The following is a 72,089-nucleotide window of genomic DNA, read 5'->3' on the forward strand; positions in this document are numbered from 1 at the left end:
AAAGGAGCTAATATCATGTTAAGAGATAGTTGGAGATATCTCATTGTCTTACTTCTTTAGTTAGATTCATTAGCATGTTTTTAGTGTCTCCTTTGGAATGCCTTCATATGTTTTAGTTTTTGATTGACTAACGCTAATGTTTTGTGTGCTTTTGTGTTATTTGATCATAGACTAACCATTGTGCCATTTAGGAGGGCATCAAAGGTCATTAATAATCATTTGGAGATCATGATCCTTACAAAATCCACTCTAATATTTTTAGACTATTTTGGCTTAAAATATTTTGATGAGATGATAAAAGTGGTAGCTCCTATAGGTGACACAAGTAGCCTCTATAATATATAGAGTGGTATGGGTGGTCAAGGTTTTAATTTATAATAGGTCTTTGGTTATGATATGGTTTATTTTTATTTATGATCATTGTGCTGTAAGGTGGGCTTATTACCCTTGTCTATTTTTTGTCCGTTGGTTTTCATTTCACCCTTGTTTTTAGGCTTGACTCATTTTCTCGTTGGTCTTGATCTTTTTTGGTGTAATGATTGTTGTTTGGATGTATCTTTGTACAAATCTAATTTTCTAAAATTATTACAAAGAATATATATTCTATTACACTCTAATAAAACTATGATTAATTATTACATATATTTAATTAATAAATAGATTAACCTTGATTAAAGACAACAACCCTTCATTTTTCTATTTTAAAAATATATGAAAAGAATGAAAGTGACATTGATATTAAGCTTTAATATTCTTCATTGAGATTATGACCATTTTGAAATATTAAGTGACAAGGATGAAAGTAATCAAGGAGTACCATATCTATTACATTACAATAAGAAAAAGAGAGGACAAATATTCATCATTTATGAAAAAGTGTGAGATGTGGTAGATTATCTTCCACATCTACATACACATACATATAATATATTTAAATATATTTATTTATACTATGATAATGATCTAAGTGTTATGAATTGTACTATTTTAAATTTATATATTATCTATTAGCTCATCATAAATAATTATAATATAATCAATATTAAATATTAAATATGTTAATAGAATTTAATTGAATTAAAATATCCCACTTTCTAGTACAAAGTAATGTTCTTACAATGATTATAAAACATTAATAATATCAAATTTATATTTACATAAATGATGGAAAAGAATAATGTTTTGTAACATTTTCACCTTTTCATAAGACATATCATGTTTTTAAACTTTCCCTAAATTAATTAATGTTAATGTCAATTTAGTATAAATTATTTTTAAATAAAATAAATAATAATTGAAATTGATACATTATAATAATTAAATATTAATATATGAAACTAAATGTTAATGAATATCTACTTCATAGATCAATAAAGCAGATATAGATCTAGTACAATATAAAATTTAGTATATAGATACATAAAGTTATGCCTTTATTGTATGTGAATTTTGTGTAGACTTGTGCTCCTTTATAGGTCAATTATGTGGATAAGGATTACTTTTGTGTTACATAGATTTTTTCATAGACTAAATGTTTGGTTTTTCTTTTACACTTAAAATATGGATTAGGGTCATTTTAAAAGATTATATGATAAGGATGAAAGTGTCATATCTAAAAGTGCTAAGATGTGGTGGAGTGTATTCCACACCCACATACACATATTTAAATTTTTTTATATTAATATTATGATAATATTTTTAGTGTTATAATTTGTAGTAATTAAATATATATATATTATTGTCAATCATCTTATCATAAATATTTATAATATTATTGTTATTAAATATATAAATAGATCAAAACATCTTGTTTACTAGTTACTAGTGCATGGTAATGTTCTAAAAATAATTACTATATTTTAAAAATATCAAATTTTATAAAATATATAATATAAACTTAGAAAAAAATAGTAGTTTTTAATGTTTTCAACTTTGATAAGGTACTTTATGGATTTTTATTTTTGTTTATAAAGGAAAAAATACTTTCCCTAAGTTAATTTAGGTTAATATTAATTTATCATAGATTAATTCAAATTGTTAGAGTTATCATGTTGTGGCTAATAATTATTTATTTAATTATTAGTCTATTATACTCTACGCTTAAGCTAAACTTAGGCATTTAATAATATTGTAGGTATTTAATAATTATTCTAATTATTAAATACACTTTATCCCTTTAGGGTTTCTTTAAGGTTGCACAATCTCCTTTTATAAGGATTGTATTGTACTTTTTTATTGATTCCCTCTTTGAATGATATTTTTTTTCTTCAGTTCCATTATTGCTTGTTGCCTCCATTCTTCTCTTGTGATAGGTATTTTGCTTGCAGGTGTTCTTGGGATCTCTGAAGTTATACTTCTCAACTTCTTCATGGTATCAGAGCCTACATTTGCTGCTACTTGTTCCTTATTTTTTAGAAGATTTTTTTGGAGGCAACCTTCCATCTTCGATTGATCAACTCTTCAGACTTTAGTGTTTTTTGCCATCTGTATCTTCGAGTTCAGTTATTTGCCTTTGCTTGCCATCTGATTCGAGTAGTGTTATTTGAGGGCACCCATACATATTACAATCTTCTCTACCTGATCATCTTCTATTTCAGTGGAGGTTCTTTAGATCGACAATTATTCTTCGATAGTGTTTGCAGCTTCATGCTTCAGTGGTGTTCTTCATGTTCATCCTTTGTTCCTATTTTTTGGAACATTCTCTTGTTTGGAGGCTTCTTCAATCCTTCACTTGTATTTCTCTCTTTAGGAGAGGAGTTTTTCCCATGAGGTTTTCTCCTTTTCTCCAGTTGTGAGAGATCATTTGTACTTGGGTACCTCATCAGGCCTAGTTGTCGGGACTCATTGTTACTTTCATGCATTTTGTTTACATGCATTTTTTAGTCCTTAGTTGTTTTTAGCTACTCCCTAAGTTCATCTCAAGGGGGGGTGTTAGAGTTATCATGTTGTGGCTAATAATTATTTATTTAATTATTAGTCTATTATACTCTATGCTTGATATAAACTTAGGTATTTAATAATATTGTAGGTACACTTTATCCCTTTAGGGTTTCTTTAGGGTTGCACACCTTTAGAGTTGCACAATATCCTTTTATAAGGATTGTATTGTACTTTTTTATTGATTCCCTCTCTGAATGATAATCTTTTTCTTCAAAGCCATTATTGCTTTTTGCCTCAATTCTTCTCTTGTGACAGGTATTTTGCTTGTAGGTGCTCTTGGGATCTCTGAAGTTGTATTTCTCAACTTCTTCACAAATTAAATTAAATAATAGTTGGAATTAGTGAATTAGAACAATTAAATAGTAATTTAGGAAACTAAATGAGAAAGATTTAAGTATTTATTTCATAGATAAAAAACGTAGTTATAGATCCAATACAATGTAGAATTTTGTGTAGATGTGAGCTCCTTTATAGGTGAACTATGTGGCTACAAATTAATTGAGTTACATAGATGTATTATGTAACCTACAAAATTGATTTGGTGTTATAGACTTTTATTCTCTAATTTTCTCTAATCTTTTCTGTTTGCATTGACCATCAAGAATTGGTTATATATTAAATTGGGGAGATTGTTAAATTGCTAGGGTAAAAAATTGTTGGGGTCAAGTTCTTCTAAGTCAACCCTTTAAAATTGTAGCTTTGTTAATTTATTCTAATAAGAAAACATGCAAGTGATGTTTATTTTAGTTTCTTGCAAATCTACAAATCAAAATGTTCCTAGCTAATCCTTGTAAATGCAAATCATGTTGGATATTGTTGCTGCTAGGATATGTTGTTGTCATTGATGTCAACGTATTCCGATGTTGTAGAAGAGTTGTTTGGTGTTCTGATGATTTTTTGAGCTAATATGGATGGTTTATCTATTTGGGATGCTGGAATACTTTATTCCTTATTGGTTTCAGTGATCCGGGAGATTGCTTGATCATATTATTTGATCTAGTTTATAGTTCAATCTTTCTGTGTAGTGGTTGGCAGAGTTTGGTATTTGATCCGACGAGCTCTGATATGATCATATCTTTGGTTGCAGATTTGGAAGAATGTTTTGGATTTTTATGTGTATCCTCCGTTCAGATGGTTTGTGATTTGGTACTCTACAAGTTATCTTTCTAGTCTAAATTGTTGTTGTTGAGTATTCATGTGAGTTAGTGTGTTGATCGATGAAGATTTGTATAAGTGGTGTTGGTGCAGCTATTGTGGATGGTTCTAATATCCTTGTTGGTGTTTCCTGATCGTGTCCTATTGGTCTTGGTGGTCTGCATTTATTCTTTGGCACATTCTTGGTGATTTTGGTGATCTAGTGATATTCTTTGTGTTATGTGGTATTCTTGGTGGTGTAGCATGTTGCGATTGATCTTGGCAAGATTTCTGGTGGTGATGCATGTTTGGAGATTTGATTTAGGCCCATGTTATGCCATGTATATCATTATATTGGTCTGATGGTTCACATATGTATCGTGTGATATAATTTTGTAATTGAGAGTTGAGGGTTTAGCCGACCTTGTATTCAAGGTTGATAATTTGTATAAATACGTGGTATAGTCATGTAATTTGGGATGGGTGTGATGTCTGCAATATCAGAGAGTGGTGTATGTGGTGCCTAAGTGAATTTATCCTTCGGTGGGGTGTATTGAGCAGAGATTGTTGCAGGGCAGGTAAATGTGCTTAACCATAACTATCACTAGGCATAAGGAGATGCTATATTTGCAGTTCATGTAATCCAGATTGTAGTTCAATCATTATTGTAAGGTAGTGAACCTTCCCTAAGGGTTGGAGCCTTCTAGGTCATCTTATTTTAAGCAGTGAGATCTAGGCAGCGTGCCTGAATGCATGTGCGTTCCCCATTGTAATATTTTCACATACTGCAAAGTATCATCTTGTTGTAGGTAGGTTCCCACCATGGTTTTTCCCTTAACTGGGTTTTCCACATCAAAATCTTGGTGTCATGTGTGTTGGTACTATTATGTCTATATTTATTCTTGTTGTAGTTGTTTTGATATGAGATTGTGCTTGATTTGATTAATTCGGTGAAAATTGATTCACCCCCTCCCCCCTCTCAAATTTCCTTCTTGGTTGCTGCTAACAATTGGTATCAAAGCTAGATCCTCGGAAAGAAGCTCGACCCCTTAAGGAGATCTGGGATTGCAACTTATGTGTTCAAGAAGGAGAGTCTTAGATTTGATGGAAGCAATTATAATGTTTGGAAGGACCGAATGGAAGTTCACTTGAAATGTCTTGGAGAAGAGTATTGGAAGATCACAAAGAATGTTTATAATGTTCCTCAGAATGAACCGATTACCATTGTTGAAATAAAGGATGTTGAACATAACATAAGAGCTAAGGAAGCATTGTTGAGTGACTTGACTGATTCAAAGATGACTAATGTGATGGGGTTGCAGACTGCACATGAGATTTGGAAGAAGCTGGAGGCTTTGTATGAAGGAGATGCGCAAGTTAAAGTTGCTAAGGTTGCAGAGCTTGAAAGGGAAGTATGAAGCATTCAAGATGGCAGAATATGAAAATATATCAACCTTTATGGCTAAGTTGAATGATCTTGTCATGAATATTAGATGTGCCAGTGGAACCCTTGAAGACAGTGAGATTGTTGCTAAGGTGTTGAGATCATTACCTCCTGCTTACAAACATAAGGTAGTTGATATTGATGAGATCTTGAGTGTGACTACAGTGACTACAAACATGTTGGTTGGGAAGCTTACTACATTTGAGTTGAGCAGATTTGGATAATCACATGATAAATCTAAGACTGCATTCAGAGCCTTTGTATCTGAGAAGCAGAAGTATGATCCTGGAGAAATTATTATTGGGTATCAAGATTTGAAAGAGAGAAGAGAGAGATCGGAGAGCAAGAAAGAGAATTGGATGAGATTGAAGCCCTTATTTCTCGGAGATTGCCTAAATTTGCCGGTAAGTATGATGGAAAGTTACCTTTGAAATGTTTCTCTTGTAATAAGATAGGATATTTTGCTTCTAGGTGCCCTGAGAGGATGTCTAGGTATGATAAGCATGACAAATTTGAAAGACGTGATAGATCTGATAAGAATGATATATATGAGAAGCATGATAAGTATGATAAGCCCTACTAGAAGTACAAAAACCAGAAGAGATGCTATTATGCTACTGATGAAGGTGTTATAGATGAGGAATTAGAGAATGGGAATTCAGAAGATGAATTTGTATTTATTGCTATCAAGGAAGATGAACTGGTATCAACGAATCCTACAAGCTACATTATTGAGGAGAAAGCTTTAGCTACTAAGATTGAAGAGAAAGATAAATGGGTGATTGACAATGGTTGTTCACATCATATGAAAGGTGATAAAAGCAAATTTGTATAGAAAGGTATGATGGTGGAATAGTGAGATTTGGTGATGACAAAGCTTGTGTGATTCGTGGTAGAGGTTCTATATCTTTCAATGGTAAGCATAATACCGATGATGTATTGTATGTTGAAGGTTTGAAGCATAATCTTTTGAGTGTTGGACAGATTGTTGACAAGGGATATGATTTGCAATTCAAGAATGGCAAATGTAAGATCCTAAATGCCTCTGGTATAGAGATTGCATCAAGTACTAAAACTAAAGGTAATATCTTTCACTTGAATGTTGGTGAAAAGAGTTAATTGATTGCTCATATTGATGAAAGTTAGTTATGGCCTAAAATAATGTGTCATGTTAACTTTAATTACATGGTAAGGATAATTTCTACTCAAGTTGTTAGATATTTGCCTAAGATTGTGAAGCCTGCTAATCCGATGTGTAAGGAATGTCAGATGGGAAAGCAAACAAAAACTTCATTTAAGAGTAAGCTATATTCATCTAATGGATTGCTAGACCCGGTTCACACTGACTTATGTGGTCCTACTAAAGTGAGAAGCATGCAGGGAGAGAGAGATTTTATGTTGTTGATTGATGATTATTCAAGGATGATGTGGGTAACCTTTCTAAGGGAGAAATCAGAAGCATTGGAGAAATTCAAGATATTCAAAGCTAGAGTGGAGACTGAGACTAAATTGAAGCTGAAATGCCTGAGATTTGACAGAGGAGGAGAATTTGCATCAGGAAAGGTTGATACATTCTATGAGAGGAATGGAATTAGAAGACAGTTATATGCTCCTAGAACCCCTCAACAAAATGGAGTTGTTGAGAGGAAAAACATAACTATCTTAAATGTTGCAAGGACTATGTTGATTAAAGGAAATATTGGACAGATCTTTTGGAGAGAAGTTGTTAGCACTGTTGTTTACACATTCAACCAGGTGCATATTAAAGGTGATTCCAGTAAGACTCCTTATGAGCTATGGTTTGGTCATGTTCCTACAGTTAGATATTTCAAAATTTTTGGAAGTAAATGTTATATCAAGAGAGATGAGGATATAGGAAAGTTTGATGCAAGATGTGATGAAGAAATCTTCTTGGGATATTCTACTAAGAGCAAGGCCTATCGGTGCTACAATACGAGATTGAAGAAGATGGTTGAAAGTGCAAATGTGAAGGTGGATCAGTGTCTTGGAAAGAAGATCAGAGCATGCAGTTATGATCTTGATGAAGAAGATGTTGGTAAGCATGTGCAACCAGAGATCTTGAAGCAGACTAATTCAGTGGAGATAGGTAATTTGGATATTGATGTTGTTGGTGAACAAATGCAAGAACCTAAAAATCAGAACAATCAAAAGACATTGAGGTTTGTTAGATTGAATCATTTAGAAAATTAGATTATTGGTGAGAAGAATAAATGTGTAATGACTAGGAGAAGGATTGTTGCTAAAGAGATATGCCTGATTTCAAAGATTGAGCCTAAGGATGTTGCAGAAACATGTAAGGATGAAAATTGGTTAAAAGCAATGGAAGAAGAGTTGATTTAGATTGAAAAGAATAACACTTGGGAGCTTGTTCTGAGGCCTAAAGACAAGAATGTGATTGGTACTAAATGGGTATTCTGGAATAAATTGAATGAAGTCGGTGAAGTTGTCAGAAACAAAGCAAGATTGGTATGTAAAGGATGTTCTCAGATGGAAGGTATTGACTATGAAGAAACTTTTGCTCCTGTAGCTGGAATTGAAGTTGTTAGGTTGTTGCTTGCATATGCTGCTTATAAGAATTTTAAGGTATATTAGATGGATGTCAAGTCAGCCTTTTGTTCGGTTTGATGAGTTGGTGCTGCTACTTAGCCGAAGTAGTCAGTGTGTGGTTCAGATTTTTCAGTTGTGGGTTTATCCTAAGGGGGAGATTGTCCTTCTTAGAAGATGATTTTTTGGAAAGAGAGAGCATAATTTGTATTCTGTCTCTGGCATTGTTGTCAAAGGGGGAGAGAGTCATGTGAAAAATTGCTTTATCTTTGGAGCTATGTGCATCATCTTAGGGGGAGTTTGTCAGTGATGATTCATTCTTTTGTATTAATTTTTTTTCACATTCATATGTTGCCATCCATGCCAAAGGGGGAGATTGTTGGATATTGTTGTTGCTAGGATATGTTGTTGTCATTGATGTCAACATATTCTGGTGTTGCAGAAGAGTTGTTTGGTGTTCCAGTTATTGCATTGAGATAATATGGATGGTTTATCTATTTGGGATGCTGGAATACTTTATTCCTTATTGGTTTCAGTGACCTGGGAGATTGCTTGATCATATTATTTGATCCGGTTTATAGTTCGATCTTTTTGTGCAGTGGTTGGCAGAGTTTGGTATTTGATCCGGTGAGCTCCTGTATGATCATATCTTTGGTTGTGGATTTCATAGAATATTTTGGATGTTTATGTGTATCCTCAATTCAGATGGTTTGTGATTTGGTGCTCTGCAATTTATCTTTCTAGTCTAAATTGTTGTTGTTGAGTATTCCTATGAACTATTGTGTTGATCGAAGAAGAAGTGCATAAGTGGTGTTGGTGCAGCTATTGTTGATAGTTCTAATGTTCTTGTTGGTGTTTCCTGATTGTGTCCTATTTATCTTGGTGGTTCGCATTGATTCTTTTGCACATTCTTGGTGATTTTGTTGATCCAATGATATTCTTTGTGTTATGCGGTATTCTTGATGGTGTAGCGTGTTGTGGTTGATCTTGGTGAGATTTCCAGTTGTGATGCATGTTTGGAGATTTGATTTAGGTCCATGTTCTATCATGTATATCATTATATTGGTTTGGTGGTTCACATATGTATCGTGTGATGTAATTTTTTAATTGAGAGTTGAGTGTTTAGCCAACCTTGTAGTCAAGGTTGACGATTTGTATAAATAGGTGGTATAGTCATGTAATTTGGCTATGGGTGTGATGTCTGCATTATCGAAGAGTGGTGTATGTGGCACCTAAGAAAATTTATCCTTCGGTGTGGTGTATTGAGCAGAGATTGTTGCAGGGAAGACAAATGTGCTTAACCAGAACTATCATCGGGCATAAGGAGATGCTATATTTGTAGTTCATGTAATCCAGATTGTAGTCCAATCATTATTGAAAGGTAGTGAACCTTCTTTGAGGTTTGGAGCCTTCTGGGTCATCTTATTTTGAGTAGTGAGATCTAGGCAGTGTGCCTGAATACATGTGCATTCCCCATTGTAATATTTTCACATACTATTGCAGAGTATCATCTTATTGTGGGTAGGTTCCCGGTGTGGTTTTTCCCTTAACCGGGTTTTCCACGTCAAAATCTTGGTGTCATGTGTGTTGGTGCTACTGTCTATATTTATTCTTGATGCAGTTCTTTTGATCTAAGATTGTGTTTGATTTGATTAATCTGGCAAAAATTGATTCACCACCCCCACCGCTCCCCCCCTCTTAGTTTTCCTTCTTGGTTGTTGCTAACAAATCATTATCCAACGATTACTTGATTATCTTTAAATGCTCAAATAAATGGTAGTATATTCATAATAAATCACTACATATGTATGTAGTAAGTTACCTCCCATGCTTATGAGGAAAGAGTCAAATTTTGCAATTTAAATTTTAAAATTTTGTTTTTTGGGTTATATCCATGTTGTGTGAGATTGATCCTAGATACCATGGAAATGGATTGGGACGAGGAATGTGGAATCTAAGGATCAAGGATAAATGTAGAGACATTTGGGCCTATAAATGATGGGAATGTGTGAGAAAAAAGGTGAATAGAATAGGTATAAGGATGAATCTGTAAGAAAGTGTGCAAACAAAAGTAAATGAGAGTGTTCCAGGATTAAGAAAACTATTGAACTTAACACAAAAGTGCGACACATGTTGTACTATTCAATTATATTGAGAGGCATAACTATAATGCTAGCGAGGGGACAATAAGGGGTGGATTGTAATGGCACGAGTGTGTCCACAAAAATCTATATAATTTTGGTTGACATTTACACATCAACTTAAAAATTATTTGGTAGTATCTATAATTTTCAAGTGAGCTATGGTTTCAAGTTGCCCCGAGATAATTAGTCCTTTCTTTTTGTGTGGTATACCTTATGTTTGTTGTTGTTGTCCCTTTTGATGAGGTAGAGTTTCATGTGGTTTCTATTGGTTTATAGCATCATTGTTGGTTGTTATTTGTAGTTGTCATTGCAATGATTGATAGGTTATTTCATATATCTTTCTCAATAATTGTAAAAGGGTTGGGGCCCTTTCAAAAATCTTATTGTACTCTTAATTAAAAAAAAATGATAGTAATTAAATACAACACATAAAATCTATATATTAATTATAAACAATAAGGTTTTTTATTTAGATTATTTGATGTGGATTTGATATTCAGATCTATAACTTGTACAATTAATATTCACTACGAAATTTTACAACTCAAAACTATTAGTAATACTACTTCACCTACAAACAGACTACTACTTGTAAAGATACCACTCCATCTACCCTTCCTATAAGTTTACAGTCTACTCTAATTGCTCTATCTATGAAGATACTGTACCATCTATAGTACTCTCAAATGAGGAAAAAAAAATGATTAAAACAATCTTTGCAAATAAAACTTATTATGGGTATTCAAATCTCACCATGACATTGGCATAACAAATAAAAATATATACAAAATATAATTTTTCAGTTATAATTTTTCAAGAAATCTCATACTTTTTGAGTTTAGTGAGGGCCCCATTTTTGTGTGTTAGTTGGGCATGGACATCCACCCACGCAAATAAGACAAAACTAAGGTGGTGGAAAGAATAGTAACGTCTATTATGTCGGCGTACGTGTGGGGAATCCAAACTATAAACAATATTTTTTAATTTAATTTCATTTTACAATATTATTTATTTATTCAATCTGATTTCTTTATTAAAGTGAATGGTATGGAATGTTTATATATATTCGTTGCGGTGGAGAATGAATGGCACTTAGTTATCATGGTGATTATAGCACTCAACTTTATGGGGCCATCCTTTTCTTACTTTTTTGACGTTATATGGGAGTGAGGAAAGCACTTTTCAAGCATGATTATCTATCCTTTTCAAGTCATAGTAGAATGATGTGAATGGCTCCACTACCTAAAAGCTATTATGGTTATTGTTTTATTAAGGCTTATGCTTTTATCCAAGAGCTATAATTCATATTATGTCTTTTCTCTTTGATTGGAGAGTGTGGTTTATAAGGTCATATTTATTATATAATTTCGATAAAATATATTATTAGTTGGTTTACTACGGTTGTTTTGATTATAAAAATCTTTATGGGATATTATTTTTCTTAAAATTTGTATTATCAATTGTATTAGATATTTTTATGAACAAGTTGCAGAGGTTTGATTATACTACTCATTCATTTATATGATGTAAAGCAACATATATTAGCTTTCTTATGGTTAGTGGTCCCGCTTCTCTCCATTGTTTTAGTTGTCGCTCTCCAATACAAATATTATGTCTATCCCAAGTGATGGTGTTGATCCTATTACAAATTTGAGGAGTTTGATCCCCCAATTCACTTGATGCTTATGGGGAGTCTCATTATGTCCCATGTCACAAAAGGAATCCACAAACTTATGGGGCCAATATTGAGAATTGGCCATTCCTATTTTTGGATGAAATTCAATCTTGTAACAACACATCCAAAAGAGATTAAAGTATCCACACTACCATTATGATTTAATCAATGATCTAACCACCACATGGATTTTCTATTTGGCCTCTACTACTTCCAAAATACTACAAATAAGCATTGATGACACATTTGTATTGACCCTATATCTATGGGTCATTAGCATAAACCACTCCCTAAGGGCAACTCTAATGGCATGAGGCATAGTAAGCGAATTCACTTTGAAAAAATTTCTTCGATTGAGATTAGAGGCATCTCCCCAAAAGGAAATTTGCCTATTTTTAACCACTAGCCTAATCATTGTGTCCATTTTGCATCTCCTACAAATTTTATTTTGTCAGTATTGATATTTTATTAATATTTAAAGTTGAAATATTACAAAAACGATTACGTTCTCCATAAAAAATGGCTGGTCTAATTTCAAAAACTAGTGTCATCCCCAAACCACTACCCACCATGAAACCCTAGATCCCAAACCAGATTTCAAAATAACTCCCATCGATAGTTACATCCAAAAAGAATACATTTAAACCACCAACAAAAAAAAAAGGTCTAAATGCTTTTACATCGTATCAAAACCTAGCAACTTTTCAAAAATGACACAAAAAATTGAACCCATTGAGAGAAAAAACATCATCTATCATTGCCCCCCATTGGACCATTCACCCAATGGTCCTCCAAAGAAAATTTGTCTCTCACTGGTAGCAACACCTTCGTAACATCCACACCTATCGTTCCCATCAACTTCTTTCTAGGCCTTTGTTTGTCAACCAACTTCATTTCTTTCGAACGCAGAAACTGCACCAACAACTTCCACCTGGCTACTGACTCTGCCCACCTCAGGTCTTTGTTCTCCCCAATTTGCCACCTGATAAAGGGCATTAATAGACAAACTCCTTCTTCCTTTGTTACCTCCTCCTCATCTTTGAGATCAAAGCTAATGCCTGGGACAACCTTTGTGAGCACAAGTTGGAGGACATAAAGCCAATCCTCCCCCACACACGCTTTCATCACCCACTCAATTTCCTCTTTTTTCCTTATGTTCAAACCCTAGGCCATAACCATGGTAACAATGTCCACATTTTTACAATATCTGTGTTGTGTTTTCATGAAAACCTTCCCCAAAAGCATCACCACAACCTTCAAGAAAGCCTTGACCTCATATTTAAAAATTGGTTTAAGTCTCTTTTCAAAGATCCTCCCTAAAAATACTAATTGTTGTTTTGGCATATAAAGCAAGAAAGTCGCTTCCATTTTGCATTTAAGATGCCACCCATCACCCTTGAAATGACTTCACATGCATTCATCTTCAGGTTACGCTTGGTCCCTTTAAATCCTCCTCCCATCACCTTACTTCCTTGCCACAAATTAATTGCACCCCCAAAATGACGGTGTATGTTCACTCCCAAGAATTGGGAGCAAGATCTTGATAATCCTCAAACACACTTGCACCTACTTCAACATTAAATGAGGTCGTCCATTAGGAAAGAGCATTTGCCACCTCATTCCTAGATCGCATAACATGCGTGATTTGGAAATATTCAAAGGAAGAGATAATTTGTTTGACAATCAATAAATATTTATTCAAATGTCATGCACTTATTTGACCTTTTTTAATATCATTAATAATAATTAACGAGTCTCCTTCAAGTTGGATTCTTGATAATCCTATTTTCTTCCTCGCTTCAAGTGCTTGGATGGGTACTTGAGCTTCAACTTCATTATTTGTTTCATCTGATAATTTACTAGCTCCAAAGGCCATAATGTTTCCCTCCCAATCTCGAACCACCCACCCAACACCTAAAGGACCGGTGTTGCCTTTTAATTCAACATCAAAATTTATTTTCATCCATATTTCTTTTGTTCTAGACAATTCCACCCTCCTTTCCTTCTCCATTCCCAGATGAACTCGAGTAGGCCCATTAACAGGCCAAAATATCCTACAATATTATCGAAAATAGAATGATAAAGAACCATTTAAGAATTGTCAAAGGGAGCTAAGTGCATATCTTGTCATAATGTCTAATATGCCTAAAAATCTATACTGTAAGGATGCCTTCTTAGCCATCATATGTGCCAATGATCTGTAGCACCACCTCCTTATTTTTTAACCTCACAAGTTACAAAAAATGCACTAATAAGTATAGAAGGATTAATGTCTTGTCATGTTTTCTCAAAGTTTTTAATGTGACTTTCTCTCTTCATATCAATGAATTTTTTTGATAGGGGGTCCACTTGGCAATTTATTCCTCTATAGACATGTTTTATTGTGAAGGTCAAGAGAGATTATAGAATAGGCGAACATTGCCTTAGTATATTATCTATTTTCCAATTTAGGCATTCTCTCTTTTTGATAAAATTTATAATGACCATTGAACCACCTTCAATTTGCACTTGTTTGACATTGTAAGCTCACAAATTCATACATTGAGGAGGATTGCTTAAGCTTCCACTTCATTGTTAGTTATAGGTACTAATCTTTTTGAATCTTTCCAAACAACTTTATATTACGATCCTTAATTACTCTCAAGTTTCTAGGTTTCCTATTGAATCTCCATTGAAATTTAATTTAAATCATTCCTTAGGAGGAGTAGTCTAACTTATTCTCCTTCTTGGATTATTTAGTTTGGTTAAAAATAATTTTGATGACATGCCACTCTCTTAAAAAATATGCTTCTTTCTTTCTAAAGCTCCTATATGATAAGCATTAGAACATAATATTATTATGGGTCATACCATTATAACATTTATATATTATTATATATTAGGTTATAAGAAAATTGTTGGTGTGAATAAAGTGTTTTACTTAACTAGTTCCCTAGTATGTTCTCTTCAAATGTTAAGTGTACTTAGGCCCTAAAAATCTTTCTAGAAGTATTGCTTGTCTTGATGAGATATTATCTTATCTTATCTCATTCACTTCTTGTGTCCTAGGTCATTTAATATTTGTTTTTGTTAGTTGTCTTATGTCATAGGGTTAAGACATTTTTCATGATCTTGTCTAATCCTATATCTCACCTTGCGTATATAAGAAAGGCTTCTCTTGCACTATAAATATCTCTCATCCATCATCACAATCATATTTTATTCTATATTGGTGGAATAACATATTCTATTTTACTTCTCTTTTGTCTATGTGAAAGGTTATTTGGTATTGTGAATCGTATATTCTAGTTGCATCTTGGTTTCTCACTCCAACATGGTTTCAAAGCTTTGAATCTGGTAAGCCCCTTTTTAGAGAAATTTTCTACCATCAAGTTTTTCTATTATGATTTGAGTTTCTTGTATGATCTTGTGAATTCTCGTGTGCTCTTGTCTTGCATTTTCATATAATCTAGAAAATTAGAAAGCATTTACAAACATCTTTTGATCCTCTATTACATGTGTGTTTTTGGTGAGATTTAGTGATTGTAGCTCTTTTGGTTATCTAGAGTCAATATTTTTTACTATCTCATTGCATTTAGGAGACTCAAAAAATTTGGCCACCATTTTCTACATTAGCAAACAAAGGTTTGAAACTCAGATTTGGTGAACATTTTTTTCTAGAGAATCTTTGGCCAAATAGAACTTGTTGTCGATCTCCAAAGTTTATGCTTAAGGAGCAGTCCAAAAGTTTCAAAGGTGCGGGACTATGACCAATGAAACAACCTACACGATTTTAGTAGCCAACTTTTTGTAGATTAATAGGGGTGTTAGACTTTTCCAATTGATTCCTCTATAAACCCTCTAAAGGTTAGCAATTTCTTATTCTCAAGGGCCTTAGGTCAATTGCCAACAAACAAGTATTGAGTATAGAGTTAGATCCTTTTGCACTTTTGGTTTTGCAAGACCAAGGGGAGTAATCTTATTACAATACCTTATGATCTACTTCAACAACTTCTATGTTATTATATTACAAAAATCAAATATTCTCACATACTGAACCAAGAAAATGTCAAGTGATCCATTGTTTGGCTATTATTTTGGATTGATTACTTTCTTTGTTCTATGAATATAAACCCTAACTTATCAAATAAATAGATAAAATAAAATTTGATGTTTTGACTTTAAATTTGATCTTTGATTTGATAGATTCAAAACTTTAGGTCAATGTCTTATCAAGGCTATAGAGTCATATTACAATGTGACATTCACAATTTCTTAGCAAGATTAACTCAATAATAGTAGGGTTTATTGACTTGGGAGAGGATCACGAGGGGAAGTAGGGGAATTTCTTGATCTTAATTAGAAAGGGGGTTATTAGCTGAGATGGATTAGATAATTTTTCCTTGATATGGAATAGGATCATGAGATGGAGATGAAGGGATACTTTGATCTTGACTTGGGAGGGGACCATGTGGGTGAGGATGGTGGATGTCTTTATCTTGATTAGGAAGGGATTAATGAGACATATTGGGAAGGAAGGTTGGATCTTGAGATGGAAGGGGATCATGGGTTTGAGTAGATGGGATTCTTAGATTTTTGATATGGATATATGCCATGAAATGGATGAATGTATTGATCTTGAAGTGAGGACTAATTTAGGGTAGCATTATTTGGATCAATTTCTTGGCATGTTTGGGGTTGTGTGGATGGTGTGATGGAGGAGGATATGGACTCTTCAATTTAGGTAGATGGATGGAAGGGATATTCATGAGGCTTAGGGGATTGGGGTTTGTCTTGATTTTGAAGGAATGGAGGTGGATGCATGATATGGTAATATTGTGCACCTTTGTATAGGGGTGGGGATTTAATATCCTTTACTAATAGTCCTTGGATAATATTATGAATGAATGATTTGGAGGATGGGGATGATGTAGGTTTTAGAGGATTAGCATTATGTGGGGTATTGAGATTAAATTGAGGATTGGTATTGTGGATTTGGGGGATTACGATGGGATTGGAATGTGGATAGTGGAGAAGATGGAAGTATAGTTAATGGGTGGGAGGGATATGTGCGCGAGGTGCATAATATGGGGATGTGGATGATGAATAATATGGATTTCCCTTGTAAAATGTAGAGGAATGATAAGAAATGAAAGACAATAATTTTCATGTGATTTGTTGAGTTGAAATGGATGGAGATATGGTAGATGGATATGAGATTATGAAATTGATAAGTAGGCTGGGATGAGATATATTGATGTTTGATGAATTTAAGACACATGGATAGATGACTGAACTTTCATAACCATTTTGTGAAACCAATTCATGATGCTTATATGGGGGTTTTGGATTAGGATTGGATGGTGTGATGGATGGGGATGTGGTGCATTCATGGCAGGGAAGTCCTCAAAGAGAACAATTCGAACCATGCAACAAAAGTTACACAATAGAAACAACTCAATGTGATGGAGGCAATGCAAAAATAGAGTATATTATATCATGGAAATCAATTACAAACTGTCGGTAACATGTGAGCTTACAAGATTCAACACAGTGGTCTGATTACATACATGCTCAAATATAATATCCAGGCTCAAGCAAAAATGTGAACCAACTCTGAACCTCCTCTGCTTCAGATTTATCCGTTGGCATTTTGACTGAACCAGTAAAGATTGTTGTTGATATGCAACCGATATATGATTGATCAGTGAATGTGATGAAGAGATTGAGATTCATGTTTGATGACTAAGTTTTGTGTTGTCATTGATGGCAATAATGTTTTTATGGTCATCTAAGTCTCAGAGGCCAATCGGTAAGGTATAACTGGTACAAAATAGTTTTATAGAGAACTGATAATTAGGATCTCAATTGGTAAATTGAGACAGAGTTGCATTCCAACAATCGGTACAGGCGATTCATGAAGAGTTGAATGGTGTGGTTTTACATCGATGATGGAGATAGGTATTTGGAGCTATGTTCTCAATTGCATTGGCAGATTCATCTAGACAAGCGAGATTTGATGTACAAAGCAAACAAACTGGTAGAACACTTAATCGGTAGTGATAAACTCATTTAAATCGGTAAAATGACACAAGTTTTAATTTCTTATGCTGGTGGTCAACATATGTAAAGCATGCGATGTAAGTTTGTCTAGATTCAATGGACCTAGGAAAATGTTCCAAGGGTGTAGCCGACTAAATGTAAATGTTTATAAAAAGTGTGATGAGGTATACAGTCGGTATATGTGTGAAGAGAGAATTCATGAGCGAATACTATGAATGTGATTGTGCGGTGATTAGGGAAGTTCCATAATGAAGTGTTGTTGAATTTTTAAGGATCAGAAGCGGATCTTATTAGACACAAAAGGTGTTACTTGAAGATCTTTTCATTGTTATTTTTCTAATAGTTTGCAACAACAAAATCCCCTAACCGGGTAGGTCCTAACAGGCCTTAATCAGTAAATCCCCTAACAGGGTAGCTCTGTATCAGAGTCTCAAATCCTCTTGTGAGGTTGATCCTAATAGGTCATTGCTCCTAATAGGGCATATCATTCAAATCCATTAACTAGGTGACTCTTAATCGGGTCTACTCCTAACAAGGCATAGTTGTAAGACTTAACTGGTGAAGATTTTGTTGGCAATTTGGAGGAATTGATTATGTGTTGCATTGATGTTTTGTCATTGATTGCAACACCGATTGTTTTAGTTGTTTCCAGTTTTCAGTTGGTTCCGATAGAGTGGTTGGATTATGATATTGATCCGGTATGCTCCGGTATGCTTTGGTTTGTGGAATTGGTTTGGATTTGTCATTCATGCTATTTAGATGCGTATCATGATCAGTTGGTTCGGGATTTGATGACTCAGATGCTATCGTTTGTTCTAGTAAGCCTTTTGGTTACTCATAAGGGTTTTACCGACAGAGCTTTGTTGAAGATCTTTTGATGCACGTGATAAGTGGTGTTGGTGCGTCTTCTAGATGATTTTCGAGATGCTATTGGTTATCTTGTTTGTGTTCATGTTGATCGGTGGTGTTGGATTTGCTTTATGGCGACCTATTTTGGGTCCGGTGTTATCTAGGTTATGGACCGGTTTATGTAACATGTTGGTGGATGATCTTGATGCGTTACCAATGGGATTTAATGATTGGTTTACATTATTTTCAGCCTAAGACAACTTGGTTGATAATTGGATTATGGGTTTATGAATTTATTGTATTATCTTTTAGGTGGCCGACCTAATTGTTTAGGTCCTGGGTTGGTATAAATATGATGTAAGATCTCTTTGTAGATCATGTATGGTATGGGAAAATGGGATATAGGATTTGTTGAGCACTATTTTTGAAAATAAAAATATATAAAAAAAAAGTGTGTTTCCATAAGCATGAAGACTAATGGATATTTCGACCAGCAAACTGTATCGAGCACTGCAAAGAAAGTTTCATCGAAAGAGTGTTTTCATCAACACAAGCACTAAGCAAAGGTATTTCGGCAAAAGGTTACCTTCGATGAACGTAGAAAACCACTCATCGATACCCTAAGTTTCATCGAAAAAGTGAAAACAAAAGGCGAAAAAAAGGTGATTTCGAAGAAATATCATTACCGAAGAAACTCAGAAGGCATTCATCGAAATACAAGTTTTCATCGATGAACATGACGTCGAGCAAAGGCAAAATTGTTTCATTGATAAAGAGATATCGATGAAAAGGGGATATCGATGAACATACATAGGCCTTCACCGAAGAAAGAAACTCACCGAAAAGAATGATTTCGATGGAGATTACATGTGACTTATCGAAAAAGGGGACTATCGATGAAAGAGTGATTTCGATGAGTCTTAAAAGTGGCTTCTCGACATAAGCTTTTTCACCGAAACAATGGTATCGAAGAAAATGAGCTTTCGATGGAAGATTTAAACACTCGGCCGAAGACAAGGGTTTCATCGATAACTTGAGATATGAGCATTTTTGAGCGAACTGTACTTCCCGCGAAAGAGTTAAAGGCCCAGTTGAAAAGTGTCACATCTGCAATAAAGTTTAAACACTTGAGTAGCCGTTATAGATGTAGAACATTAACTGTGCACAAGTTGCCCATACGATTACAGTTGAACTGAGTGAATTTTTGTAAGAACCAGATCGATGCTAAAAGTTTGGAAACTGCGAAGAACTTGCGGAGACTTGCGAATGATAACCAGAAGAATTGAGCATTCCACCAAGTAAGTGTTGTCCCTCTTTTTTACTGTGATTATGGAACCTTCGTCTTCTTCTTCTAAAAAGAGTAGGAAAGGAAAAGAGCTGAACCCTGAAGAGAAGCCCAAGAGACAGAAGAAAGAAGGGAGAGCTCTGACTCAGGACTTATTAGACCAGTGTCCATCGTCTAGTGTAAGGTCAAAAAAGATCAAAAGTGAAGAAGAAGGATTAGAAGACAGATTTGAAAATTTAGGAGACATTTGGACTGAGATAAGAGGGCATGAGTTATTCTTGTTTGGTTACAAAAGAAGAGATGCACCTGAACCCATAAGCAATCTATGGAAGAAGAACTTAGGCAAATTAGTAGTCCCAAATGTGTTTGTAGATGTAGAATTAATGAAGGCTCTGGTAGATTGCTACAACCCAAGAACCAAAACCATATGTGATTACAGAGGGAATACATTAGTAGTAATTAACAAACAGACTATTGATATGGTTTTTGATTTGGACTGGGAAGTAGAGGAGAGTATCGATATGAAGAAACTTTCACAAGAATTCTTTAGTTTGGAAAATATCTACAGGACTTGGAGACTACCTGTTCACAGGCCAAAAGTGGGTGGGTCATTTGTTCAGTTCGGCAAAGATGACAAGGTGCCGTTTGATGTCAACCACTTCCATCCATACTTCAAGTATACATATTATGCTGCAGCCCAAGTACTAGGCCTAGAGGCTCATCCACTCATGGATATTGGGGTTATGGTTCTGTGTGCCGATTTGCAATCAAAAGACCCTAGGTCATTTGATTTTGCCACTTATGTTGCAGATGCCTTGAATCATGGGCTGGAGAAATTGAAAGGAGACCTTGTGAATGTTCATTTTTCATTATACTCCATGTTAATGCATATCCTTCTTTATTGTGGACAAGAAATTAACTTCTGGTCAGATGAGTTCAGCATTAGGTCTTATGATAAAAATGGTCTGAAGAAGCCGGTTCAGTTATGGGTATCAGCATGGGACCAGAGGTTCATGAATAACCAATATTGGCATTTTCAAGAATACTTTGTGAAACCTCTCAGTGCAGCTTTTGGGCAACACAGGGATTACACTTTGTCTCCTGAAATCAAGAGATTTCTTAGACCAAAGGATTTCTCTCCAGAATCACAGATTGAACATAATTGGGGTGATTGGTATTGCCATGATAATCACACATAAATAAGGGTATTTGGATTTGAAGGACAACCCCACATGCTTCCAATTACGGTACCAAACAGAGTGGCTAGCTTGGAGATTATAAGGCAATTGTCTATTGCCAGTGCTAAACATTTAACTGATTTTGGTAAACAATCTATTGTTCCAGGTTTATTAGTTTTCTCTGATTTCATTGTCAAAAGTTCAAAGAGTTATCATTTATTACAGAATAAATTAGATTACTATGGCATGACTCTGGGTGAGCCTAGGGAGAATTTTGATCCTGAAGGATATATAAGAGCTGCCAGAGCCTCACAGAAACTCAGAGCTGGGATACATATGGCCAAAATGCCAGACGACCTAATTAAGAACCTTGAAAGAGAGGAGGCCAAAGCTTTGAGAGAAAAGAGTGAATTGGTTTGGGAGGCTTACAAGTGGAAGAGGGTGAGAGGAATGATAGATGGGAACCTAATTGGAGATCTCCAAGACCCTCTAGAAGTAGCTAAAAGGTTGCTTCAACATGAAGCAGAAGTCATGCATAGGGTTCCTTCACAATTCCTCAACTTCATTAATACTGAGAAGGACAGTCAACCCCTAGCTCACACGTCACCAAAATCAACCGCCAGTAGTATCCCACCTGATTCTCCTAGAGAGGATTATCCTCCTGGTTTCGAAACAGAAATGAACATGGACACAGGAGAAATCAACATCAAGGATGTTGTTGACATAAGAATGACTGAGCATGAAGACTTCGTTGCTGATGATGGATTCGCCTCCTCTAGGGAATTCCTTTCATTTTTATACCAGTACAAAGGGGCTCATGTCAATCGAAGCATGGCTGGAAGACCAGAGGAGGAGCAGATGAAGAGATTACAGGATGAAATTGATGTCCTCATGAAAGACATGACTCCTGAAAAGGGGAGGAGATTATTAAAAGAGGCCGGTGTAATCATCTTCTCTGGTTGGGATATCAATTCAGCACTCTTATTTGATGGCTTCTTGAAAAAACAAGATTTGAATCAACAAGTGTTGCCCCAGGAGATAGACAAACTGTTCCTAGGCTCTGGATATGATCCAGACAAGAAAGCTCTCCTACAGTGGGCACTATATCCAAAGGGGAAGAGGCCTATCATTGTGGATATAGAAGAAACCTTTGGGCATCTCATGGTTCATCAGGTTGGAAAGACTGATCCTAGGGTCACTGCAAAGCTCAACCTGGATGTTGCAAGATTGAACTTGGACCAGACAGAGTTTTTGGTTAGAGAGAACGTTACATATAAGGGACTATATGAAAAATCCAAGGAGGAAAATCAGAAGCTGCAGGCAAAGGTATTGCAATTAGAGACGGGGACTCCTATCAACGAATACACCTCATACCCCACAGGACGCAGCTTGGATGACGTCTCTGATGCTCTGTACTGGAAGTATCAGGCAGAAAAGGCCAATAAACACACAGACAATGTCCAACAAAAGATGGACAAATTGGTCAACGACATTATAGGACATCGGTTTAACACCATGCTCTTACAGGTCGAACCATATTGGACAGTTTACAATGGAACGATAAAAGCGCTAACAGAGCATGAACGGTTAAGAGCATGATTGCAGGAAGTACTGAGCAATGTCGATACCATGTCACCAGAGGAAAAGGCTGAGGGAAACGCGTATATGGACAATCATGTCAAACTCGAGGATACGCTGAGGAGAGACTTAAAAGAATTAGATGATGATAAACCCGTTGGAATGCCTTCCGTCTACAAGGAAGGAGAGGTGATATCCTTGGAGGATCTGCGAAAAGAACTCATCAGCGTCAAGGATTGGGCCTTGTCAGAGATTGATCGGAGTAAGGATATGGCCCCTACTGTCAACCAGATAATATTCAAGTATCTGTCGCTGGGGGATGAATTGAAGAAGCAAACTCCTCGAATCAAAACATTCAAAGACGATGATTACATTCATCATTTGGGGCTTTTAAATGTCTTTTTACTTAAGTTTAGAAATATCCAAAGTTAATGATTAATATTGTAAAGGGTCGTGTCTCTTCGTGAAGAGCTTTCATCCTCATATATATATGAGAATGATTTTTGTAATGTAGGGGATAGATATTAGATAGGATTAAGAGTGAAAGAACGACAGCCTGTAAGTCTTCTGTGTACGAACTATAATGGAATACAAATCTTGATCAATTGTTTCCCTGCATGTGTGTTGTGGATTATTTCATTTTCTTTTGGCAATCGTCTGTGATATTGTCTGATAAAGATAAGGTTATTCATGTTCTTAAGATCAAATCTATGCTTTATGTTATAATGTTGCAACAAAAGTTTTGCTTGCAGATTGTAATTGTTCCTTGCAAAGCTTAATTGACTGGTCCCTTAAGGGTAGGGTTAAATTCACTCAATCAGCATATAATACAAGCATTCATTTGGTTTTAACAGAAATAGTAACTGACAGGTTCATAAGGGATGAATTAAAAACTGTCTCGCAGATTCGCACCATAAGTCCTGAAGAAAATTGTAATGACTCTGCAACCCAATTAACGAAGAAGGCACTGGCTAAATTACAAATTACCCTCATCATTTCTTCATTTTGACAGCTATAGAAGTAATTAAGAAACATAAAGCAAACAATTATCATAACAAAAATCTTGAACTCATCTGCTATATCTCCATTCAAGGAACTCATGCCATTTCAAGATCAGGAGATATCAGATTAGGATAACATATCTGCTATAAAAAGCACTGTTTATTGGAGACATTCAGTGAATAGGTATACCCGCCTAGGTCCTGCAGAGCCTAAAGTGAGAGAGTAAGCAACCAAACAGGTTCACTCTACATGTTGGCCAAGTCAATTGGAGGGTTTGACCATAGGGACTGGCATTTCCTTAGAACCTATCCCATCTGTTGATTTGAGACCCAACAGGATTATCTGTATGTGAATAATTTTGTAATCATATGCAGAGGTTTTGGTCGATCATAGGTGATCGAATTGGGTTTGTAAGAGAGGTTTAAGGCCTTCGGTATTGAGCTTAACCAGAACTGTACTCAAGCATAGGAGATGCCATTTTTGCAATTCAATCTTCAATCTGGATTGTAGTCTGGATTTATTTTATAGTTAGTGAGGCTCCTTTTGTGATGAGTAGTGCGCTCTAGGTTGTTGGCCTTCCTACATGTGCAGGCCCCTTCATTTTGTAATCACATACTTACTGCAGAAGTATTATTTGACTGTGGGTAGGCTTCCCACTATGGTTTTTCCCTTTACTGGGTTTTCCACGTACAAATCTTGGTGTCATGTGTTCTTGATGGATGGTAATCATTTTGTGATTTATGTTTATGCTTAATTGGTATATTAGTCATTCTGTTATTTGGTTTATGCATTCCAGTATTGAGTTTATGTTTTTCGGTAATAAGGATTTGAATGCTTTAAGTTTTGTAATCTGATGACAACTAATTCACCCCCCCTCTCTCAGTTGTCCTTTGGTTATTTGAGTTGTCTAACATAATTTTATTCTGCATATAGTGAATCTTGTGGGTACCAACTCCCACCATGGTTTTTCCATTTTGGGTTTTCCACGTATAAATCTCTTGTGTTATGTGGAATTTTTTTTATTAGGCATTGTCTTATGTGGTGATATTTCTTATATGCTTGATAAGTTTTAAGTTGTTAAAGTTGGTGATCAGATTTATATTGTTTTTGCTTACATTGATTCACCCCCCCTCTCAATGCCTTATAAGTTCATCATTATCCTCTATGTTCTAATAACTGACTTCTACAAGCTTAATTACATTGATTTATATGATCAAGAATTATTAGCGCTGACCCAAGATGAAATGAATGCCGATGAACAAGATGTAATGTGTAAAACAACAAGGTCAGCCTCCGCCAAAGAGATCCTTCCAAAAAAATCATAGAATGAAGTGCGGACCCAAGGGAAGGTCGACCACATGCCAAGGAACATTGGAAACAACGAACTGAAGCTCTGCAAGCTATGAAAGTGATCTGCAAGATTCGCCAATAGAAAATAGGTCCAAGTGGTTCCGGTGTTCCAAGCCAAAAAATTGTCTCACATTTCAGAAGCGATAACTTGCCGAAAAAATATCCAAACATCCCGCAGACTTATGATAAGGTAGATGAACACATCCACCAACAAAATCCAGCTCTGCAAGATCCGGTGAGAAAATACAAACAAACACAGAAAGAAATTCTAAAACTGCAAACAAGAAACAAACTGAAAAGAAAATGTTTTGGTTGATGCAAGATTGCCATGAATTAGGGATGCTCCTGCATCAGACATCTGGGGTTGTTGAAAAAGTGCGTCCTTCACTTTGTTGGGGTCATAGGAAAACCAAGGTGATCTACCTCTACTTGAGAAATCCATGATGAATCTTCAACTGATCTACCCTTCCACTTCACAAGATACTTTTGTACTAGTTGCTCCAGGTGCTATGTCCAATCCTATTGTCCAAAATGTCTTCAATCTATTATGGTTCCCTTTGATGTATCTACTTCTCCAAGTCTGCTACACTGTCTTCACTAAATTTTGTCTCATGATACTGATGTAGGTCTACAATATTGAATATAGGTGAAATTTACAAAGTATCAGGTAACTCCATTTCATATGCATTTCTGAAACTGAATTTCTTCAAGATCTTACAAGGTCCAAACTTCCTCATTTTCAACTTATTATAGGTTCCAACTGGGAATCTCTCTTTTCTCAGATATACCATCACTTCATCGCCAACTTAAAATTCCATATGTCTCCTCTTCTCATCTACTTTCTCCTTATACTTTTTCTTCATGTCTTCCAAATGTTGTTTGACATGAATATGTATTGTCTTCATATGCTCTGCAAAGTCTTCTGCTTCTGCACTCCTCTCATCTTCTTTACTAATATCCCTCAACTCTGATATGCCTCTAGGGTGTGTTCCGGTAACAATCTCAAATGGTGTTCTTCTCGTACTCTTATTTATTGAATTATTGTCGGCAAATTCTACTTGTGCAAGAATCAAGTCCCAACCTCCAGTTTTCTCTCCAAATAAGCATCTCAACAAACTTCCCAAACTCCTATTCACTACTTTTGTCTGTCCATTAGTCTGTGGGTGAAAAGTAGAACTAAACTTCAAATATGTCTTCATCTTCTTCCAAAGTGTTCTCCAAAAATATCCAACAATCTTAGTGTCTGTCTGAAACTATGCTCTTAGGTAATCCACGTAATCTCACCACTTCCTTGAAAAATAGGTCAGCAACATGTACTGCATTTGTTGTCTTCTTATAGGGTATGAAATGTGCCATCTTTGAGAACCTTATACCATCACAAATATAGAATCATTTCCTCTCTGTGTCTTAGGCAATCCAAGTATAAAATCCATGCTTATGTCCTCCCAAGGTCTCTCCGGAATCGTCAAAGGCTTATACAATCCAACATTCTAACTACTACCTTTTGCAAGTTGATAAATTCTACAGCTCTGCACAAATTTCTTGACATTCTTATGAATCTAAGGCCAAAAGTAATTCACACTAATCAATGCCACTATCTTGTCAACACCAAAGTGTCCGACTAATCCTCCATTATGCTTATCCTTTATTAGATTCTCTCTCATAGAACTCCTAGGTATACACAACTAAACTCCTTTGAACAACATCTCATCTTGAATGAAATAGTCCAACCACTTACTTCTATCCACCATAACTAGTTCCTTACAAGCTTTCCAAGGTTCTACAAAATCCAGGTCATCCTCATACAAGTTATTCAATTCCTCAAAACCTAATACCTCCACTCTCATCTCTGTCAACAAGTTCCTCCTTCTGCTCAATGCATCAACAACTCTATTTGACTTCCCACTTCTATGCTTCAAAACAAAGGTATAACTCTACAAGAACTCTACCCATCTCATATGTCTCTAATTCAACTTACTCTGTCTGTTCAAATATTGCAAAGCTTGATGATTAGTATACAACACAAACTCCTTAGGAAACAAATAATGTCTCCATTTCTTCAATTCTTGAATGATGACATAGAATTCCCGATCATACACTGAATATCTCCTCCTTGCATCATTCAACTTCTCACTGAAATAAGCTATCGGTCTTCCTTCCTGACTTAACACAGCTCCAATTGCATTCCCACTTGCATCAAAGTCCACTTGAAATACTTTGCTAAAATCCGGTAAAGCCAACACAAGTTTCTCTATCACCTTCTACTTCAACAACCCAAGGCTCCTATTTTCTCCAGTTATCCACTTGAAATCATTTCTATCCCCTCTCATTTCTTATGTCATAGGGCTACAAACTGAACTGCAATTTTTTATAAACTTCCGGTAGAAACTAGCTAATCCATGAAATGATCTTACCTCTCCAATGTTTTTTGGTGTAGGCCATTCAATAATTACTCTTACCTTCTCGGGATCCATCTTCAATCCATCCATAGATACCACAAATCCCAAATAGACTAATTATTCCTTCATGAAACTGCACTTCTTAATGTTTATCGACAACTTCTCTTCCCTCAACCTCTGCAAAACTTGTCTCAAATGCAACATATGCTCTTCCTTGCTCTTACTGAAAATCAAAATGTCATCCAAATACACAATAACAAAATTACCCAAGAATTTCTTCAATACCTCATTCATCAACCTCATGAAAGTACTCGGTACATTAATCAATCCAAAAGGCATCACCAACCATTCATATAGTCCTTCATTTATCTTGAATGTTGTCTTCCACTCAACTCCTTCTCTGATTTTGATATGATGGTATCCACTTTTCAAGTCTATCTTTGTGTAGTATCTAGCTCCACTCAAACAATCCATTATGTCATCCATCCTACGCAATGGAAATCTGTACTTCACTGTGATCTTGTTTATTGCTCTAGAATCTGTACACATTCTCCATTATCCATTCTTCTTAGGTGCTAACATTGTTGGTACTACACAAGGAATCAAACTTTCTCTGATCAAACCTTTCCTCAATAATTCCTGCACTTGTCTATACAACTCCTCATTCTTTGTCGGTGTCATCTGGTGTACTGCTTTATCAGGCTAACTTACCCTAGGAATCAAGTCCACGCAATGACTGATACTTCTCACAGGGGGTAATCCATCAGGTACATTCTTTGAAATGATGTCTCCATACTCTATCAATAACTCCTTTATTTCTTCCGGTTGTTCTCCTTCATGCTCCAGATTGTCAATCTTCTTAGGAACAAAGGAAAATCACACATTCTCATGTCTCATCCCATCCAGGAATTTCCTTTCATCTACTAAATAAATTCTAGCAATTTTGTACAAACTGCAGTTTTCAGAGGCTCCTCCAAGGGTAACAAGGCCGACTTCATCCCATTTGCAATAATAGTGTATATGTTCTTCCTCCTATCATGTATTGCCTATCTATCAAACTACCAAGGTCTACCCAATAAGATATGACATATATCCATAGGCATAATATCACACAAAACTTCATCATGATAAGATCCAATTTTCAATTTCACTGAACATTGTTCACTTACTATTATCTTATGATAATCCTGAATCCATGCTTTCTGATAAGGCTTAGGGTGCTTCAATCTCTCCAAATTCATCTTATCACCATCTCCTCTGAAACGATATTATCTAAACTACCACTATCAATAATGACTTTATAAAACTTACTGGATACTTTACATCTGGTCTTGAACAAATTCCTCCTTTGCAAGGGCTCCTCATCATTTCTGATATGACACAAAGCTATCCTCATTACCAACAATTCTTCATATTCCGGTTTATTAGTTGATCCAGTATGGTCTTCTTCTACCAATGCTGCTCTCCTACTGCTCCCTTCCTTCCTACATTCAAAAGCATGATGTCCTCCTCTGCACTTAAAGCAGATTCCTCTAAACACTATTTTATCTTGTCTTCTATCTTCTTTTCCATAACCCTCATTCTGGTATCCATCAGGTTCTCTTCTCTAGTAAAAATTTCTATCACCCTTCCGGTATGAACCACCATCTCTGCTAACTTCTTTGTCTTTGATCTGATCTATATAGGGTCCTCTCCCTCCAGAATAGCTTCTTCATCCTGGAAATATTCTACCTCTAACTCTTTGCTTATGCTTATGTATTTTGTTCAACTTCTCTACTTCTTTCAAGGCATATTTATAGGCTTCCTCAACACTCTACACCTTAATTAGATTGAGTTCATCTTGTATAGATATCTACAACCCATTCAGGTACCTAGCAACTTGTTCAATCTCATCATCAGTATGTATGGATCTGATATTCAACTTGTAGAATGCTTTGGTATACTCCTTCACACTAGATTCCTTCTTCTTCAGATTCTGCAATTTTTGTAACAAATTCACTTGATAATTAGTAGGCATAAACTTTGATTTCAACTTGCTAACCATTCACTCCCAAGATTTGATCTTCTCTTTACCTCTTCTCTATCTATCTACCTACAAATGTTCCCACCAAAGAGATGCATGTCCTTTCAACTTAGTGCAAGCATATCTTACCTTCCTATCTTCAGTAGTGCCTTCAAAATCAAAATATTTTTCTCTCCATGATCCAATCTATAAATTCATCTGAATCCAACTTCCCATCATAATCTGATGGGGTAAAATGTGGTTTGGTATTCTCTCTTGACAATTCGCTTATAAAAATTTCTTCATCCAGGTCATTTGTCGGTGGATTTTCTCCTTGTTATCTAGCTACTTCTTATTCCTCATCCTCACTCACATCTTCAACATATCGACCTCTTATTTGAGCCATTTCAACATATTCCAATCGAGCTTCAATTCCTCTAAACATTTCCATCACAACAAGGTCTGTGTTTCCACACACTCCACCAACCCTAACATTTCCTCTTCATGTCATCTTCACGCTAGTCCTCTGTAGCTGTAGATCAAATCCTCAATCCACCACCCTACAACAAAATCTTACAAGACTCTGTAATCTCTAGAACAAAATCTTGCTCTGATACCACTTGGTGTAGTCATGACAGGGAAGTCCTAAAAGAGAACAGTCTGGACCATGCAACAAGAGTTACACAATAGAAAAAACTCAATGTGATGGAGGCAATGCAAAAAAGACTATATTATATCATGGAAATTAATTACAAACTATCGACAACATTGAGGCTTACAAGATGCAGCGCCTGGCTTGATTACATACATGCTCAAATACAATATCTAGGCTCAAGCAAGAATGCGGGCCAACTCCGGACCTCCTCCCATTCAGATTTATCCTCTATGTTCTAATAAATGACTTCTACAAGCTTAATTACATTGATTTATATGATCAAGAATGATCTGCGTTGGCCTAAGATGAAACGAATGCCGATGAACAAGATGTAACGTATAAAACAACAAGGTCGACCTCCACCAAAGAAATCCTTTCAAAAAATACATAGAATGAAGTGCGGACCCAAGGGAAGGTCGGCCACACACCAAGGAATGTTGGAAACAATGAATTGAAGCTCCACAAGCTGTAAAAGTGATCCGCAAGATTCGCCAATAGCAAATAGTTCCAAGCGGTCCAGGTCTTCCAAGCCAAAAAATTGTCTTAGATTTTTGAAGTGATAACTTGTTGGAAAAGGATCCAAACCTCCCACGAAATTATAATAAGGTAGATGAACATGTCCACAAAAAAAATCCATCTCCGCAAGATCTGGTGAGCAAATGCAAAGAAATGGTTGGTTGATGCAAGATTGCCATGAACTAGGGATGCTCCTACATCAGGATGGGATTGGAAATGCATGAGATTTAGAATGTGAAGGATGATGGATGTTTGGATATCAAAATTCAAGACCTTCAAATGATTAGATTGGATGGATGATTGATTAGATATACTTCCTACTTAAGATAGGAAAAGTTCTTAAGTAGGGGTTGATGGGATTTGATGATTGTTGATTAAGGATTTGGGATTGGAGGCTTGATTTAGATAGATGAATGGATGATGGGTGATTAATTTTGGATGAAGGTTTAGATGGTTTAGATTAAGATTTGGTTGAAATGGTATAAGTTTGACGTTTGATAAAGGGATTGGACTAAGATGCTGATGGGTGGGGATTAATGGTGATAATGAATATAAGATTATGAAGGATGAATGGATAAATGATGATTAAGATGAGGATTAGAACCTTGCTTGAATTATGGAAATTGATTAAGATTAAGGTCCTAAATGATAGGTTATGAATAGATTAAGGAAGATTAAGTTGAGAGGAATAATTAGGATTATTAGGAAGATTATGAATGATTAAGATGGAAGATAATTAATATGGGAGGGATGATTGGGGATGAGATGACTAAGGATGGTTAGGATGAGGTTGATAGATGGAAGCTTTTAATTTTAGGTGGTGTGAAAAGCATAACTCTAGGATGGTAGATTGGTTGGAAGAGATGTGAGGAGGTTTGTATGGATGAGGAATTGAATTAGAACGATGATTAAGATATTTGGAGGAAAGATTGGATGGTTTGTTGATGGTTTTTTTGCTTGACTAGGGGGTGGAATTGAAAACACACAAACAAACAAATTAGATTGAGAGAGATTTGGATTGATAGGTAGCACTAGTTTTTTAAAAGGAAGACACACCAAGAACTTGTAAAAGCCTAGAATTACTCAAGTAGGAGTGTTATACTTTGTAGATCCATAAGGCTGGCATCCATCCTCACTTTATTAGAATGGTGATATATGTCCCCTTAATTCTATCTTACAATGTGAATGATAGCTAGATAATGAATGGTCATGTACCACCATATACCTCTTACCTTGGAGGACAAGCCTTGCCCAAAGTAGCCTCTATTTCAACAGACATAGATACAATGTGAATACTTGCCCTCCCCAGCATAGTGTACCACAAGGAATAATGGCTGAAAGGTATTAAACTAGCATAAACACATTGTCTAGCAGAATCATCTAGATATGTGAGCTAATTGAGGCCCAACTATGTAGATAAAATAGAATAGCGCCAAATAGATGGGAGGAGAGGGTATCCCACTCTCCACCTTCACTTCCCCATGGTATAAGGATATTGGGGGTTAGCCAATATTGACAAGTTTCTACTTCCAAGAGGATTGTCTTTCAATTCACCCTAGGCACTCTTTATACTCCACTAGAACATGGGAGTTGAGGTTGTCCCTTGGGGTGATGAAATCCCCAAGTAGGCCTACTATAAAAGTTAAAAATGAGAGAATGTATGTGTTTCTCTTGCACCCAAGTTCACACTAACACATGAGGAGTGCACACAACATCTTGAGATCTATCTAAAACACAAAGTGAAAGCTTGCAAGGGTTTTGATCACCCGAGTTTATGCTAACATGCAAGGGGAGAGAATACACCAATTTTAATCTTTCCAAACATGACATGCAATGACAAATTAACCACTAAATAATTTTAGTGCAACTAAGCTAGTGAGAAAAAATAAATCTTTGGCAATTGAACCTATGTGCCAAACATGTTAGTAGTTGTCAAACAAAGTATTTGATGGGCATTAAACAATTACAAGTCTTTTCCTTCTCCTTCAATCAAAATGTAGAATTTCACTCTCTTCTTCTAAGGAAGTTATGGGTTCTTATGATGAGGGGTCAAACAACTTGTTTTAAGAGGAGAATGGCTAGATTACTGATGTCAATTTTGAATCTTTTTCTCTGGCATGGGAGGGAAAGCTTCCTAACGTTGAGAAGAAGTTTGTCAAGAAGAAAAGGGTCTCCCCTATCTCAGCTAGGAAGGAGGATTATGACCCCTAAATTCACAATGTTTCTGGAAACTCTTTGCCTACTACCGACAGGGAAGGAAGAACACGTTTTCCTTAAGATTTAAATGTTAATTCCCCCCTTCTTAATTTGGAGCAGAAGAGCCCTAATTATCTTTTGGGCATTGCAAGGAATGTAATGATGGATAATTTCAAAATGAACAAGTGGGTTTTCCATGAAATCAAGGATATCCACCTTAAGTTGTGGGCTATTACTAGTAGGTAGGAGAAGAAAATGGAAACTCTTGGGATAAGAATGAGGGAAATTTTTTTTTTGCATCTCTATAGAAGACCATCAAAGATTTCAAGAATATGAAACTAGATTATAAGGGTATAATTAAGGGCCTAAAATCTAAAATAAAGAACACTAATGACAATCTCATCACTTTGGTTTCTTTCAACCACAAGTTTATCAAGATTAGTAGAGATAGCATGAACACCATGGTGGATAAATTTGAGAAAATGCATCAGAATAAGATATAGGTGGTGGATGTAAGGAAAGCAAGTGCAAAAATTCTCTTTTCTAATGTTAATTTGCAGGGGAGAATAGACTAGTGTATACAAAATTTCAACATTTATAGAATATGGCACAAACATGAGCATACACAACTAAACAACATAGAGATATAACACACAGAGTTAACATGGGAAAACCCTTTTGGGAGAAAAACCCACTAGCAATAGATAATTGACTTTATTAACAGTATGTCAAAAATAATACAATAAAGTCTAGTCTACGGACTTCCTTTACTTTGTCATACAATCATTCCAGATTAACATACAACTCTCAGATCACACAATGGTTATAGAATGCTCAATAGCTATTGTAATTTGTAACCTTACATTCAGTTCACATTTGGCTTCAAATACCAAACTGGTCGATGGTTCATCTGAGCAACTATACCAACGACTTGAAGTCTAACCGTCTGCTTGCGTTGGTTTGCATTCATGGAAAAATAATTATCCCACATGCAACAAGGAGTCAGACCGATTCGTATTCAAATACACTGGCAGTCTCATCCTAAGTGTTCGAGAGTTAACCTTTTTGGATCTCGGTTCGATCTCACTCCCGTAGTCGGTCTCCGCTCCATCAGCCATTGGTATAGCTTTCAAACAGTAAAGCCGATCACCTGATGATACCCGATCACCGAAGGCGACTCCATCGGGTCATCGGTAAAACATGTAAACTGTTACTCCAATCTCTGATAGACAAGAGCGGTCTCATTGGCTCATCAGATCAAGAACTGCGAGGCTACTCGGATCTCTGATAACAGAGGGTGGTCTCATCGGCTCATCGGATCAAGCCCAAAAATGCTATCCCAATGAGCGAAGCAGTCCGAGATAGAACAAGACAGACTTATCGGGACTTCGGCGTAGCCTTCATCATATTAAATTGATAGCCGGTATCGACCCAATCGCCTAAGGTGACTTCATCGGGTATCAACTTAACTCCAGACCGGAACCCCCGATAGCCAATGTCAACTCAGACTGCCTAAGACAGCTCCATCGGATCATCAACACAACTCTGATGCAGTCTTCCACTCTGTTGTTCCATCGGTGTAGGCTAGCCCGATCAACCCAAACATGTCAAGTGAATTAGAGGCACATTTCCAACAAACTCCCACTTGATGAGGAATTCACTGGACTAAATACCATTTCAGACGTTACAGAGAATCATGGGTATGAAGACCCATAGAATTTGAACACCACCTGAACTTGTGCATGCTCACTGGTTTCGTCAAGGCATCTGCAACATTTTCCAGAGTGTCTACCTTGTTAAGATAAACTTTTCCATCTTCCACCATGTCACGAATGAAGTGACACTGAACGTCAACATGCTTCGACCTAGAATGAAAAGTAGGATTCTTTGCCAAATATATGGCACTCTGATTGTCACTCCAAATTTCAACCTGCCCTGCATCAAAACCACTATTTGAACTCAAAGGCCTAAGCCAGACTTCTTCTTTACAAGCATGTGTGGCCGCCATGTATTCTACCTCTGTAGTGGACAAAGAGACTACAACTTGCCGCTTGCTCATCCAACTAATTGCTCCACCATTCAAGACAAAAACATATCCACTAGTGGATCTCCTGTTGTCAATATCCCCTGCCCAATCAGAATCCGTATAACCACAAATGTTGAGAGTTCTCTTTGAAGCCTTTAGATTACCATGATAACACAATGCAAAGTTTGAAGTACCCTTCAGGTATCTAAACACTCTCTTTACAACATCCCAGTGTGGTTTCCTTGGGTTCGACATAAACCTGCTAAGTACTCCCACTTGTTGGGAAATATCTGGTCTTGTACAGACCCTAGCATACATCAGACTGCCTATAGCACTTGCATAAGGTACACTTTTCATGTCTTCAATCTCTTTTGGAGATTTCAGACTGTCCAACACAAACAACTTAGTTCCTTGCAAGATGGGATTAACCTATGGTTTACAGTCAGACATATGAAACTTGTCAAGAACATTGGTTATATATTTTCTCTGGCTGAGCTAAAGTTTCCTCTTATATCTATCTCTTTTGATCTCCATTCCCAGAATGTAATTTGCTGGTCCTAAATACTTCATTTCAAATTTCATAGAAATCTGAGCTCATACCTTTTGTGTTTCCTATGAACAACATGTCATCTACATACAAAGCTATGATAAGGATCCTATCACCATCAATTTTAAAGTAAACATTGTGTGCGGGAAAAGTGGGTCAAAGAAACTTAAAATGTGAAAATGTGGTCTCAAAGAGGCTTGTTCACACACCCACAGGACTTCTTGGTGCAAGTTATGGAGTCATGAAGAATGACTCAACTTCCCAAGGTTGGTTCGATGGTTCTCTATCTCACAAGGTCCCTCAAGCCAATGCCTTTACTCTCAGATCACTGAGCAAAGTGGCTTAGGGATGATGAATGCAAGAATGAGGGATGCTTATGATTGATTTATGATGAAATGCATCCTATCTATGCATGATTCTACAAATGCATAAACTAGATTATAAGATGACAAGATTAGTAGCAATACTATCCTAACATGATATACTAGTTAATGATTTAAGCTAATGATAAAGGAAATAATCTAAAATGCTTATTAGATTAATTCCGATTACAAAGAGAAGCTAGATGTATTGATAAATTTGAGCATAAATGAGATACTAAAAGTTTGCATGGATCTAAAATGGAAGAATGAGAGCTCTATTTATAGTGAAAATAGGGCAATGGATGGTCAAGATTGAAGGAGTTAATCAAGGGTCAGGATTGAAAGTTATCAATCCATGTTTACAATTTTCACCAATGAAATGGTGACAATTGTCAACCTAAGACTTGTTGAGAGGAGATGAAAGAAGCATTAAATGCTTGAGAAGACCTTATGGTTACCTTAGGAGGTAAGGGTTAAGGTTAGGTTAGGGTTATCCAATGGATAAAGCTTTTACCCAAGGGATAAACTCTTGTGCAAGGGTTAAAGGGATAATCATGGTCAAAGCAATGAATGCTTGATGAGACCCCTGGGTTAGATGAGGGTTAATTTAGTCAAAAAGTCTCTAACCATGCCACTAAGGGTTAGTTAACCATTAATGGTTTGAAGACTTTGGGGACAAATTTGTAAGAGTCCTTCCAAATTTGGGGGTATTCAACAAGTTAGCTTGTAAATGGATAAAGGCTTTAATGCCTTTTGAAGACTTTACTCCAAATTTGAGAAGTGACATCCTCAAATTTAGGGAAAAGGGATAATGGATGGGTTTAGGTTAATTGATTAAGATTAGATGGATTCTAGAAGAAATTGGGAAGGGGGTTAGGATGCAAGTGGGAGATGTAGGAAAATGCAAGTGGATGGGGGATAATAGAATTAATTAAAATAAATTGATTTATTTCAATTTGGTTGCAAGTTGGGAAATTAAACAAATTAGATTTATTCAATTTGGGGTAAACTATTAATTAAATGTAAATTTAATTAAGAAGTAAGAAGAAGGGATTTAATTAAATAAAATGATTTATTCAATTAAATGATGTAAAAGGTTTTAGTGAATTTAACTAAATAAATTGAATAATTTATTTAATTAAATAGAAGAATGTGGATGATTTAATTAAATTAGATTTAATTAAATAGAGGAATCAGAATAAAATGAACATTAAATATTCATTTAGGAATATGGTCATTTTTATACATCTACAAACACAATGATCAGCTTTTGATCTCACAAATCCCAAGGACAAAACAAATGTATCATACTTTTGATACCACATTCTGGGATACTATTTCAAACCATACAAAGACTTCTTGAGTTTGCATACCAGATGTTCTTTACCTTTTTCCACAAAGTGCTCAGGCTGGGACATATAAATTTCTTCTTCAAGATCACCATGAAGAAATGTTGTCTTCACATCCATCTACTCAATTTACCAATCATATGTTGCTGCAAGTGACAAGAGAAATCTGATAGATGTCAGCTTAGCTACAGGAGAGAAGATTTCCCCATAGTCGATACCTTCTTTTTGTGAATACCCCTTTGCAACCAGTCTTGCTTTGTATTTGTCAATGCTGCCATCTGCACCATTCTTTTTAAACACCCATTTGCAGCCTATAGGCTTTCTGCCTTTAGGCAATGGCACCAAATCCCAAGTTCCATTTTTATCCAACGATGACATTTCATCATTCATGGCTTCCAACTAGGAATTTGACTTAGGAATTTCAATTGTTTCTTTGACAGTCCTACGCTCATCAGTATCTGCAAGTAAAGCATAAGCACAATTAACATATAACATAGAATGATTGTACTTATTAGGTGTATACCTATTAGGTTGCCGCCTCTCTCAAGTAGATCTTCTCAACTCTTGTGTTGGGGATTCTTGAGGTTCCATAGGAGGCTCATCATCATGTTCTTCTTCAGAACTACTTGAATTGCTTGAACTCTCCTCATCTTCAGGTATCTCCGAAGACTGTTCTTTGGCTGGAGGAATTTCAACCTCAGCTTCTCCTTTCTTTTCTATATTATGATCTAGTGACATAGGCTTTAGCTCATGAAAAAACACACTTCTGTTGTACACAACCTTACCAGTCACTAGATTCCAAAGTTTGTATCCTTTCACACCAACTCCATAGCCAATGAAGATACATTTCACCTCTTTGTTATCCAATTTAGATCTATTAACATCAAGCACATGAGCATATGCCTCTGCACCAAAAATACGAAGGTGCCTTAAAGAAGGTTTCTTACCAGACCATGCTTCCATAGGTGTTTTGTCAACCAATGCTGAAGTAGGAGAATGATTCAACAGATAACATGCTGTAGCAACTACTTCAGCCCAGAATTTTTGTTCCAGCCCAGCTCCACTCAACATGCTTCTTGCTTTCTCCATTAGGGACCGATTCAACCTTTCTGCAACTCCATTCTGCTATGGAGTGTAAGGTACAATCTTATGTCTCTTAATTCCATGATCAACACAATACTTGTCAAAATCTGCACTACAAAATTCACCATCCTTGTCTGTTCTTAAACATTTAATCTTTCTCCCAGTCTGATTTTCAACAAGTTTCTTAAACTCAAACTGACTGAACACTTCTGATTTACTTTTAAGAAAGTACACAAATGACCTTCTTGAATAATCGTCTACAAAAGATACATAGTATTTAGACTTAGACAAAGAAGGTACATCCACTGGACCAAACACATCATAGTGAATATAACCTAGAATATCAGAAGACTTATGAAAACTAGAATAAAACTGAACTCGGTTATGTTTTCCATATATGCAATATTCGCAGAAATCAAACTCAAAACTACAATCATCCAGACCTTCAACCAAATTCTTATTCTTCAAGGCTTTTAAACCTTTTTCACCTGTGGCCTAACCTATTATGCCAGAGCATTGTTTTATCAGCAGGAAGTTTAGCTTCCAATTAATTAGCATTATGCATCCTTATAGTTGTCTTAACAAACTTTTCAGAAGTTACATTACAACATATAGGTTTAGCATTTAACTTATATAGTGTACCAATGTGATCACCCTTTGCCAACACAATGGAACCTCTAGTCATCTTGCAACCACCAGACACAAATGTAACTTGTACTCCAACATCATTAAGTTTACTTACAAAGAGAAGATTTCTTGCCAGACCTGGTATATGAAGAACTCCATTGATCCCCTTCACTCTACCATCTGGGAATTGAATTTTAATTATGCCTCTCCATGCAATCTTCAATGTACAATGAATGGCCAAATGTACCTTTCCACCAGCATACGGTTCATATTTTGAGAACCACTCCTTGTGGGAGGTCATGTGAAAAGATGCGCCAAAATCTACTAACTAGGTGTCATCTGAGGTAGGTATTGCTAGGGCTCCTACAAATGCATCTGCATCACTTTGAGAAGATTCAGTGTCAGAATACTTCTTCTTCTTCTTCTCCTCCTTGTAATCCTTTCGGATATGCCCTTTCTACCCATAGTTCCAACACTTCACCTTTGACTTCTTGCCTAGAGATTTAAATCTCTCTTGAGACTTGAACTTCTTTCCTTTCTTCTTATCTTTGTCCTTCGGTCTGCCTCGAACATAGAGTGCATCTTTTGTTGTCTCAGAAGACTTCTTTCTCATTTCTTCTGACAAAAGAGTATTAACCACAGTATCCACCTTGAACTGGGTCGTAGTACTACCGATAACCATCACTAAGTGTTCCCAAGAGTCAGGCAATGAGCACAACAACAACATGCAACGTTCTTCTTCTTGGATGGACACACCAACAAAAGTTAATTGTGCAAGAACTATGTTGAATGCATTTAAGTGGTCTACCAATGGTGTTCCTGCATCCATCTTCAGAGAGTACAACTTCTTCCTCAAGAAAAGTTTATTCACCAAGGATTTGCCTGGATAAATATCTCCCAACTTATTCCAGAGAAGATGTGCAGTCTTCTCCTCATGGACGTTTAACATAACAGAATCAACAAGACATAGCCTAATTAGACCCCTTGCCTTTTGGTCGACTAGATCCCAATCTTCTTGCTTCATGCCTGAAGGCTTATAAGTTGCAATCACAACACCCTAGAGATCTCTATCAACCAGAAAGTCTTCCATCTTGAGTTTCCATAGTTTGAAACTAGAACCATTAAACTTCTCCATGTCTATACGCCCTGAGGTGCTCGCCATCTCAAACTGTAAAATAAGTAGACACTCTGCAAGACTCCCACTGAAACAGAACTGACACAAAAAACCAACCCTACCCAACAAGGATAACAAAATGGGCCAAGCTCTGATATCACTTGTAAGGAAAACAAGTGCGAAAATTCGCTTTCCTAATGTCAATTTGCAGGGGAGAATAGACTAGTGTATACAAAATTTCAACATTTACAGAATATGGCACAAGCATGAGCATACACAAATAAACAACATAGAGATATAACACATAGAGTTAACGTGGGAAAACCCTTTCGGGAGAAAAACCCACCAGCAACAGATAATTGACTTTATTAACAGCATGTCAAAAATAATACAATAAAGTCTAGTCTGTAGACTTCCTTCACTCTGTCATACAATCGTTCCAAATTAGCATACAACTCTCAGATCACACAATGGTTATAGAACGCTCAATAGCTATTGTAAATTGCAACCTTACATTTAGTTCACATTTGGCTTCAAATACCAAACTAGTCGATGGTTCATCTGAGCAACTGCACCAACGGCTTGAAGTCTAACAGTCTACCTGCATTGGTTTGCATTCATGGAAAAACAATTATCCCACATGCAACAAGGAGTCAGGTTGATTCGTATTCAAATACACCGACAGTCACATCCTAAGTGTCCAAGAGTTAACCTTTTTGGATCTTGGTTCGATCTCGCTCCCGCAATCGGTCTCCGCTCCATTGGCCATCGGTATAGCTTTCAAACAGTAAAGCAGATCACCGAAGGCAACTCCATTGGGTCATCGGTAAAACATGTAAACTGTTACTTCGATCTCTGATAGACAAGAGCAGTCTCATCGGCTCATCGGATCAAGCACTATGAGGTTACTCCGCTCTCCGATAACAAAGGGCGGTCTCATCGGCTCATTGGATCAAGCCCAAAAATGCTATCCTGATGAGCGAAGCACTCTGAGACAGAACAAGACGGACTTATCGGGACTTCGGCGTAGCCTTCAACATATTAACCTGATAGCTGATATCAACCCGATCGCCTAAGGCGACTTCATTGGGTATCGGCTTAACTCCAGACTAGAACCCCTGATAGCCGATGTCAACTTAGACCGCCTAAGACAGCTCCATCGGATCATCGACACAACTCTGATGCAGTCTTCCACTCTGTTGTTCCATCGGTGTAGGCTAGCCCGATCAACCCGAACATGTCAAGTGAATTAGAGGCACATTTCCAATAGTGGACATGGATGTTGTTGACAAAAGAAAACAACTTCCTAATGAGGAGAAGGGTCCCTACAATTGAACTCATGGTAATATGAAGAGGGTTGTTGACCAAGGAATATAGGACATTCAAGATATTAATAAAATGGCTTTGAGTATGTCCTAGCTTGAAGTTGAAGTGGTTGAGGCCTTAAGAGAATATTAATTAGTTCTCTTGTTATTTGTTGATATCTTTTGTCTTTTTGTTGCTGGTTGGCTACCCTTTCTCTATTTTTATGCTAATGACAACATTTTGTAACTAAGAGTTTTGGGTCCCTTCAAAACCCGTTTGATCCTTAATAAAAAATAATTGCACAACTTGTTAGAGGTTCGAAAAATAAAGAAAAGTACCAAAATTAGGATAGGACCCAATCCACAAGGTGTGAGAACCAATCAATGTAGAAGGTGATTTGTGTGCACATGTGCCAATCTGTATGTACAGGTGCCAAAACACAGAAATCACAAAATAGATACAAAAAAACAAAAGACAAGACCTAAAACACAACAATTTTTTTAGTTAAAGACTTTGATGAACTTGTAACCATAACATAAGTGAAGCTTTAGTAAACAAAGTGTTAGCCAAATATTGAAAAATGATAGAAAAATATATAATGTAGAAAATAGTAGAGGGACCACTTCAGGTGGCAGGGCATTGTAGCATCATAAATTATACCCTTGCACAATTTTATCTACACCTAAGCCTCACTTTCATGTTTTGACTTCCTATGCCTTGATACTTGATTCTTCTCACACCCACCTATATTCAACATGTTTTGCACTTGAGTGGGACCCTATCCAAATTTGGACCCCACAACAGTCACATCTCAGAGGTAGGAAAATATTTTTAGTGTCCACTTGCCTCAAAATTTTAAACATATTTGGTGTAGTTAGGTATAAAAACAATCCTAGCCCCCGTATTTTATAACCTCTCGATATCTGTAAAGTAGGAATTCAATTGCACTTTTGCACATTCAAATAAGAAAGAAATCAAACATCATCAAGGCAATGAAGGAGAGGTCAAAGTTTAGATTTCAAGGATTTACAATGACATAAATGATCAATACTTTATAAAGACATCCTGCATGACATTATCAACCTTGGCATGAAGACTTCAATGTAAGATTCATCAAGGTATCAAGCTCCAATTTAAACATTCAAATTCAATCTAGCCTTATCCTCAAAAGATAAGATTTTACTTTAGCATTTCCATTACATTTAAATTCAATTCAAGGCTTAATTTGCAAACCCATGGTTTTTCCTAGGGAAAATCCCCATCAACAATAAAATTTTCTTTCTTTCTATGTGTAGGCGATTGATTCAGGAGACACAAAGGGAGATTCTGGCAAAGGAGACAATGACAATCAAATCTGATTTTTATAGAGGCAAAAATTAGAGGACCAAGATGAAAAATGCACCATGGTCTCAAGAATTTTCAACAAGGTTTTGGGAAAAGATTCTACGTGACATCCTGATTCTAAAAGATTCCGATTTGTTTGCATTCGACATCAAGGACTAAGATGAAAATTGCCATACAGTCCCACGCATTCAGGCCAAACTTGTTGTTGCATGTTCTCTTATATCTCTTCTTCTCAGATATAGCCCCATGTCTGTATTCTATATCTATAATTTGTTGTTTCCATTGTTTCATACCAATTATTCATCATTAACCCTAGATCTAGCATTAAAATACATTTAAATCAATTCCAATTAAACAAAAGAAAAATAGCTTGATCTACATTCAATTCTTCGCATTGTAACAATCGAGTTCTCCCTTCCTTCAATGTTTTGGTTGGAAATTTAGGTCATTTTTGAGTTTACAAGGCTTTACTTGTGAATGTGTTTGCTCCATTTCCATCCATTACAAGTGCCAAACAATACAAAAGGCAATCCTTGAGTAGAGGTGCCAATGTGTAAACCCTACAACAAACAAACATTAAGTCTTACAAAAAGCACTTGTAAGCTGATACAAAATGATATTAAGATTTTCTAGCAATTTGTTTTAGCAAAAAATAGAAAGAGGATAATAAAAACAACACGTGGTTAGAACAAAAACAAAAACAAAAGCCAAAAATTATAAGTTTGGTGATGAGCTAGGTACAAACACCAATCCACAAGTGTAGAAGGAAATCCACATAGAAGGAAATCAAGAAGTGCAATTTTTAATTCATGTAAAAAGCAATCTAGAAGAAGAAAAGAAATTTTGGAAGTGCAAAAAGTAATTTGTAGGTTGTAGGCACTGAACCAAGACCTGCAACATCAAAACTTACAAAAAGTTGAAATTGGATTGGTATTTAGCGATGTGGGTCCCAACAAGCATGCCAAAATGAAGATGAAGAAAATGATAAATACATGAAATATATAATATAAACGGAAGATACAATATTACCTTATCTTTTACCTTCTCATCTCACAGATTGAGCAGAAATAGAGACACCATTCTCCACTTGATTTGCCTCTTTTTTTGTTGTAGTTGAATGGAATGTGGTTGCTCAAACCAATAACTTATGATGTTCAAATTATGATAGATTAGATATAGAATGGACAACATGTAGTTAGGAAGAACATAGATGATAAAAACGAGACCAAACACCTCAATTTATATATTTTTGATGAGGAGAATTAATGGCTATCATTTAATGATTAATGGATGGCTAGGATTGATTGAGAGACATGGCATGGGTTGAGAGATTAGCCTTGTGACAAGTGTCACAAGGAGAGTATATGTATAAGAGCTAGGTTTTCTCACACGTGTAAGCATACATTGTAAAGAACACAAAAGAGACATGTCTATGGCATGTGTAAGATATAGGGTGGCTTGGAAAAGTGGTAGGGACACTTGCCACATTATGACAAGCTTAGATCTTGATCCATGTAGATGAATTCAAGGGCTAGGATTGAGTGGACAAAGATTGAGGGTAACATGTAATTAAGTATTAGGGAAAATGGTAATGAGGGTTAATGGCCTGAATCAAGTAATTAAGTATGAATTAATTAATTGATTTAGTTAGAAGGTATGTGGGATAAGTTTATATATTAATTAAAATAAATATAAATTTATTTAATTAAATCTATGAAGGGTAGGATGAAATAAATAAATAATAAATATTTATATAATTGGCTAGAATGGAATAAAGTCAAGTGTGGTTGGGTACAAATGAATTTAAGTGTAGTGTCAAAAAGTATTTGGAAAGTGCTCAATGTATTGACAAGTTGAACAACTTCATTGGTCATTGGTAAAAAAACTATACTTTCTTACTAAAAATTGAACAAGTTCAATATTATTTATAACTGTCTAAGTCGGCTGGTGTAATGACTACCATAATATCAAATTAACATAATTCAAAAAATACATGTCATCACACATAAATTAATGTCACGTGTTCAAATATATGAGATTTAAAACATGAAATTACAGTTTGGCTTAAAGTTAGAGTAGACAAGCCAACATAAAGGTTAAACATAAGGAAACATATAGCTTTATAATATACCACAAAGTTGAATACAATGAATACATAATGCACAAAACATGAAGGACACCATGATAGAAAATTCTAACATTTATCTCCTGCAATCATACTATGGGCAAGAACATTACTAGAACACATTTTCACCCTACCACAAAGTATTTACACTTCCTCAAAATCTATCATGACATTGAAGATACCCAACCTAGCACAAGGAAGACTAAAAATGCAAGAATAGCAAGAGTAATATAATTTGTGAAATATTATATATCCATATTCTAACACTTATATACGATGTCATGGGCACACAAGATGCATATTGCATAAATATGAACATAGAAGCAACAATCCTTTCTTAACTATCTAAAATCATTTTGATATCTTAGTTCAATATCCATCACATTTATTCCAAAATTCAAACATAATATGAATTCATAAAGAAATCACAAGTATACAACATACATGTATCTTATTGATAATGGAATACAACTATGAACTCCAACACTATTACACATGTTTTTCATTCATAGTTACTCTTGATAGATGATTAAAATGACAAGGTCATGTGCTGGTAAAAATTTATAAATACCATAAATGTTCATCACCTCCTCAAGATTCATTTTGAATTTATAATATGATATTTAAGTAATAGTTATAACAAAAATAGAAAATGCACAAGCATACAAAGAAAAATTGACAGGCTAAATAATAATTAACAACCATAAACTATCTATACATTGATTATCATAACCAAGTCATGTCTACTCAATGATGGAACCAAGACTATTTCCCTTACCCATCCCTTGGTATAATTCTTATCTAGAACTAGACCTTTACTTAATGGTGGTTCAAGGAAACTAATCCTTTTCATGCTAAATATAAGAGACACACAACATACTTGAGAGATTCTATACAAAATGATTTATTACCACCTTTAAGCATTTCTTAACCTAGCTTCAATTTATAAAGCGAGACATTATATCAATAATGATGGTCTATGGCTATAATGGTTAAAAACTATTGAACAAGACTATTCAAATGACAAAGTATAAACTATAAATCATACTCTTGACTCTCTAAGGTACAAATATTCTGCATAATTTATCATAAACAAATAGTAAAACCTAACTTCTTTTTTTAAAGATTTTAATATCAAGATAAACCTTGGATAATTGTGTTCGATGCCTAACTCAATAAATTTTCTAATGTGAATATAAACTTTCATACTATCCTCCCTTGATGAATTAGACTATCCACATCAACCATTTTTAATTTATCAAAAGAGCAACTAATGCACAACATCAAGAGTAATTGATAGTTGTCTCAAGGAAATTACTAATATAGCAGATCAAATTTAATATCTTGCATTTAGTATATTGTGATTTCCTAATTTCATAATTCGTATAATCATATAACAAATGCCAACATTTAAAATAAGTGGAATAATATCATTAAAAACTATTTTGTCTTTATCAAGGTATGACATTAGATTCATAATCTAGAAGAAAAGAGTAAATGCCACAAGTATGATGATAATTTTGAAACTCTCATTTATACAAATGGAATAATAGAGAAATCCTAAATTATTTTTGTTTCCTTAAATATAATGCAAAATGGGGATATCTACTAATTGTCTAATAGAACATTAACTATTACATTTTGATAAATATGACTATAAATAATAAGCACTCAACCTTATTAATAATTGAAACCTCAAAAATGATATTTTTGTCTTTAGTGCACAAAACTAAAACCTCATTCTCTAAGATGTGGGATACTAGAATCTCATTCTTTTATTACATAGAACAAAGATTGTAATTCATAATATCATCAACTAAAACGTCAACCTGAAGCTAAACCTGAACAAAGTATTTTGAGAGGAAGGGGTTTTCATTACTTTATTAACAAATTTTAACGTGATATGACAAAACGTAGGCGTAAAGCATGGGTAGAAAATAATTTTAGCACATGGAACACTATTTGAGTTTAAAACATATGAGGTGATGAGCGTAATAACAACTCTATTTTGATAGATTTTTGATATAATACTCTTGCCCAGGTCTTATGATTAGATGACATTTGGATTATAATATTCTCCTAAGTTGATACCTTTTAAGTGTTTATAAAACTGGTTTAACTTATACCTAAGGATGTCATATAATGATTTTAAATGATCTATCTATGCAAATATCTAAAATCAATTATAAATATGGTTTACTTTATATCATGTTAGCATTATTATATACACATGTTTGTTGTGCACATTAATATCATGATGCAGGGTCAGCAAAGGTGAAGTAAAGACTAAATGGCGGTTTAAAGGAGCATCAAGTATATGACCGCAATGTAGACCCAGTCAGAGAAATGCAATAATGATCGAAACCACTTGAATGATTCTTCAGTAGATTGATTTATGAAAACATTTATAACTGTTCTTAGTGGAGCTTAGATCTAGGAAGCGAGTCATGCTATATTTTCTCAGCTGCAGGACAGATGTTGTTCTGTTTTCCTGCACTGACTTCTTCTTCTCTTGTTAATAAATCTTGTTCACCTATTCCGTACGAATGTGGTCGATCAGTTAGAAGTTTGTTATAAATTTTCCTATAAATAAAGGGATCTCTCTCCTCTCAGGGATAGCAGAGAACGATCATAATATTTTGTAATACACAATCTTCTGGTATTTTATGTATTTTTCAGTCAAGATGAAATAAAGAGATCGATGTGATTTTGAATGATTAAATAATTGTAATCTGAAGTTCTGGAAATACTCACTCAAGGGGGGCCACTTGGTGAGTAATCCTTTGTATGTTCTAGTTAAGTTTCATACTACTCTAGTAGTTGTTTCTGCAATTGTCTGTTCATACAACCATTGGAAACAATTCTTGTGTTTGTTCCTGCAGCCACAACAATAGAGTAGTTCCTGCTACTCGCCAGAACTTTATCATTTAATAGTAGTTTTTTAAAGTAATTTCTAGTTGTAAGATTAAGTATTAGTTCATTTAAGATTCTATGTGTTTACTTTAAGAAGAATTTCCTTTCTTGTAGTAATATAGAATGGTTGCAATATGAACTTGGTGCACATACAGTGCTGGCCCATTTCAGGTTTACGTCCCTGGTTGATAAATAAATGAGCCTTCACCACAAGAAAAGTTAGCTATTCAAGGATATTCAATCTCTGAAGTGTGTTTTATTACCTAGTTGCCATTCCAGTTGTGAGGACCACCATTTTTGGAGTCGTTGTCGGGGATGGTGCAAAGCTAAGAACATGTTGTAAACCATTAGTTTCTAAGTTTTTTAATTAGCTCTTTGGATTTTCTTCATTAATTTGCATGCATAGGAGGAGAAGATATGCACTAGGAAGATTTATTCCCTCACATTCCACTCAAGATATAAGATCAGATCAAGCACTTGAAGTAAACCCTTTTGCATAAACTTATGTGCTAAATAGAGGTGTCTTTAATTTGTCAGAAGGAGACTTAGACTTCTTGAATGAACTCCCTGAACAAATCATTTTCCTTCTAGTCATTTATCAGGGACCAATGGCAGAAAACCCTCCACCTCCGCCTGTATATCCAACATTTGAGTTTCCCATTCCTGACCAGAAAGATAATGAAAATTTGAAAAACATATTAGCTTCTTCACTTCCAAAATTTCATGGATTAGTAATAGAAGATCCAAACACCTTTTTGTTTGAATTTGATATCCTTTGAAGAAGTTATGATTATACCACCGACGCTCATAAACTCAAGTTATTCCCTACTACTTTGAAAGAAGCTACCTTGAGATGGTTTATGAGTTTAGGAAGAGATGCAATCACTACCTGGGAGGAGATGAAGACAAACTTCTTCGATAAGTATAAAGACTATTGCAAGGGAATGGACTGAAATGGTGATGATATCTTTAGGATGACACAAAAAGAAGATGAAAGCCTAGAAGACTATTTGGAAAGGTTTTTATTTAGTGTCAGGAAATCCAAGCATAGTACTCTAAGTGAAGACTCTATGAAGTTGATTTTTCTAAGGGGCATCAATGATGATTGTGTTGACTCCTAAGATCTAATGGGAGGAGGAGATATTACTCAATTTCAATGGGATGATATCAGACAAATCTGTCAAAAGTACTCAAGAGCTGCAGCAAAAAGGGGAAGACACTATAGGCCTAGTTCTTCAATTGCAAAGTCATCTTCAACAGTTTCAAGAATGGAAATAACTCATCTGTTGAAGGATTTTAAAGAGGATATAATTAATAATATGGCTACCCAATTGGATACACTTCAAGCAAAGAAGAAGCATGAGGAGGCAGAGGCTATGCTTGCTGAATTTTGTCCTCACTGTCGACAAAAGAAGAAGGACTATAGATGCAAACTGTTAGCTAAAATTGATAGCCAACAAAGTTCTCCAAATTTCAAGGCTGTCTATGGAGATGATGAACAACTCTTTTATGTTGCACAACGAAGGCCTTGTCCTCCAAGATGAGGTATGCCACGAGATCCATTGTCATTTTCTAATACTTATATGAATCTCAATGCACAAAACAATCAATGGAAATCTCCATATTCCCAAAATTTTGGAAATTATGCTCCTCAATCTTGGAATAACTCTCAAAACCCTTTCCTAATTATTTGAGTTTCTCATCTCAATGACAGCAGCCAAAAGGGAATTGGTCTCCCCCTCAAGGTAACTGGCAATAGTCACCACAATGGAGAGGAGGACAACAATGGGCAAACCAGTCATCAAGTTTCCTGTAGCCACAACAACAGTCCCAATAGCCGGATTTAATGCCACCAACTCCTAATGCCACTCCATCCAAGCCAACCCAACAACCAACTTAGCCTATGCCAAATCGAAATAATAAACCAAAGTAGCAATAGCAAGTTTTTTCAACTGATCCTAATAACTATCCTGCATACTCTCTCAATATAAGTGATATTTATTTGCGGTCAGGAACAACATTGCCTACTCCATCTCCTCCAGTCATAAAAGAGTTACCATCAGAGGAGACTGCTCAGGAAACCATACCTGATAAATTTGGAAACCCTAAGCAGGTTTAGTAGTTTGAAACTCCAGGTACACCTATAAGAACTCCCCCGTTTCCTCAAAGATTGCAGGTAGAAGTGTCTAGGCAGTAGGATGATATAGCTTTTGATCTTATTGATCAACTGAAACATAGATTTGTCAAGATCCCACTGTTTCAAGCTATTAAAGACATTCCCATATATGGAAAATTTGTTAAAGAGGCATGTTTGAAGAAATCTGGGAGAAAGAAAAAAGGCCCAAATATAGTGCATGTAGTAGGACAATTGGCTGATATTATGTTAGGAAAAATTGTTGTCCCTAAATATTCTGACCCAGGTAGCCCTATTGTCAAGGTAGTTATTAATGGAACTCAAATTAAAAATGTCTTGATAGACTTAGGAGTAGCCATAAATGTGATGACTAAGGATGTCATGCAACAACTCAACATTACTAGTCTTAGATCAACTCAAACAGTCCTGCAACTTGCCGATAGCTCTACTGCTCGACCTAAAGGGATGGTTGAAGACATTGTTGTTACATTAGATTCTTGGTAATATCTAGCTGATTTTATAATCCTCTCTCCTAAGGCAACAATAGGTGGATATCCAATTATTTTGGGAAGACCTTGGCTGACAACAACTGATGCATATATAGGTTGCAGATCAAGAGATATGACAATTTCAGATGGTATTACTACCAAAACACTTGCACTCTATTCTCCAACACAATCACAACTTGATCAAGAGCGAGTAGTATGGCCAGACATAGGAGAAGAAGCAGAGGAAATTAATTATGTTCAACAACTAATGATGTTAGCAAGGGAACCATTCATAGCACTTCAAGAGGATGATACAATACTCTTTAACATCATAAGAAATCATTATGGAGCAACTCAATAGTCATTGGGTATACTAGTAAGTCCTCTGCATACTCTTCTTCCATCTGTAGGCTCTTTAGATTCTCCTGTAGCCACATATATGTTTCACACATTGCTACCATAGGAGATTCAAACCTCTTTCGTGTCTAAAATATCTAATGTTGAGTCTGTAATTCAAATAGAAGTTTTTGCAGGAAGAAATCTGAATATCAATAGTCAATTAGTAGCAGATCAAAGATTGTCATTAATAGAATTACTCAAAGCCCAACAACAAGCTTTCGCATGGGATTATCATGACATGAAGGGATTAAATCCTACATTGTGTACCCATAGGATTTATATCAAAGAAGATTGTAAGTCGATTAGACAGCCTCAACGAAGGATTAATCCTGCTTAAAGGGAAATAGTTAAAGAGGAACTACAAAAGTTGCTTCATGCAAGATTCATTTACCCTATTTCAAATAGTCAATGAGTTTCTCCTCTGGTTATAGTTCCAAAGAAAGGAGGGAAATGGAGAGTTTGTGTGGACTATAGGGATCTCAACATTGCTACCAAAAAGGATCACTTCCCACTTCCATTTATAGATCAAGTGTTAGACTCTCTAGTAGGTAGCAATACTTTTCATTTTTGGATGGGTTTAGTGGTTATAATCAGATCAGAATAGCTCCAGAATATCAAGAAAAGACCACCTTTACCTTCCCTTGGGGCACATATGCCTATTCAGTCCTTCCTTTTGGTTTTCGTAATGCTCCTGCAATCTTTCAAAGGGTTGTCCTTGATAGGGAGGCTACCTAGTTTGCCATCAACTAGGTTTCTTTGATGGTTTGCTTCTTTCCCTTTTTGGGTTCCAAGTCTACCCCTCTAGACTTCTAAGGGCTTCCCTACCATTTGTTTTCTTATCTTACCTTCCTCAAGCTCAGAAAGTAAGCGTGTTCACTAAATCCTTGCAGGGGTGTAGGAAACACATTCCTTCTCTCTTCGCAAAACCACCCATCTTGTTTGGTTTAGCAAAATTTTCCCTATGGTTACACAATGTCTCATTTTCAGGCTTGTATCCTTCTAGATCTTTTCTAATTCTCAGCAGTTTCCTTCCCCTACAAGTTATCTCCTTCAAAATACTGATACCTAGCCGGACTATCACGAAGCTCGCCTAGGCTCAGTATGCAAAAATGGCGATTGCCATTTCCTGGTCACTTCCAAATGAAAACCTACTGTACATTTATGTGGCTCTGCTTGACAATCTCCAATGGTCTTGTAAAGTTTCAAGTCAGAGTCACATGATTATTGAAAACAAGGAACAAAAACTGAAAGGGAAAGCTTTATTTACATATCCCAAATTTATTCACGGGTTCAAAACAGTAACTCTTAGAACAAAGACAAGAAACAATTACATTAACAACATACGTGAAATGAACATGAATTAAACACTAATTGAAAACTAGAAAATGGACTTCTCTATTGCACTTCAGAAAAATAAAATGTGTTCTCCGAGGCAATTGACAAACAATGATCAATGATCCATGATCAAATGATCAACCATCCATGATTCACAATTTGCCATTAGCCTCTTACAGATGCCCGTTGGGTCTTTTTATACATTCCATTCTCTGTTGGGAACTCCTCCTATTGGATGAGATAAATCTCCTTACCAACAGTTTTCCAATTTACAACTGTCTCGCAGGTTCCAGCGGTCCGTCAATGTAACAACAAATCCTGATTTCTGATGGATGATGACAACTTTCCACACTCCGCACTTCCTATCGGGCATCGGGGTGACAAGAAATCCGGGCTTTCGATGGCCAATGAAAACTTTCCATGCTCTGCACTTCTTATCAGGCATTGAGGTAATGCCAACATGGGGCTACCAATGTCTGATGGCGACATACACCACTTTGCACTTTCCATGGGGTCATCAGGAAAACTTCACAACTGGACTTCCGATGGCCAATGACAACTTAGCACATGAGTCGGTCTCATCGGGTTATCGGTGTAGGGTGAAAACCCCTCTTGTCGATCTCCGATACTCCATCCAATGAACGCGCTCCACGCCTATACTTTCTCATCAGGTCATCGGGGTAACTTGAAACTAATTCCCCCGATACCCGATGGCTCCACTCCACGCCTATGCTTTCTCATCGGGTCTTTGGCATAACTTGAAACTACTTCCCTCGATACTTGATAACAATACTTCAAGCATTGACGACTTATCAGGTCATCGGGGTAAATGGGAACCACTCCTGCTGATACACGATACAACCACCCCAAAATCTAGCAAACCCATTGGGGTAAAACTTGCCAATCAGGGTAGGTCTTGCCGATAAGAAAATTTCAAAAACTGTAAACTAAGCAACCAACAAAATGGACTATAGCTAGTCCTTATGTATTTACATGACCACTGGAAGGTCTCACAAGCCAAAACTAGTTAAGGGCATTTCAACCCTTAGGTGCTCCTGCACCATACTCCCCCAAAAACAAATAAGTCAAGTGATTGCGCTCGAAAACAAGGAAAGATCAATTCCCGACTTGACAAAGTCTGATTCAGGGACCTAGGTCGCTTCAGAATCAGGTTTATGCATCCACTTGACTAGATGTTCCATGTAGACCTGTAGTCTAGTCTTCTTGAGAATGCGGGAATCCAACACTTTCTCAGCCTGAGGCATGGAAGAAAAAAGTAATGGCAGGTCATCAAGTGACTGTTGAACATCTGAAACTCGTGCATCCTCCTTGGGAAGTTTCCCCTTGTAGGCAACCAAGTCTACAACATTGAAAATGAGAGACAAAGCAATATCCGATGGCAAATCAATCTTATAGGCATTAGAGCCATACTTAGATAAAACTTTACATGGGCCTATTCTCCTCATTTGTAGCTTGCTGGGAACCCCTTTCTAAAATCAAGCCTTGTTCAAATGTACTATCACCAAATCTCCAACTAAAAATTGCACATCTCTCTGTGTGAAATCAACTCTGGCTTTAACTTTTTGTGAAGAATCTTGGAGAGCCCCTCTGGACTTGCTTAGAAGCCTCCTTCATAGATTGAGCGACATCATCAGCTTGACCACTTCTGTATGAAATATTACCAAGATCTCATAATTCCATAACACCTCGTGGGTGCATAACATACACTATCTCAAAAGGACTCTTCCCAATAGACCTGTTGACACTGTCATTGTACGCAAACTCTGCCTGGTGAAGAACCTGATCCGAACTCTATCCATACTCTTTTGTCAAGCACCTTAAAAGTTTTCCAAGTGTCTTATTGACCACCTCTGTTTGACCATCCGTTTGGGGATGATAGGCTGAACCAAAAGACAAATTAGTTCCCAGTCTTTTCCAAAGAGTTTTCCAAAAATGTCCAAGGAATTTGACATCTCTATCTGAAACAATACTAACCGACAAACCATGGATTCTTATAACCTCTTTGAAAAACAAGTGTGCAATGTGAGCATCATGAGTAGTTTTACAAGGAACAAAGTGTGCCATTTTACTAAATCTGTCAACAACAACAAAAATGCTATCACAACCAAGCTTTATTTTGGGTAATCCAACCACAAAGTCCATACTTACACATTCCCATGGTCTTGTAGTAATAGGTAATGATTGATAAAGACCAACATTAGTAGCTGAACCTTTAGCTTTCTGACAAACCATACATTGATCAACATACCTTCTGATATCCCTCTACATTCTGGGCCAATAGTAGAACCTTTGAACAAGTTCCAATGTCTTATTAAGGCCAAAATGACCACGCAAACATCCATTGTGTTTTTCTTGGATCAGATTTTCCCTCATCGATCCTTTGGGAACACACAACTGTCCACATTTAAACAACAAACCATTATGCAAAGTAAAATTAGCATATTCACTATGAAAGTGATTCTGAAATTCTTGACAAACCTTGTAAATGGCTGCAAAATCTTCATCATTGGGGTACAAATCCTTGAAGTAATCAACTCCAAGACTCTGAATCTGCACTGCTTGCACTGTTAGTAGCCTTCTACTCAAAGCATCTGCTACTTTATTACAGTGTCCTTTCTTATGCTTAATAGAAAAACTATATGAGTGCAAACACTCAACCCATTTAACATGCCTATGACTCAACTTATCTTGTGAATTCAGAAAACTTAAAGCTTGATTATCTGTGTAAACAACAAACTCCTTAGGTAACAAGTAGTGCCTCCACATCCTAAGATCTTGGACAAGAGCATACATCTCGAGATCATAGGACAAATAGTTCTTCTTGGCTTCATTGAGCTTCTCACTAAAGAAAGCTACAAGTCTATTCTCTTGACTCAAAACAACACCAACTGCTATATTACTTGCATCACATTCAATTGTAAACAACTTATCAAAACTAGGAAGAATGAAAAATGGTTGTGTAGATACCTTTTGTTAGCTGCATTGGTCCACTAAAACTTAGTTTTAACTCCTTCTTTGATGGTATACAACATGGGTGCACAAATCCCACTGAACCCTCTGATAAACTTCCTGTAGAACTGTGCCAAACCATGACAACTTCTTACTTAACTTGTTGTCTTTGGTGTTGGCCAATTTGTGATGGCTTCCAACTTTGATGTGTACATCTTCAAATCTCCTCTTGAAACTACAAATCCAAGATAGACAAGTTCTTGCTTCATAAACTCACTCTTATCCAAGTTTATTGTTAGTTGCTCATCATACAATATTTGCAATACAATACCAAGATGCTCTAGATGTTCCTCTTTAATTCTACTGAAAATCAAGATTTCATCTAAGTATACAACAACAAATTTACCAATAAAATATTTAATCACTTCATTCATGAGTCTCATGAATGTGCTGGGAGCATTACTAAGACGTAATGGCATAACAAGCCACTCATAAAGTCCTTCATTGGTTTTGAAGGTTGTTTTCCATTCATCACCTTCTTTTATCTCGATTAGGTGGTATCCACTCTTGAGATCAATCTTAGTGAAGTACTTTGGACCTCCCAAGCAATCCATCAAGTCTTCAATTCTTGGGATAGGAAATTTGTACCTGATAGTGATTCTAACTATGGCTATTGAATCTGTGCATAGCCTCCATGTTCCACCTTTCTTGGGTGCTAACACTGTAGGTACGACACAAGGACTTATGCTCTTCTTTATCAACCCTTGGTCCAACAATTCTTGGACTTGTCTAGCCACTTCCTTGTTCTGTTCTGGAGTCATCTTATAGGCTGCTTTGTTGGGTAATGATGTTCTTGGAATGAAATCAATCTGATGGATTATGGCTCTAATGGGAGGTAGGGTTGCTGGTGCTCCATCACTTATGATTGCTTTGAAGTTGTCTAGTATTTGCTGCACTTCATGAGGTATTTGAACCTTCTTTTCTTTCTTTGCTTCCTTTGGTTTCACTATAAGAGCAAACCCCACTCCTTCTCCTTCCTTGAGAGTGTTAATGAACTCTTTTTCATCTACCAATAACGCATTTGGGCCTTTAGTTTTGTTGCCCTCTCCTTCATCACTTAGGGACTGAATATGGTATGTAACTCCATCCTTCTGAAAAGAATAAGAGTTCTTCTCTCCGTTGTGAATGGCCTTTCTGTCAAACTGGCATGGTCTACCAAGAAGTAGATGGCAAGCATCTATAGGCAGGATGTCACACAAGACTTTATCCTTATAACTACCTGTAGTCACACAAATTTGTCCAGCTTAACTAAATAAATATTCGCTATTTATTTGATTAAAAATCCACTAGCCACCAATTAATTAAATTAATATTTAATTAATTCATCTCCGAACATTCTCCTATTAATTAAATAAATTATTCAATTTATTTTAATTAATTCATTAAATCAAATTCCAATCAATTAAATAAATAAAATCTATTTATTTAATTAAATCCCCCTATTCCTCTTTTAAATAAATTAAATAAAAACATTTATTTAAATCATTATCCCCCCCCACTTGCATTTTCCTACAAATGCAACTTGCACACATTTATTGAAATAAATGAATTTTTATTTTAAATAAAATCCTATTTTCCCTCACCCACCAAATCCAATTGCATTCTTAAATCCCCTTCTAGATTCTTCTAACCCCTTCCTAATTAGCCTAATCCATCCCCTAATTATTGTCACATTCCTAAGCAAAATAGAGTCACTTCTCAAAGACTCCAAAGTCTTTGAAAAACATTTAATGCTTTGCGTGTTCAACAAATTAACCCCCAAAGTCTTCCAAAACCACTAATGGCTCTTACATGACCATTTATGGCTCTTACATAACCATTTATGGTTATTTCAAACTTGTCTCCCCAAACATTTATTGTTTTGACCATATTCCTCCATTTCACATTTGCACAAGAGTTTATCCATTGGATAAAAGCTTTATTCTTTGAATAAAGAGTTTATTCATTCAACTAACCTTGACTTTAAATCCCAAGGTCATATCAAGCATTTAATGCTTATTCCCTCCCCTCTCAACCTATCTCACATTGACACTTGTCATCCTGGGATTGGGTTGAAAGCCCTCACATGGATTTGAAATCATTCAATCCTGACCCTTGTTGAGATTACTCAATCTCAACCATCCATTGCTCCATTTTTCCTATAAGTAGAGCCCATTTCTTCATAATCCAGATCCTGAAAACTTGTATGCATTTAAGCTATAGACATTTTAAGAGAGCATTTTAGCATAATTAACTCATGTATTGTCATCTTGGATAAACTAAATCATTTTAGTATCAATAGCTCAGTATTAGCTTTTCATTTCAGATTTGGAGCACAATACTACAATCTCAATCCTCCATAAGCATCCATAGTGCAAAAAGCTACTGAGAGCTACACTATTTTGGAACTTGGAGAGGAGAGGAACAAGGGAGAAGAAGCCAAGAGCATGTTAGGAGGCATTTGGAGATGCCTCATCATATTTACCTTCCTAGTTAGACATTCTATCATGCTTTTGGTATCTCTTTTGATAAGCTTGTGTAGGAAAGTATTTTGTTTATGATTTCTAACACTAACAACTTGGCTTTTCTTCTTATTTGTGTTTTGTTATCATTGACTAACCTTCTCTTTTTGCAGAGCATCATTTGGTGAACCCGACGTGAATCGAACACCCAAAAATACCATTTTTTTTGTAAACTAACATGTTTGATTGTTGAATTTGTCACACAGGTTGCGCTTCGGCGCTATTGAACACGTTCTAGCGCTACCAACACTTTCTATTTTAGCGCTATTGTTACTACAATAGCGCTATTGTTACTACAATAGCGCTATTGTTAAACTTTCAGCGCTTTTGGATTTGTTTTGGCGCTTTTGTTGTTCTTTTGGCGCTATTGAAACTCTTTCAGCACTTTTGCCTCTCTATCATTCCTGTTCTTTCAGCGCTTCTGTGTGAAATAGCGCTTTTGTTTAAACGCAGACTAGCACTATTGCAACAGAATGTTGTAAAACTCACCTTGTAACCGAAAAATTGAAAATCTTAGGCTTGTGGAAGCCCCCCCCTTGGACATAGATTTTACTAACAAAATTGTGGTTTATGCAGGTTAAAACTCACAAATTTTCTTTTGGTGCTTTTAAAACACTTGAAAACAAACATTTACTTCCATTGCAAGTTAGGATTCATCTTCATTTTGGTGCTTAAAATCAACAAGCAAAGTTGCTTTCCTTGCATCAAACTTAAAAATCACAAGCCACACTTCAATTTTTGGGCAAATAAAAAGAACAATCCACTTGTTTTGATTTTTTTGCAAAAAAAAAAATTTTACTTCAAGCAAACGTGTTTTTCATTAAGTTGACCAGGATTTCCGAATTCTAGATTACAAAACACATTGCCTTTGAAGTTAAAATGAACACCATGGCTGTTGGAGCAACATCTCCAAATAGTTAGATCACATTTGAAATGGTGGATTAAAAAGAACAAGTGTCTTTCATCCTAGGTGCAAGAGAAAAGTGTTAGTAACACTCAAAATTTTTATCTTTTTAAGAGAGGCCTCCCAAGGGATCGATACTCTTGGGAATGACCTCGAGCGGTAAATCCTTCGAGCTGCTATAGAAATCAGGTGAGAGCGAAAGCTGTAGCCTTGGGTATAGCTGTTCCTACACTGTAACTAGCCGAAAGGACAAATGGGCCCCACCACCAGTTACAAGGCTCTTAAGTGAGTCACTGCAGAATGAACTTATGTCCAAAAACATCAAACATGACTAAACACCTTTAAATAGTAGCCCACCCATTCTATTGATTGAGGATATTTGCGATATAATTTAGTGCAAGAGCATAGATGGTTTTGCTCCCAAGATACTCACCATACATATTTCCTTGAGTAGAAACATAGCTTTTTGAAAAGTCACTTGTGGCTTGATAAAAGTGGTGACTCCCCCATCATAGGGACCATCTATTTGTTATGCTCATGCAAGACTTAGTATATCACATCCTTACCTGCCACGGCGGGATTCATAAGGTATGTAGTACCAAAGTCGAAGAAATATCAAGATGTGGGCTAAATTTATCACAACTGGCCATTTGACCTTAGGGATAAAAAGTGTTTGAAGTGTATTCGTTTTAGTCAAGACCAAGTGCAAATTGAGTCGACTTTAGGCTTTTGGAAATACACCTTAAAAATACATCTAAAGGAAGGGTTATATACAAAGTCCAAGGATTGGGTTGATCTAGACCCATACTCATTTGTGTCTTTTAGGCAACATTCTTGTGTTTGTGTGCTTGCTTTGTTTTCTTGTCAAAGAAACATCAAATCAGAAAATCACTTTCAAAAACAAAGTATTCATCCAAACAAACACATCAAAAACAAAGTGCAAACAACAAAAAATCAAACCTTTATGACCATTCTTCACATCTTGCGAAAGAAGAAGCGTCATCAAAATATCAACTTGAAAAGAAGACCATTGAGCTCAAAGGCTTTGATCAAAAGGAGGAAATTCTTCTATATTAATAGACAAATCTTTGTCTCACATAGAGTCTTTCTACATCGTATGCGTCTCTACCTTCAAGGCAAAACAAACGAATTTGATTTAGAATCATTGAACCACAGAGCTTTTATGCAATATAGAGCTTTGAGTTATCACAAAAACCAAGGAGGAAAGATTAATCCTAACTTCTTCCCAAACGTCTGTATCACATACAACATAGCTCGAGAAATACCACCAACACCCGAAAGGGAAGAGATAGAGTTTGTCCCATTTGTAACACAAAGTTTTTATTGAAGTTGAAAACATTTTCATCCATCATCTCACTAATACATCATCACTTGATCATCAATCCATCCCAACTCTCAAAACATTAAGAGGTTCTTGTCCCAAGTTCTCTTTTAGATATTGCTTGAAATCAAACACATCACATCACTTTTTAGATTGTTTCTACATCTAGGATAAGCTCATCCTAAGAGACACATCTACGCAGGTTAAAACTAGTTCATGAGTGAATCCTCTCATTACTAGGTAGTTAAATCTGTAACACATCTCAGATTTCTCTACACCTTATCACATCAAAACTTATCAAACAAACAAGCAATTCAAAGAAGGAATTTTGGTTACATCCACCTTAAAGGTGCTAGAGATCCACGTGCAACACAATTCACCAACCATCAATCTCTCATTTTATCAAAAACTCATCATCATTTTCACACAACTTCAACAAAAAGACTCATAAACAAAATGGCTCAAACCCGATCACAGTCACGGCAACGAGAAATAGAAAGGGAAGAAGAAGAAGAGGAAAATCTCAATGAATTTCAAGAAGCACTTGGAGGAAATGCAGATGACGAAAACCCAAGTACTCCCACTCCTGCAACAATAGAAAGGGCTCAGCATAACCCTCTCTTTAATAGACTTTTTGATGAAATACTCAGGAGCAATGCGGATGCTCACTTCTTAAGACTCGCTCAAGAAGGAGCAAAACTCCCCTCTGACTTTGATCTTGCCCAATTAAGACAAGCATCAGAAAGACAAAGTCGCCATGAAGAGGAAAGAGGTAGATATCCCATCAGATATAACATTCCTCGAGGTAACCCACCACCTCCTCCTCCAAATGAAATGGAGATGTTGCGGCAACAAGTCGAGAATCTCGCCCAACAGCTTCATAGTTGTGTCAAGACTAACCAATTCTCACTCAATGACATCTGTCCCTATCCTTTTGATAGGCATCTTTACATGCCACCATTTCCACGAGGATTCGAAACACCCAAATTCAAAAAATATAGAGGAAAGGGAGATCCTCATGATCATGTCAGGGAATTTCATTCCGCTTGTCTTGAAGTGGCATATGAAGACACCTACCTAATGCACCTTTTTCCCCAAAGCTTGGGAGGAACAACCACATCATGGTTTTCCTGACTACTAGGTGGCATTAGAACATTTGAGGAACTCATCCAGAAGTTCCTAGCTCATTACTCTCATAACATTGAACGCGACATCACCATGGCTGATTTGTGCAACACCAAACAAAAACCAGGTGAACAATTCTCAGTATTCCTGCAACGATGGCGTCAAATGTCTAGCAGACGTTCTCTTCAGTTACCTGAACGAGAACTAGTTGAAATATTCATTTCCAACTTAAACGAAGAAATGGAATTTCACCTGGATGTCAAAGACACAGACTCTTTTAATGATATGATCACCAAGGGTTTGAAATGTGAAAGGGCACTCATCAAGAAAGGACTCATCAAAATATTTAATGAACCAAAAGATGGTCCTCACCCACGCTTCAATAGCGATAAACCAAACTTCTAGAATAAAAACAAGAATATTGTCAACGATGGGGTTGTGGATGCCCGGACTATCCAAAACACACAACCTGTGGTTCGGTTTGCAGGACAAAATCCTCCACCTCAAAACAACACAAATGTTCCTTCTAATCAAGGTCGCATCACATCTCATGATGAACCTAGACCTCGTCAGCAAAAACAAAAACGCACATACACTCCCTTAGGGGAACCCATTGAAACAGTGTTGCGACAACTCATTTCTCAAAATTTGGTCACTTTACCTAAACTATCAAACTATGAACCTCAGGTCAAACCGACATGGTGGAAAGATACTGAACACTATGAATTCCATCAAGGAAGAGGACACAAGTCAAGTAATTGTCACCGATTAAAAGATCTTATTCAGGATCTTATTGACCGAGGAGAAATTGAAATTGAAGGACATGACCCAAAAACAACCAATAATGATCATTTGATGTTCAAAAATCCACTTCCATCACAAGATCAAAGGGGTCCTTCCACTTCTAGGCGAGGCACTGATACCACTGATTATACACAGGCCACGTATAATTACATTGTAAATCATCTGTATGATGCCAGTGAACAAGTTGCAACTATAACCTTCGAAAATCCCAACTCAAATTGCAATGTTGTTACGCGTCGTGGCAAAGTTACCATCAAGGCAGCTCCACAAGGCACCACCTCCATCCCAAAGTAGTACAATCTTGTGGAACAATTAGATAAGATGCCCATGCTTATATCCATTTTAGAGCTATTGTGCCTATCGCCCTCTCATAAAACTATCTTGGATCAAGCACTCCAAGAGGCGTCAGTCCCTGCAAACCTGAATACAGACCAATTTCAAGCAATGGTTGGAAGTCTAAAGTCATCACCTTGTCTCACTTTTTCTGAAAGTGACAACTCTTCCTTCCAGCAACCTCATAACGCCTCACTCCACATCGAAGGATTTATTAACTAGCATAGGATCAAGCGAGTCTTGATCGATAATGGAGCAGGCCTAAATATTTGTACACTACAGTTGGTCACAACATTGGGATATGCAGTAGAATCAGTGGATCCTCGTAAGAAGATCACAATAAAAGCCTATGATGATGCAGAGCGTTCATCCAAAGGAGTTGTGGTACTACCAATCCGAGTAGGCCCTGTGGTAAAACACATCATCTGTCAGGTTCTGGACCTTCCTCTGTCATATAATCTATTGTTAGGAAGACCTTGGATACATGCCATGCAAGCTGTTCCATCTACCTACCATCAATGTATCAAGTTCCCACATAACGGTGTAGAGATCACAATCCTGGGCGATGCAAATCCCTTTGCGTACTGTCATAATATCCACCACCAACCAGAGATTACCATTCCTAATAATAGAGAAGCCATTTCCTCCACATCATATATAAGTCCCGCCTCTCTTGCCAATTCAAACACCATTATACCAAAGCAAGAAAAGCTTAAGATGAAACTAGCAGAGGAAGGTCCTGGAGAATACAACTTGAGTCAACTCTTTTGTGTGGGACAAATGCCCACTTCTCCTCGAACACATGGTAAACCACAGCAGTTATTCTAGCAACCACTAATCACGCTTGCATGTGCTTTGACGCCTTTCATCCTTGGAAAGAGTCAAGAAGAAGAAACCCAAGATGAGGACTTGGCAGAATGGATCTATAAAGATCCCATCACCACTGATCTACCACAAGTTAAACTTCCTACAGATCAGTGTGGCAAAGGCCTCCTCATTATGCAAAGGATGGGATATGATGGTCAGAGTGCTTTAGGATATTGCAAATAAGGACGACATGAACCTCTGCTGCCAGAATTAAAGCCCAAAGGTAACACAGGCCTAGGCTTTGAAAAAGAGATCTTTCCTAAGCTCAGATTCAAAGGAAAACCCAACAAACCATTTTGTCACCTACTGCAAAGAGGACACCTTTCATAATCAAAGCACCATCAAGCACCATCCCAACTGCCCCATCGAGGCTCAAAACCCCAACACAACTATCACCAATACCGCTCATCCCACCAATCAAACAAGTAATCCCATCAATAGTACCATTAGTAGCAGCAACTGTGTTAGAACCCACAACAGCATCTATAGCACCAACATTTCCAGTAGAAGCAACTGAGTCAATATTACCGATACTCCCTGTACCAGATCCCTTGATCCCCATCAATCTTCCTGCAGCACTAATCACTACAAAGGTACATCAACCAATCACACCTGCAGTATTTAACTCAAAAGATATCCCAGTATGGTATAGTAATCGGATGCTGGAAAGTGACTCAGAGACCGACTCACATGAGTGGGAATTTGATTCTGTACAACTTAACACTTCAGATGAGGAAGACACATCACCGCCTCCGCCACGCAAAGACATCCCTATTTACGGAGAAGCACAGATAAAGACCACTTGGATTCCTGAACTGGAAACATCTTCCACAGACCCTACGTCTCATCCTACGTCTGATTCTGACAACGAGAGTACCTTCAACGACCTTCACCATAACATCTTAACCCTCACTGATACATCTAGTGCACTTAACCTAATCGATGAAGTAATGCCCATTATCCACCCTGAACTCATTGAATGGAACCAACCAAATCCCCCATGTCTTGACCTCTTCCAAAACGATGAGGCCATCATTGACTTTTTGGAATTAAGGGATAATCTACCAAGCGGCGATCACAAAGCTGGATTTGCCATTGAACTTAATAGCGCAACATACTTCGAGGCAGATGCCAAACCTTTCAGCTGCAAAAATATAACAATAAAACATGGATCTTCCAGTGAAAACCACACTGTGGCACTATTTGATCCAACAAAAGTAAAAAGAAAGAGCGTATCCAATGGTGAAAACCTCTCTGAGGTGCTTGAGGATGAAGGGTTTGACATTCTCCCTGATAGTACACAATAGGAACAATCAACGATTCTCATTGAGGAAACCAAAGAATACAATGTGGGGACTCTTGAAAATCCTCATCTCATACATCTGGCATCTCTTCTCACTTCAGAGGAACAACCTAAGTTTATAGAGTTCTTCCAGAAGCGTCAGATCAACTTTGCATGGTCGTATGCAGACATGCCTGGGCTTGATCCTGATTTAGTCATGCATCACCTTACCGTAGCAGAAGGAGCCAAACCTGTCAAGTAGAAGCTTTGTAAAATGCATCCCCAAATTGCAGTGCTAGTCAAAATCGAACTCAAGAAACTCCTAGATGTTGGTTTCATTAGACCAATTAATTATGCAAAATGGATCTCCAATATTGTGCCTGTCGGCAAACCAAAAGGGGGCATCCGTATTTGTACTGACTTCAGAGATCTGAATAAGGCCTGTCCTAAGGATGACTTCCCCCTTCCAAATATCGACATCATAGTGGATTTGACAGCAAGACATGCCATGCTTTCACTCATGGATGGCTTTTTAGGATACAATCAGATAAAGATCGCACCAGAAGATCAACATAAGACAGCCTTCACATGTCCATGGGGCACATATTGTTGGAATGTGATGCCTTTTGGTGTCAAGAATGCAGGAGAAACCTATCAAAGAGCAATGACCACCATCTTCCATGACATGATGCATACCATGATGGAAGATTATGTTGATGACTTACTAGCAAAATCACTCACCAAAGAAGGGCATCTCCATATCTTAGATAAAATATTTGATAGACTGGAACAATACCATGTTCGACTCAACCCAAAGAAATGTGTCTTTGGAGTGACCTCCGGGAAGCTTCTAGGATACATTGTCTCAAGCAAAGGTATTGAGGTCGACCCAACAAAGGTAAAAGCAATAATGGACGTGCCACCTCCAAAGAATATCAGTCAACTAAGGACATTACAAGGACGACTTCAATCCATCCGCAGATTCATCGCACAACTAGCTAATAAGTGTCACCCATTTACACACTTGTTATACAAGAACATCCGCTTTCAGTGGGATGCCCGATGCCAGCAAGCATTTCAAACACTTAAAGACTATCTCATGAAACCACCATTGCTGATCCCACCAGATCCAAGTAGACTGTTGTTACTCTATATCTCAGCAACAAGTACAACATTGGGTGTACTACTGGCACAACATAATGCAAAAGGAAAAGTGTGTGTTGTTTACTATATCTCTCGCACACTGGTGGGCTATGAACTCAATTACACACCTATCGAGTGAGCTTGCCTAGCAGTAATCTTAGCAACTACTAAACTAAGGCACTATCTGTTAACACACAAAGTACAACTCATTGCAAAGATTGATCCACTCAAGTATTTACTTAACAAAGCAGCATTGACAGGCTGCTTGGCCAAATGGGTGATGATTCTAAGTGAATTTGACATTGAGTACGTGGACCGTAAAGCTATCAAAGGTCAAGTTATTGCAGATCAGTTGGCTGATGCACCACTCATAGGCGATCATCCTCTCATTTCCAATTTTCCAGATGAAGAGATATTCATGATCACAACAACACAACCATGGAAACTATATTTTCATGGTTCATACACTAAGCACGGCTCGGGGGCAGGCATTCTATTTATCACACCTTAGGGTGATAGCATCCCGAAGTCTTACAGGCTCACATTTCCATGCACAAACAACATAGCAGAGTATGAAGCCTTAATCATAGGACTCAGGTTAGCCGTACAATGGAAATTACAAGAACTGCAAGTATATGGTGATTCCCAACTAGTCATTCGACAAGCAATAGATGAATATCAGACCAAAGATGATAAACTCATGCCATATAAGCAAATGGTGGACACTCTAAAGACATCATTTACTACTATCACTTTTGAGCAGATACCAAGAGATTAGAATCGAGCTGCTGACGCTATGGCTACCATCGTATCTCTCCTAGATCTTCCACAAAATTCAACACGCTACGAGTTCTTGGTAGAACAGCTTTGGATCCCCGCTTATGATATCCCTAAATCCGAGATGATATGTCACCTTGTCAGTTCTGAATCCCCATGGTACGGTGAGTTCTACACCTATCTCTGCGATCACACCCTTCCTCCCAACCAATCAAATAACCAAGGTAAAACCTTCATTCGCCAAACTGCTCGATATACCATTATTGCCGAGACCCTATACCGACGCAGTCTTGATGGTACTCTCCTTCGATGTCTGGAACAGGATGAGATAACAAAGGCCTTGGAAGAGGTATATGAAGGAATTTGTGGAACCCATGCAAGTGGTCCATCACTAGCCAAGAAACTCCTACGCAATGGATACTATTGGCCATCTATGGAAAAAGACTCCTACTACTTTGTCAGGAAGTGCAAGAAATGCCAAGTTCATGGCAACCTGATACATGCACCGGCACAGGAATTGCAACCAATCACAACACCATGGCCTTTTTGTCAATGGGGTCTTGACCTTGTGGGTAAAATCCATCCATCTTCATCTAATAGCCATAAATTCATTATTACCGCCACCGAATATTTCACAAAGTGGATTGAGGCTGTTCCACTTACCCAAGTCACCGGCAAGCAGATCGCCTCCTTCATCCTCAACTACATCATCTGCCGGTATGGTGTACCCATGTCCATCATCACAGATAACGGTCTTCCTTTCAAAAATCAGGATGTCCGTGAACTTTGTGAGAAATTTCATATCCAACACCGCTTTTCCACTCCCTATTACCCACAAGGCAATGGTCAGACTGAAGCATCGAATAAAAACATATTGCGGATCCTAAAGAAGACAGTCAATGATGCCGATCGTGATTGGCATGTTCAACTGAATCCAGCACTATGGGCATATCGAACTAGCATTCGAACCCCTACAGGCGCAACTCCCTACTCATTGGTCTATGGTGCAGAAGCTATCTTGCCTATTGAGGTTGAGATACCATCATTACAGGTTTCCTTGCACAATCTCATCGATGACGAAGCATATAGAGTATCCCATCTTCAGGACTTGGAGTTACTTGATGAGAAGCGACAAGCTGCATACAACCATCTCAAAGCCTATCAGCAGCGCATGAGCAGAAGTTACAATCACCGAGTTAGACCTCGTACATTTGAGGTAGGAGATCTTGTTCTCTGAGAGAATCCTCGCAACCAACCAAATAGAGAACATCAGGGCAAGTTTGAATCAAACTGGTTGGGCCCATATGTTGTCACTGCCGTGTTTGGGTTTGGGGCATATCAATTGGCTACATCAGAAGGAGAACCGCTTGCAGATCCAATCAACAACATGCACCTCAAACGGTTTTATACCTAAGCTGTACAGAGCATCAGGCTCCCCTGCATATTAGAAAATACCAAAAAAATTCAGAAAAATGTCCTAAAGAAATACAAAAACATTCAAAAAGTAAAGAAAAATCATGCATCCAAATGGTGAACAACCACTCCGGTGGCACCTTGGGTAAGTGCGATGGTGAAAACCTGGCAAACAGGCGCCACTCGTAAAGGCTATGGCTCCATTGTCTTTCAGAATTGTTGCGATCACATCCACTTCATACATACATCCATCCATCCAAAACCATGGCTTGTTATTTCTCTGCAATTATGATAGTACTCCATACATCTTGTATCCCACTTTTTCATAGTCATGTCTAAAACTGGGGGCAATGCCTTTAAAATATTGATGGAAGTGGATTCTACATTGTCTTATGATTCATTAAGTTCTTCATTCAAGCAATCATCAAAATATCAAAAATATTCAAAAATGTTTCACAAAAACCAAAAACATTCAAAACAATTCAAAATCTAAAAACAACGAAAAACCATCGAAAATCACACAAAAACATGGCAACACCTTGTACATACTCATCCATGCAGATACCAAAACAAGCATCAACAAAATACTCACACGATGACCATTTACCAATCGACCACACAATCCACATCAACACTCAAAAAAAAAAAACTGTCTTTAACAAGGATGCATCCTTCCTTACCAAAACAAAGACAAAAGTGACATTTTCTTTGACAAGAAAATTATGTTAAGCTAGCAAATACTTGGTTGATTTATGAGTATAGTCGTTCGTTTATCTGTATCGCGATCTTTCAGCATTGTTTTGTATTGTTTGCGCATTATTTCCGATGAAGTTCTGGGGCATGTACTAATGGTGTCTATGTGGGAAGTTCACCAAGCTACGTGATCATATGCAAAAAATAGTCATAGATCACTACGGCTTGCTGACTACAGCGTATACCTCGACCATATGGGCATGAACCATTACCAAGGATCCATATTATTTATTCTTTATATATATACTGTTTGTTTGCAGGTACAATGCTCATTCTTTGGTTCCTCCTCATCCAAACTGGATAAAGGTTTTAGCTCTCATTACGGTATGCACTTGTCTCAGGATATGATCAGCCTAAGATCAAGGAGGACGATCCAAGTCATGCATGAACAGAGATAATCCTTGTCTGTTCCGCAAGCAATACTCTAGTCGACTTGGCCCTTATATCAAGTCGTTTGTATTAACTTGCTATATAAAATCCATGAAAGGAATACTCAGGTCATCTTGAATCATTATGTCAAGATGCTTGTATTCTCTTCCAACATTTTAAAGCTCAATGATGAAAATAGAGCACTATGGATCATCACTTCATCTCATCTGTTTATATATATTGCATTCCATTGCATATCACCCATCCATTCACTCATTCATATATAGGATTTATATGCAAAATGTAAAAATTAAGCTGGTCTTGGATACAATCATGATCGAGTACTCTGATACATCATCAATGCATCATATCAAGTCTTACAAACCTTGCATTTCTCATGGTCATATCATCATTACATTTAGTTGCATCTTGCATTAAGCAACATTCATGTCATTTTTTAACTTAACATTGCATATAATTCATTTTGGACATTAGTTTTCATTAAATCATTTGCATCATTGCATCAATCATCAAAAAAATAAATTTCATTCGTGGGATTAAATCATCTTTGATTATATTAAGTCCTTTCCTAGGCATTCATTTAGTGACCATTATCCATCATCATTTCATCATCCTTTATCATTTCTTATTGCATACACTCATTTATCCATTTAGTGGGAAAGTGCATTCATTCATCCATTAAACTAAGTATCTTATTATACTCATTTTAGGATTCATTCACATTGCATTCATTATCATCTTTTTAATTGCATTAAGGTGCAGTTATTAAACCCATAAGTTATAATATCATCACATTATCATTTTTTACTTAAGCATATTAAAATCATAAAATCCACTTGTTTATAAAACATTGGTTCATACCATTTTATATATATCCATTTTACATACGCATTCATTTAGGCATTATCATATATAGCATTTGTACTTTACATTTTGTTTATCCATATTGCATTTATTTAAAAACATCTAGATGCATATTCATACATAAACGTCATTCATTCGACCATTGCATTAACATCATCACATAAATCATCTCATCATTATATCAAAATAGGAAACACCAAAAATCCTATTCATAAATCAACACAAGCATACATCATCATCATGGCATTACATACATAAAGCATTACATCAAAAATCAAATAAATCATACATACATAAACCTGCATTCATATGTCAGTATCCAACATTGTACATCATCATAAACACATGCATACAAAGAAACATCTCATCAATGCATACATATACACATGTCCATCTAAACAATAAACTCATCATCCTGCATAAACATCCATATAAATCAAAATGCATATCATCAAAATATGGGATCTCCTCATATATCTCATCTCATATATCAGAGTACAATGAAGTCTACAAAATCGGCTACCAAGAGCCATCCAAGATACAATCCAAAAAATAAACAATGATACAAATACATATATGCATGAATGCTCTCTCAAATGCCACTCTGGCCCGATGCTGTCCCAACACCTCCACTTGCTCCACCACTGGTGTCTGCACCACCTGATCCATCTCTCCGTGGAGGCCTCATCGAACCACCACTCCCTCCTGCATCCTCTGATCTCTCCCTCCTCAAAGGACCCATCACACCCCCACTGCTCTGCACCCTCTGTGATCGCTCTGATCTAGTCTATCGCATCTGAGTATAACTGAGAGCTCGTTGACTAACTGGCACCACCTGCTCATATAAACCCTGCCAGTACTCTATCTCCACCTGTGCTCGTCCAAACTGCCTCATCACCTCCCCTGTAGGCCCCTGTGCTCCTACTCCAATCCACACTCTCTCCTGCAGCTTCGCCAATCTCTCCACTGCACTATCTCTCTCCCACAACACCATCGTCAACTCTGACTCCCATGCAAATAGCTGCACATCCCTAGCTGCTACCTCTGTCTCCAAATCCTCTATCCGCATCTATAAGCGTACTATGATGTGATCCCGCAGATCTCCAATGGCTCCCTCCTCGGTATCCATAGTTGCCTCCCTTGCACCACCCTCTCTAGTAGTCCCCTCCCCTCTGTCCATCGGGATCTCTCTCTCCATCCCCCTCCCACTCAGCTGAACTCCTCTCGGTATCAATGGTCCCTGTGATATCTGTAAAGGCAGTCCACCTCTCCCTCTCCGCTAACTCCGCATCCCCAATCCTCCTCCACCTCCTCCTACCCTCCTCCGTCTCTGTCCCCTCTCATCCTCAAAATCTGGGATCGGCTCTACTGGATCCGATATCCGTGGGATCGGGTGCGCTGCCCGGTACTGCGTATACTCATCTGTCACCCCTGCATCAACGACCCTCAGTCGTATGTCCCATGGCCTCGCCTGTAGTGTCCGGAAATCTACCAGTGCCTGATCATACGGTAGCACTGGACCCCATGCATACCGCTCCTGAATAACTCGAGCATACTCTCCTGATCCACTGGGCAGTCCCTGCTGCCATCCAAACTGCCTCATCACTCGCCCAGGCACCTATCTCTCCACATGATATATAGTCCTCCCAATGAGGAATCGAGTCATAAACACATAAGGTAGTGCCTCTGCGTCGTCATCCCATGGTTCACACTCCAAGTATGGCCGCCATATCACTGCATCCAGGTCATCCAACGCCCGCCGCCACCACTCTAACCTCCCCAAGTGGGGCTGACTCATCATGTCACTGTACATAAACATGTACGGCTGATCTACTGCATGGAATCTAAGACTCACCGGTCGAGTCACTGGTAGGTTCTCCCAAGCCCAAATATGTAGTAGCGTCATGCCCACTGCTAAGGAACCCCTCCCCCGGTACACTACCTCATGGAGCTCCTGATACATGTGTGCCAGCACGCACGGCCCCCATACAAATCGGGTCCCCTCGGTCATCATCATCTTGATAACCTGCCCCCATCCCACCGCCAAACCATGTGAACACCTGTCTGGACACAACAGACCTCCCACAATACTTGACAAAATTGCTGGAAGAGGCTCATATAATGTTGCTATATCCTCCCAAGCAATCGAGCCATCATCAATATATACATCCTCATCAAAAATCCTCTGCACCGAAAGAGTCCCCCAGGATCTATCGTATGTGACTAGCTCCCCTCGAATCGAAATCCGTAGGATGCGCCACACGTCCTCTAAGGTCACGGTCATCTCCCCCTGTGCCAAATGAAAGGTGCACGTCTCGCTCTGCCATCGCTCTGCTAGTGCTGTGATCAATCCGTGATTCATACGAATCACGGGCATGTGCATCACCTCGTATAGACCAGTCGCGGCAATGCAATCAATCTCCACCTGTGTCAATCGATCCCGCAACCCCTGTGTC

The sequence above is a fragment of the Cryptomeria japonica genome, chromosome 10, assembly GCF_030272615.1.
Source record: "Cryptomeria japonica chromosome 10, Sugi_1.0, whole genome shotgun sequence".
NCBI lineage: Eukaryota > Viridiplantae > Streptophyta > Pinopsida > Cupressales > Cupressaceae > Cryptomeria > Cryptomeria japonica.